Source organism: Polypterus senegalus, chromosome 8 (assembly GCF_016835505.1).
Source record: "Polypterus senegalus isolate Bchr_013 chromosome 8, ASM1683550v1, whole genome shotgun sequence".
Classification (NCBI taxonomy): Eukaryota; Metazoa; Chordata; class Cladistia; order Polypteriformes; family Polypteridae; genus Polypterus; species Polypterus senegalus.
Window position 1 is genome coordinate 63,333,144 of NC_053161.1, and position 72,089 is coordinate 63,405,232.

Here is a 72,089-nt window from a genome sequence, read left to right on the forward strand (position 1 = left end):
GCGCTTGATCTCAAATGAGGGTATTCAGTGATCATGAGATTGACCAATAACTGGTGTAGCAACAGACCTACTGCAGACATTGTTCTTGATTGGTGTTGTGTTTTTACACTTAAACCAACTATATACTGATATATTAATAAAGACAGACACAAATGCAGCAATTATCAAACTTCCATCATTTTATGTGTGTAACAAGTTCCAGCGGTAACGTGCGCCTTAATACCAAGGTGCAGGCACACATTCAATGCACTTATTTGTAACATTAAATAGACCTTAGATTTAGTCCCAAATTCTTACATATACATAACATTTCCTCCAACCCAGCTTGGATGTGTAACAGTATTTTTTTATTTATGTATAATATCTACAAAACAATTGGCATACAAAACATGAACATAAAGACAGCTAAGGCATACTATATAAAAGTGCACCATTTATTACAGTGTACTGAAACATTTTGGACAAATCGGCATTCTGATGTGCTGTTGCATTTTTAAAGTAGAACGTGAGCAAAGCAAAATACATTGTCCCAAACTGTATTTCACAAAACATGCACTGCCAGTTGAAATGAATAATGAACTGGTATGCAGAAGCTGCCCCTACCATCAACAAAACTTACATAAACTTTGACTTAACATATTCCTTAAAAACAAAACCCATGGTAAACATAATTTAACTAAAACCTTAAATGTATCTATAGGAAACATTTATATATGGTGAAATCCAGTTTACTAAAGCTAACAGACTCTTAAGAGAAAGAAAAGCAACTGTGCAAGATGGCCGTGATCTTTAATTACACTGCTTTCCTTTCTGAGGAAGCAAATGTTGTATATGCCCTGAACAGAAGACAGCTGGGTGCCAGTAACAGTTTGTGCCAGCTACACCACCCTCCGCAGTGTTTCAAAATCTTGATCCAAGCAAAAACTATACTAGGATATGATGAATAGCATAATATTCAGTGTGCATTTCTACTTTACATGAACATATTAGAATACTGATAATTATTCATTATGTGTTGAATGATCAGACGTTTTAGGTGGTGAAGGTTGGAAGGGTGATCAAAATGTTGGTTTGCACATGTGCAGAGGAGAGATACTGGATATATTGGGAGAAGGATGCTAAGGATAGAGGTGTCAGGCAAGAGAAAAAGAGAAAGGTCTAAGCGAAGGTTTATGGATGTGGAGAGAGAAGACATGCAGGTGATGGGTGTAACAGAACAAGATGCAGAGGACAGAAAGATATGGAAGAAGATGATCCGCTGTGGCAACCCCTAAGGGGAGCAGCTGAAAGAAGAAGATAATTTCTATCAGCAGTAATATCTGTTAGAACATTCACAAAGCTTTTCTGTGCCACTCAAATAAAATATTTCTTGCTTGTGCAAGCAGTCATCTGTAACTGACTTGGTGCCTAAAGCATTGATTTAGCCTGTCTCAGGGAGGACAGCCCTTCAAACTAGGGTACAAGTTATAATTAACATTAAATATGATTGCCACCTTATTTATTTAGGGTTTATCAAAGTAATTCATATAACAGGCACCACAATACAACATTTCCATTTGGGAAAAAATGGGTAATCTGTCTGATGCTGTTTTAACTTTATTGCTATACAGTGTAATTGGTCAAAATCATAAATGATATTACTTGAGTGTTGGTATCCTGTGATGGCCTGCTGTCTATTCCATTGTTGCTTCCTTTTGCTTGACTCCGCAAGAATGAGTTCCTGCTGTGGGCAGTACAGGATATGGAAGAAATATTAAAGTGTTTAGAACCATGCAACTTATGAAAAAAAAGACTAAAAACAGAGAAAAGATTATTTAGTATAAAATATGCAGTAATGATACGGCTTACATTGATTGATTGCATTTTACCCTAAACAGCAACCTTCTTGACATATACATGTTACTTTCAAAATGATTCAGGCTATTTGTCAGTTTTCTGAAACCAATTTTGAGTATACTTTATGTGTGTGTGGGTTAGTCCATTGCCTAGCACACACGCTCACTCTCATACTCACCCTAATTAGAGCTGGCAATCAATCTGAGTTGCACATATTTAGAACATGGCTAGCTCTGCTGCTTCATTTCTCTTGACTTCTGTGTTGTAATCTTCATTTTTTGTCCCTCTGTTTTTGGTTTGGTTTCTTCCCACATTCAAAAGATGTGTCTTCTTAACCGTTTTAACCTGATCAGGACTTATGTACTTCACGTTACTTACTTAATTGCATCTCACTACCTCATTTAATGTGGTCAGTATTTTTCCTGTTGTAAATGTGTGCTGGCACAAATTGGTAGTATGAAGTAACTGCACACAGGTTCAGACTGTCTTTACCGGAAATGTATAGTTTAACGTAAAATTGTTATATGGTGTAATCACTTCATAGTTTGTGATAAATAATGTAATGCAGTATTACAAATACTAACATTAATTAACAAAAAATACTTTAGGTACGTAGTATTCAATTTACCCGAACGTCCATCCATCCATTATCCAACCTGCTATATCCTAACTACAGGGTCACGGGAGTCTGCTGGAGCCAATCCAAGCCAACACAAAGCATTCAATTGTTATGTACAGACTTACCTGCTAACACGATTGTTGTGGTTACAGCTGACAAAAGCAAAAGTGTGCACACACTTAATTAGTCTCATAGCCTTCTGTTTTACTTTGTGGATAAAAAAGATATTGCAATGCAGGCTATTTTTGCTATTTGCCAGCACTGGATTAAATGGGAGACCTAGCTATTCTTTTGACTATTCCAGTGTCTTCCCTTATTCACAATGCATATACGAGTATATGGCAATGATATTTAAAACAAAGCAAAATGCTACCAGCAGCATGCTCAATGATGTCATCTGTGAGTAATGTTATGAGCCCCAGAGCAAAAATATGTAAGAAAAAAAATTCAAAAATGCAATATATATTAGTTAGAACAACATATAAAGTAAATTCAGTTTAATTCCCATAAATCTTGATAGCGATTCTTTCTTCAAAATCTTTATTTCATCATTTTAAGTTCTCATAAAACTTACTACTAATATACTTATGTCACTAAGCAAGATTATAACCTTTTCTAATGGAGAACTGGGTTTCTTCTGCATATGAGTGGCACATAAAGTGGCTTTGGCTAAATAGATAGCAATTGCAAACATGTTGGTATTGAAAGTAGTAGACTTTTAAAAATATTAAATATTATAGATGGTTGGGTAGTTGATTAAACACTAAAGAGAGAAGTGTACAATCAAAAGTTTTTTTTTATCTTAAGTGCTAAGTTAAGTTGCTTTTAAATGTTATTTAGAATTTTTAAACAAGAATAAGCTCCAATGTTTTAATTAGATCAAACAGCTTTGTTATTTCGTTCTATGCATAATAGATTACCCATCTACAGAAAATAAACCAATTGGTCATACACAACAGTTATTAAAAAAGGTGTTCAAATGAAGTTGAACTACAAAGCAGACTTGACTGCCAATGTTATAATCATTTTGACAGCAGGATCATGAGAAATACCAGTTAATTTGGCAGCAAATTGCATGCTCTCCTTTTTGATGGGTATGGTGTTTACAACTCCTGAAAATACATATGCCATGCCGTCTGTTAGAGTGAAAAATTATTTTTTTCCTTGTGAGAAAAAACATTGGAGATCACTTTGTTGAACAGTTCCATAAAAGAAATGTCATTGCTTCTTGCAAGTGGGAAAAACAGCTTTATTTAACAAATACACTACATTACAAACTGTCACATTTTATTTAGTTAGATTAATATGTCTGATGGAAATGCTTAATGTAGTTGAGCACTATATATGTTTAGAACTGAGTTTCAGTAGTAATAACTCTTAGGTTTTCTGAAGACAAACACCTCTTTAAAATAAACTTTAAGAAAGGTTTAAATGACAGAAGTTAAACAGAGAGGAATTTTGAATAAGATGGTAGCTTAACCATTGAGCTCTAACTCATCATTTGAATGTATAACGGCTATACAGAATAATATACTTAATAATATTAGTTTGTTGTAAACATGTCTATCTGTGCAAGTGTTTAATCTGCGATCTAAGAAACTCTTCTTAACTAACTGATGTTACTGCTTTACAAGAGCAATAATGTCAAACTGACAAGCTGGCTGACCAAAGGACCTCAAATGAAGACCCTTGTTGTTTTTTGAGGGATGAGACGACCCTGATTGTTTTCCAATTATTGTTTGGTTTCTGTTCCTTTAGAGTCAAGGCGTAGAAGTAATAAGACTCATTAAATATACCACATATTCTTTAGATTCACAAATAACATTCTTGCATCTTACAGTTGTTTTGGGAGAACAGGCATCATTCATTACCTAGATGTGATGCCATACTGGAACGGCAAATGAACTGGCGAGTTGGACAGAGAGACTACTTTGTTCCCAGATTTTATCATTTAGTGGATGGACGAGCACAAGCTGAGAGTCAGGAGCAGTTTCATCCCAAATATGCCAGGTGGTGCTCGTATGGCAGTCCAATTGGGACACCCACCAAGGTGCTTGGGATTTGGAGTCTGGAAGTGCACTCCTGTTGTGGTCCCTGGGGGTCAACAGAGGTTGCTGTCGGGGTAGGACCTCCCCTACTTTTTGTATGGCCTGGAAGTGGTTCCAGGGAGACACAGCATAGCACCAGAAGCATTCTTGGGTTCGGCCTTACATCAATGAATCAAATTTGGAAGGCACTGGACAACACCCAGCAGAGGACGCAAGGAGGAAGAATTATTGTGTATTTTTGTGATTGTATTTAATTGTGACAAATAACTGGAGTGAAGATTGTTAAGAGGTGCTTTTGTGGAATAAATAATCTTTATTTTATTCTAAAAATGTGTTTTGTGTTACTGTGTCTTTGTCCTCTTGACTTCGGCCAGATCACAGTATATAAAAGAAAGGGTTAAAGACCTCCTGTTAAGAAAGCAAAAGGAGCCCATTTACAAGGCTTCTTTGTATTTATGAGAATATAAATGGAGTTGTCCTTGCTTTAGAGCCGTTCACTTCCTCAAGTGTGCTTTCACTAAGTACTGTCATTAAAAGGCTCCTGGAGTCACAAGTGGGCTTTTGGTATTCTTTTATTATACAGTAATACATATATTGAATATGTTTAGTTATATTTGTAACATTTCACATTTTCTATTTTGAAATTAATAACATTTTGAATTGGACTAACCAAACAGAACAAAGACATCTTAAAATAACTGGTAGCCTATCTTGAAGTATTTTTAATGGTCACTGTAATACATTCAAATAAAGGGACTCATTTTAATAATTCATCTACACTTAAACCAAGCTAATAAATTTCAGATTTTTTGTAATGGTTAACAGCTAATACTCTCTAGGTTTAAGACATATTGCTTATTTTGCAGAATGACTCTAAATTAAATAAAGTGGACAGACAGAATAGAATAAATGATACTTCATTGAACTGTTAGACATACAAGAGACACATGTGTTTCCAACACATTCTATCTAAAATACATGGAGCATTTTATGAGAAGACTAAGTTAAATCTAATGGACAATTCCCAATTTCCCCAAATAATATTTGATTTCTTCTTTAATCTGGTTTTGATTCTCCACCTCATTTCCCACTGGAGTCCGTTATAGATGTTTAAATACCAACTCTCAATTAATAAAGTTCATTATAAATTTTGAATGGAATAATGGGAATTATAAATTAGTGTATGATGGCTATGCTTTATGTAGTTGCCTTCTAAATTAGTGTATTTTATTAAGTAAACTATAAAAGATGAAAATTAAAAATGCATTCAGTTATGGCAAGGTTATTCTTTCAACAGGTCTATCCTCCATTTGAAACAGCAGTTTTTCCAACCTGCACATTAAAAACGACTGATTATTACAAATATTTGTTGTTGCAACAGATATACTGTAACACAAAAGCAGCAACACATCTACTTATTATGAAAGGTTAACTGTGAATGTAATGTTTAACATAGACATATGTTTCTAATTTTAAACAAAATCACATATACCAATTTTTATTCATATTACAAATAATTCAAATAACTATAAAAGTTTTTAAAGATTAAAAGTAATGGTAAAAAATGGTACAACATGTGACAATTAAGTGAAAAGTAAATGTATGAATAGTTAAAACTGATTACAATTTCACTTATTGGTGTGACTTACAAAAATATATGTGGATGCAAAAAAACTTTGTGAAAAATGCTTTTTATATTGTTTTCAGTTGAAAAAACAAGTATGGACACTCTCTTCCTCAAATGAAAAAATAAAATATTAAATATATTACACTATGTAATAAATAGGGCGGCACGGTGGCGCAGTGGTAGCGCTGCTGCCTCGCAGTTAGGAGACCCGGGTTCGCTTCCCGGGTCCTCCCTGCGTGGAGTTTGCATGTTCTCCCGTGTTCGCGTGGTTTCCTCCGGCACTCGGTTTCCTCCCACAATCCAAAGACATGCAGGTTAGGTGGATTGGCGATTCTAAATTGGCCCTAGTGTGTGCTTGGTGTGTGGGTGTGTATGTGTGTGTCCTGCGGTGGGTTGGCACCCTGCCCAGGATTGGTTCCTGCCTTGTGCCCTGTGTTGGCTGGGATTGGCTCTGGCAGACCCCCGCGACCCGTATTCGGATTCAGCGGGTTAGAAAATGGATGGATGGATGTAATAAATATCAGCTTTGTTTATTACTTTTATGCTATTTTCACTGGATATGACAATGTTTCTGATTTTATTAATGAGTAAGCCCTGTACAGAGAAAGACAGAAGGATGAATTGTGTTTAAATTCGTTAATATCTTCAGTCAGGACATTTGTATATCCTGGATATAGAAAGTGGCTTTGTCTATGAGGCACCTACAGAAACAAAGTTAGGGTTCAAATAACATGGGGCAAAATGGAAAAGCACATGAATGGAATGACATGTTTATTTGGAGTCTTTCCTTTCTGTTGCAGGTCTTGTTTGTTCCAAACATACAAAGCAATATGAACACAGAAATTACTTATGAAAATTCATATTTTATGATGTCTACAAAGAACAAAACTCCAGATAGTCAGAAGTGAATAAAATAACAGTTAAAAAAGATATTAGAAATTCTAAGGGTGTTTTTTTATGCAAAGGATAACTGTACAGGAGATACCTTAAACATTTCAGGTAAGAGACCTTCTGCTTTTAGTCTGTAGTCTTGTCAAGCTGAATAGGAGTGCAGTGCAGGTAGTTTAAACACCTAGTCAAATTCTAATGTGTCTTGCTTAATTAACTTTGAATCCCAGAAAAGTGACATTGAGCTTAGTGATAATGATGCAGTATAACATTTTGATGTACATACTTACATTGTATTTTGAAATACTGCATAATATCAGAATGTCCTGCTAACGGAAATGAAAAACAGCAAGACAGGTGTTCCATGTACGTGTTGATTTGCCTTTTTTTTTTTTTTAAAGGGGACATTTTTTAGAGGAGCTTCCAATTGCTGCTATTAAAAACTGACACAAAGAGCCTTTTTTCTATATATCTTTGTTTTGTTTCAAAAAACATCTGCAACTAAACAAAAGAAGCCATCTGGAAATTCCCTCAAGGTTTTGTCGTTTCTAATGGGACTACTTGAAGGTGAAATTCTCCCAAGTCACTTTATATTTGCTGTAATCAGTTTTGATGCAAATGCATACAACGTTTGAGAGAAAGCCTAAAGTCAGTAACTTTAGTGCTACTAGCTGGCCAGGAGGCAGAATTGTTTATTCCTTGTCTAAAAGTAGTCTCTTAAGGGCTTAAGGGGATGCCTTTGAGAAACCCTGTATTGGTGGTGGGTTAAAATAAAGGTTTAAAAAGTAAAGACAACCTCAGTCCGCAAGCAGTCTATTGTAGAGGTTTCAAGAGTTAAATACATAGGATGCAGCATGAAGACAGTTAAAAGGAGACATTTCTTCCTATCCCCCAACTAGAAAAGAACCAAAGGGGTTAGCTGGTGATTTTTGTGTTATGTTCATTATATAGGTGATCTGATAATACAACAAAATTAACCCAAACAGGTTCTTCAGCAGGAATTTAGGAAATGTAAAATGACCATCGAGAAAAGCTTGAAGGAGTTGAATCTTTGGTTTTTATTATAAGGAAACTGAGACTAGGATGTGTAAGTCAGGGGAATTCCAGCTATTACTTTAAAATGAGTTCATCAGCAAAAGAACAGAAGAAAGCTGTTTAAAGATACATTTCATATAAATTTTAAGAAGTGTTTATTTACGCTACAGATATTGTGAAACTAGTTACTAAATAAAGGAGTAATGTGTAATATGCCGACAACCTTCATTGTTAGGTCAATAGGAAACAAATCAGCCTGTTCTAGTAAATCTTTTATGGTCTTATATTGCTGCTTCCCGAGCAAATGTTTTACTAAAATAATTTCTAACTAAAATACATTGCAGACTGTGGGGTCCAATCATGTGCATTTCACAAATTCATGTGTATTACACAAAATTACATTATTTTGTTCATGTATGTTCATGTCATTTGAAAAGCCAGATTAACGGGCCTCATGGCACACTTTCTTTGTTATGAAATGACACGGATATTAAAGCAAGCATGGTGTATCATTAAATGCTTCCCAGGATATCTCAAAATGTTAATTAGACTAACCATTTTTCTGAACACCTGTGAAATCCAACAGAAGGATTAATGCTCCTTGTAATTCAGTTTCTCTGTTTGAAATACTCTCTAAATTTAATTACAAGGTGAAAATCAAGAGTAAGAGGAGAACTTTGTCAGAAACAAAAGCCAAGTGTGCGGCACATGAATACTATTAAATCCAAGCATCACCATCTGCCGACATATTTTCATCCTGGGAATCACAAGTTAGAAACCAAAGACCTGACACAGTAACAGGTGACAGTGGAACACCAGAACATGACAAATGACTGCCATTTTGTGTATTGTGAAAATTTCATTTATCCATGTAAAATTGCAAAACTGGCAATTAGAAGCATAGTTCCAATAATATAATTTCAAATCTGTTACCTATACATACATATATATATATATATATATATATATATATATATATATATATATATATATATATATATATATATATATAAAATCCAGTGTCCGTCTGTCTGTTTATATGTTTGTCCACTTTTCACGTGAGAACTACTTGATGGATTTAGATTGGGTTTTTCTCTATAATTTGTTTGAACATTCCGGTTGATTTTGCAACTTCTCTCATCATAGTTCACTTGTGGTAGTGATTTATTCACGCAAATACGAGAGAGAAGCTGCAGGCTGAGGGGAGATGAAAGTGGGCAGGGCCCTCCTCACTTATGCGCCAGCCTCCGTTCAGTCTAACTCTCGCCATGTGTTGGAGCATACCTTACCTCCACTTAGCTAGCGATACCTGTTTGTTCAACAGACATTATCATCTACAGATTGTTAAGGAGTCACGTTTGACATTTTTGAGGGAGAGATCAGAGCAATGTGTGATTTAGAGGGTAGCTACTGATTGGAGATATCACGCCATGTGTTTTTCTCCCCACATAGGGGACGCTGTTCCATCAGATCTGAACACGATGAGATACAGTGTCAACATTGGAGTGGACCTACCTTTCGCTTGGCCAGAAATAATTTTTTTTTAATTTGTTTTTAAAGATTGGCCTGTTTCGCTACAACATGGGCCGAACTGCGGGGGACAGCTAGTTTTGTTATATTATATGCAATTTTTTTAATTCTAAAAAGCCCCCAGAAAAAGAAAAAGCACCAATTTTTATTTAATCTAAAATGAATAGCATTAAAATTAAAAATAAATAAATACTTTTTGAATCATTTCCTTGTGTTTTAACAGCTGCAGTAAATAGAAATGAAATATTCAAAATACAGAAATTTATTAATTTATGTTATACTTCATCAATAATACCTTATGTAATCAATACTTCTTTGTTCATAAATACCTGTGAAAAAGTTAAAATATAAATATATATTGACAATTCAAATCATACCTAATTAATCCTTCATTATAAGATTAAGAATCAATATCAAAAAAACTTTTGCATGAGATTAAACACTATAAAAAGTATTGTCAAAGTAAAATTTTAAAGGCGGCAAATGGTTGCCAAGTACAGAATAGTCATTTAAAGTTATTTAAAGAGCAGTTTAAACAATTAAACAATTAATCTCCAAAAGGATATTTCAGACAGTCTAGAAATTGTTCAGGTCCCTGGCATTTTAAGTTAAAGTCATAACACAGGAACATATTGGAAGCAGCGCCTGCACAGCAAAATTATACCTTTTAGGTGTAAATATATATATACTTTCAAGAGTAGCTTTAATACTAAAAGAGTTCATTTACAGCTGGCAATTTTGGTATGTGCAAGAAGGCACCCTGCTGATGAGGCCTCAGGTCTCTGTAGGACATCTCCTGACACCAAAACTGAGTCTGTGATTACCTTGGAGGAGAATCAAAGGACAGGATATAAATACCTACTCCCTGTCAGTGCTTTTTGAGTCCAGGATCAAAAAGGTAGTTAAGCTAATGGGTTACGGACAAGTGAGGTAGTTTGAATAGGTTTTGCAGTTGGAGTTGCAGAGAGAGACATTTGATTTATCTTTATTTTGTGTTTGCTACCTGTAACAGTACAATGCAATCATTATGTTTTAATCAATAGAACCAATATTTTTATATATTTAACACTTCTCTTCCTGGTAATGGTGGCAACATCTCAATTATTTTGTAACGTACAGCCATATACACCAGTAGTGTACACCAGTAGTTACAGTTTCAGGAAGATGTCTGATTACTCAGTTGTTAATCAGCATGAATCAATAGTGAAACAATGCAAAGTCCCACAACCATGCTGCTGTCACTCAATTGAAGATGTTAATCATTTATTTTCCAACCTACCTAATGCAATATATTCTATGTTCACTTTATTAGTCATAATTTATCATTAATGCAAACAGCCAATCATCTGGCAGCAACTTTGCTTAGCAAACACTTTTACCCAAAGTGAATTACAAAAGAGATCAACATAATTGAGTAACACCAGTTTAGGGACTGTTTGGGAACAAGTGTAGCAGGACAAGGGTACAAAATTTATTTGTAAAAGTGAATTTGTCAAAAAAAATGATGATCCTTAGGGACCCCTGTGCTTGGCTGGTGTACCATTGACTGACATCTCTCCATGCCGGACATACAATAGGAATGCCCAAGAGGTAGGACTCAAATCACATGAGAGCATTTCCAGTGATGACAAGGTTAGAGAGGGAGGCAAGAAGGGACTAGTGGTTGACCATGTCAACAGCAGATGAGAGGTATAGCAGGATAAGCACAGATGACAGCTTGGTAGCTCCGGCATGCCATAGCAAGCAGAGCTGTCTCTGTGAAATGGCCCTTCTTGAACATACACCAATATATGCACTGATCACTCACAACATTAAAACCAAGTGAAGTAAATAACATTGATTATCTTATTACAATGGCACCTGTCAAGAGGTGGGATACATTAGGCACCATGTGAAAAATCAGTTCTTGAAGGTGATGTGTTGGGATGCAGAAAAAATGGGCAAGGATCTGAGAAACTTACATCAGGGCCAAACTGTAATGGCTACACATCTAGGTCACATCATCTCCAGAATGGCAGCTGCTGTGCAGTGTTCCCAGTATGCAGTGATTACTACCTACCAAAAGTGGTCCAAGGAAGGACAACTGGTAAACTGGCAACAGGATCATTGATGTGCAAGTGGAGTGAAGGTTATCTGATATGGACCAATTCCACAGAAAATCTAATTATAATTTTGTTAATAAGAAATAATATTTAAATGTCTTACAGAATTTAAATGTCTTACAGAATTTGGTTACCCAGTACTGGATAGGTAGGTGCACAGGTGATGCACTGCAGTAATGTAAAGGTTGGAAGCAATTAGAGAATGATTGCTTAAAGTAAAACATAGTTTGAGAATATTTGGGTGTGAATATTAAGAAGGAAGTAATGAGGAACATCTGATTCATAATTATGGAATATGAAGTTAGATTAAATACATGGTATCTGCTTTGGTGGAAAGGTGATGCAGTAAAATAACAAGGAAAAATCATGAGATTCTTTAAAGCTGTAAAGAAATGCTACAAGGCCATCAGCAAAACAAAAAAATACTACAATAAAAAAGCAGTTACAAAGACACTAGCACCAGCTGTTTTTGAATATGTTTAGACTAGGGATTCATTCCTCTTCATGTATTGCTGAACCACTTGCTATGATTATGGCACTTGGCTGTATTTGTTATGTGGCTGCAACAGTTCTAATTTCATTGGCTTGTGCTCTACTATTGTATCATATATTGCTCTATAGAATACATGGAGAATGTGAAACCTTATTTTTTATTCTTTACACCATGATTATTTTTTCAGTAATGAACATGTATCCACACTTGTTCTTCAAAGAATGTTTAATTATAATTTTGTTAATAAGAAATAATATTTAAATGTCTTACAGAATTTACACAGGTGATGCACTGCTTGCTCTATAGAATTTTTTTTTTATTCTTTACACCATGTTCCATAGGATTGTTTTTGGCTTTAACTTAGCTTTGTCAATTTAAATACACATATTTGCTTGGTTGCAACTTTCTGCCATATTCACAGTCTTCTTCATATAATCCTTGAGGTATTTGCATTAGAAGTAAACACTGTCATATAGGTATGCTAATTACTGCTAAAAGTGAATTTCATTATCTGTGAAAGCTTTCAGTGACTCCCATGGGCAGAAATAAATAAACCATTTTCACTTTCTAAAAAAGGTTTAAGGTTTCATGTCTAAGCAGCAGACAGATGATAAATACATTTCTTAACTTCTCAAACAATTTTTACACATGGTAATTTTTTTCAACCTTATTATGGTGAAGTATTGTTTTTTGAGCATGTCTTGAGGACAAATGCCTAATAAATCTAACAAAAGTCAAATACTTCTGTTAAGTCATCTTGTAATCTAACCATTCTGTTTAAAAACATATTACATTAATAATACTTTGACCTTCTACATTACTGTCGAAAACAGATGTGCAACTTTAACCCTCAAGGACTGCAATGATTTCCAACTGTGCTCTCAATACACCGACATAGCTGAATTTTAAACATTTTTTTAATCGCTTTCCAACTGCTAGATCATTTAATCTTACTAAGTGTAAAGTGTGTATCTAGACTTATTCTACTACCTTAGAGAAAAAGCAAATACACAAATTATTCTTCTGTTATATACAGTATATAGTTCAACCTTTTTTCAGACCTTACTTATAACTCTTCTGTTAGATTAAATTGCCACTTACTTATTTTTTACATTTTATCTTATTGATGTCAAATTTTAATTACAAACTGCATACATTACAAATCAATAAGACATATAAATCAACTTTTTCAGATTAGATATTCCCCTATCCAATCAGGGACCAAAAAAATAAAATTAAATAATCACAAAAACATACTGAGATATCCAAATGGTTAGTAATTGATCAGCATGCTCAGTTAACACCAATGGATTCTATTCTAATTGATTCTAAAACAAAGTCTTAATATTTCCTGTTAATTTTCTCTAATTTTAAGTAAAACAGAAAATTTTCCCATTTTCTTATATTAGGTGGGTTGAATTTTCCTGCTGAGCAAAATAAGATTCTAGTATGCTAGCAGGGCAGTGTAGTTTATCATACCAGATTGTATATTGAGCAGTAACATCCCTCTGTGTGTTACTCCGAAAATACCTGTGACATGATTTGGCATAGCTGATAACTCCAATCCCAAAACTGTCTGGTAAATAAGCAAAGAGGGTTTATGTTGGAGCCATTCTTAAAAAGGGGGCCCAGTGAGAAAGGCACTTGAAGGTATCTCTTAAAATTTGGACAATTTGAGTTGAAAGAAAAGTCTACCGCTCTGAAGGCTTATAATCCAGGCTAGACTGTGATGAAGAAAATGAATTGTTAAATTCTCCTTTGATGCACTATTTAATATGAATGTGTCTTTAAATCCTTATGTAATTATTTTCTTAAGTATGTGAGCTGCTGTCAGATAGATAAAGAGAACTCATCATATTATTTGAAGGCCAGTTTATGGGAATAATATCATTTTATGGAAATTATTCTTGAACCCTAAAGTTTTATAGCACCCATACAATATAAAAAACATATCTTCTGGAAAAAAAAATGTTCAGCTCCTGTTATTAATCGTCCATCTCTCCAATTCTTTGTGTAATTTATTTATATGTGGTTCAATAACAATGGAGACAAAGTAATAAAAGGGTCTAGCCCCATGTTCTAAAATGAAGAAATTGGTATTTAAATTATTCATGCAAATTGAATCATCTCATCTGGAGTATAGTCAGTAAATGCTTATGGATATTTTGAGTAAAAAGTCTCTATTTGTCATATTCCATATAAGGAAGCCCTACTCAGGTATATAAAAAACTGTTTCTGCAACCAAGGAGAGCAGGACTGTGTGGTATTCATGGCCAGCAGATACATACAAAATTAAAGAAAAATCAGTACATTATCTGCCAAGGATTTGAAGGTTCATTTGCAGTGTGAGGTAGTAACACTAATGTACACTACTAATGTTGTAAATTTCACATGGTGCAAAAAGACTGAAAACTGGAGACTTAAGACCACATCTCTGTTAGGTCAGGTTGACTTTATTATTCTAGAGGGAAATGAGTTTGCTGCAGAAAAGTACAAACTGTAAGGCATTGTTGTACAGATGTACATTGACCTTACAAAGGTTTGCAGTTCCACAACTTGATTTTGCATTATCAGTTTGAGAACCTACCTAATTTAACTAGCCCCTTGAAATTGATACATTTAACAGTGGTGAACAAAATAGGCAAACCTTTTACAAACAAATAGGGGAACAAAAACAAAATATGCTTAAACACAGATAAAATTATATAAAGATAGTTATAATCAAGTACAATGTCAATAACTATGTACTAAAAAAAACTATTTATTTGAATGAAATATCTAGCAAAGTCTTTCCTCGAAATAATTTTAAAGTTGAAATGCTAGATACTGTTCAAGGACATACTAACTAGCATGACAGTGATGACAAAATGTAATACTGCATTTGTATTATGTGCCTAGCAACACCTAACTCTAAAGCTCCAAAAATGGTGGCACCCATGAAACAAATTCTAGAAAATAGTGACACCCAAAGAAAAAAGATTGACAAAGTTGAGGTGTGCTCTTGTTACCAAAGCAGTGATAAAAAAAGTAAGAAACATTGCTGAAACTAACAGTACACCCGAAAAAAGATGAAACGCTAAAAATCAGCTGATGGTATGTCATGTCATTTTCTAATCCACCTAATCCGGATCAGGGTTGGAACTTGTCCTAGCTAGCATAGGCAGGAACAAACCCTTGATAGGGTGCCAGTCCATCCCACAAACACAAACCCACACACCAAATACACACATTATGGACAATTTAGTGTTGCCAAATCACCTAACCTGCATATCTTGGGACAGTGGGAGAAAACCCATGCAAACAAGAGAAGAACATGTAAAATCAGCACAAGGAGGATGAATCCTGATCTCTTTTTTGTGGGGCACCAGCACTACTACTGCACCCCTGTGCCACCCCTAATAGCATTCTTTGGACAAAAATAATATGCAAAAGAATAAATGAGGAAAAACTCTTTCTAAATGCTATAAATGTATTTATATGGAGTCGTAGAATGAGAACAGCTAATGATTTGAACCAGGCTTCCAGGTCATTTTTATATAGTCTTAATATCTACCAAGGCTATGTGACAATACTACATTATGCCATTTGTCCACTTCTTGATCACACCCCAACACCATCAGCTGGCAGCCATCTCAATTTTATAGTAAAAGAAACATAAAAAGTAAATTGTACAATATAATCATCTGTTCTCAAAGATAAATCTGTATATAAAGAGCTTAGGTGTCATCATTTACTCAGCATTCTCATAGATTAGAATGACAATATTTTTCCCAAATTTAAGAATCATAGTGCAAGATAGACTTTTTTGTTGCTGTTATATTTATCAATAGTGAGTGATGACCCTGACTGTCATGTCTCACTGACACAATGTCTTACTTGTATTTCTAAATGGATGAGTAGTAATTTTCTCAAACTAAATAAGAAGAAATCAGAAATTTTAGTGATTGGCACAAATGGATATAATGAGGGTATTAGAAATAAACTTGATCCATTAGGCTTTAAAGATAAGACAGAGGTAAAGAATTTAGGGGTAATTATTGACTCTGACCTAAATTTTAAATCACATTATTAATCAGATTACTAGGACATTTTTTCACTTAAGAAATATAGCAAAAGTTAGATCACTTATAACTTTGCAAGTTGCTGAAAATTAGTTCACACTTTTGTTTTTAGTTGATTCGATTACTACAGCATTACTAAAATACTATAGATTACTGTAACACACTCCTCTCAGGACTACCCAAAAAAGACATCAATCGACTGCAACTAGTGCAGAATGCAGCTGCCAGAATCCTAACTAGGAAAAGAAAATCCAAGTACATCTCTCCAGTTTCGATGTCACTACATTAGTTACCCATGTCATTCAGAATTTACTTTAAAATAATACTTATGGTTTACAAATCCTTAAATAATTAATGGGAAAGAGTAGTGGAAGCTAGGTTAAGAAGTGAGGTGATGATTAGTGAGCAGCAGTATGGTTTCATGCCAAGAAAGAGCACCACAGATGCAATGTTTGGTCTGAGGATGTCGATGGAGAAGTTTAGAGAATGCCAGAAGGAGTTGAATTGCATCTTTGTGGGCCTGGAAAAAGCATATGACAGGGTTCCTTGAGAGGAGCTGTGGTATTGTATGAGAAAGTCAGGAAGTGGCAGAGAAGTATGTAAGAGTTGTACAGGATATGTACAAAGGACGTTTGACTGTGGTGAGGTCTGCGGTAGGAGTGACGGATGCATTCAAGTTGGAGGTGGGATTACATCAGGGATCAGCTCTGAGCCCTTTCTTATTTGCAGTGGTGATGGACAGGTTGACAGATGAGATTAGACAGGAGTTCCCGTGGACTATGATGTTTGCTGATGACATTGTGATCTGTAGCGATAGTAGGAAGCAGGTTGAGGAGACTCTGGAGAGGTGGAGATATGCTCGAGAGGAGAGGAATGAAGGTCAGTAGGAACAAGACAGAATACATGTGTGTATTTGTCAGTGGAATGGTGAGGATGCAGGGAGTAGAGTTAGCAAAGGTGGATGAGTTTAAATACTTAGGATCAACAGTACAAAGTAATAGGGATTGTGGAAGAGAGATGAAAAAGAGAGTGCAGACAGGGTGGAATGGGTGGAGAAGAGTGTCAGGAGTGATTTGTGATAGACGGGTATCAGCAAGAGTGAAAGGGAAGGTCTACAGGACAATAGTGAGACCAGCTATGTTATATGGGTTGGAGACAGTGGCACTGACCAGAAAGAAGGAGACAGAGCTGGAGGTAGCAGAGTTAAAAATGCTAAGATTTGCACTGGGTGTGACGGGGATGGATAGGATTAGAAATGAGTACATTAGAGGGTCAGCTCAAGTTGGATGGTAGGGAGACAAAGTCAGAGAGGCGAGATTGCGTTGGATTGGACATGTGCGGAGGAGATTCTTGGTATATTGAGAGAAGGATGCTAAGGATAGAGCTGCCAGGAAAAAGGAAAAGAAGAAGGCCTAAGCGAAGGTTTTTGAATGTGGTGAGAGAGGACATGCAGGTGATGGGTGTAACAGAACAAGATGCAGAGGACAGAAAGATACGGAAGAAGATGATCCGCTGTGGCAACCCCTAACAGGAGCAGCCAAAAGAGGAAGAAGAAGAAATAATCTCGCTCCATCCAATATCTCGGAATGCCTTTCACCTTACACCCCAAATCATAACCTTAGACCTTCAAATGAGTGCCTGCTCAAAATTCCAAGAGCTAAACTTAAAAGAAGTTGTGAGGCAGCCTTCTGTTGTTATGCACCTAAAATCTGGAATACCTTATTGATAGAAATTTGCCAGGCTAATATGGTGTAGCCTTTTAAAAAACTGATAAAAACCCATTACTTTAAAATGGCCTTCTCATAGCTTCATTTTAGTGTAACCCTGACATTCTGTATATGCATTTAATTTATAATTTTTTCTTCATGGCTCCGCAATCCAAAGTAACCCCTACTTTCACTACTGTTCTTTTTCCTGTTTTCTGATCAAAGCACTGTGCAGTCCCTTCATTGATGGATTGAAGGCCAGAGGTCCTCATGACTATCATCATCTGATTCTTCCACATGAAGCCTGAAAACCATGAGGACTGATTGAGATCATACAATAAATACAAATCCCAACAGTGACAAAAACGAAATCAAAACTGACGTTGGCAGCGTTAACTTTTATTATATTCAAAACCCTCAAATCACAAGACATCAACAATAAACCCACACTTTACCCATCAAAACAAACCTGACACTCACGGCACCCCCATAATACAGTATGGACAGTGCGTTACGTTTAAAACTGATGATGGCTCTGGACGCGCCTGTCCCTATCCCACACAGAGCAAATCCCAGCGAACACAACGAAAAAAAACAAAAAAAAACAGAATGAGCACGATGTGCACAAAGCCCTCCGGTATGTTTAATAAAAGTCTTTATTCTCTTTTTCTTTTCTTTTTTTTCTCCCTTTTCTTATAACCCTCTCCTAGTGAAACAGGTGATTGTGCATCCCCAAATCATACACTGGCTTCTATTACCACCATATCCATGGCACCGGGAGGCTCGTTACCCGTGTCTCCATGAGACTCACGGTCTCACACTTGCCACTTCATATATTGCAAAATATCTGTCCCTGTGTGGCCCATTTTCCTCTGTTGTTCAAGTACCTGTCTTCTCATCATATCTACAAAAAAAATTATATATATTTTTTTTCACAAAAACTAGACTGTTTTATCAAACAACACTGCAAAACAAAGTTGCTTTTCTCTGTAGACTGCTGTGGTGTAAGTTTCCCAAACACATTACAGAAGGCATGACCGGACTTTAATGGCAGTTAGGGATGTTACATAATTATCAAATGTATTATTTTATGATATTTTGGTTTTGATCTTTCAGTCTAGCCATATCTATTATAAAAGATGAATGACTTAATAACATCAGCATTTAAAAGTAAGTATAAAATAATTTTTAAGAACTTTATGTTACTGTCTAAATTTTTTATATATGCTTGTATTAATGTCTTTTTTTCTTTTTTTAAGAGATCTGGCCAGAAACTTAATATTGCTGTTAAGTCAGAATAATAGTCAATCAAAGGCAATCAAAGGTAATCCAGCTAAAACAATAATAAATGGAAAGTTGAAACATACTGTACAAAGAAGGTGAGGTAAATGCTAAAATAAAAAAAATTGTACTAACTTTGCTATAACAAAAAATAAAACATTGCCAGATATGTCCGACTTGATCAATTCAACATAAATAAGCAGCCTAATGAAACACAGGCTAAAGGGTCAGTTCATTCCTTTTGCATTCAATATAGCACTCATTATGGCCAAGGTCAATACCCAAAACTCTTTCTATATATGTAGCAATTGACTGAAAAGATAACAAGTTAAAAAAACACCTCAGATTAACTTTAGCGAGAGGGAAATGAATCTAGTTTAAAACACAAAAGAAAGAGTTGTCTAAAAACAGGCAAGGGTTATTGAAACTCAGAAAGAGACCACCAACATATAAAACAATAGTTGGAAACAAAAATTATTCAAAGAAAAACTAAAGATATTTTGGAAGAATGTGTTAACCTCTGCTGCATTACAGATGGCCATTCCTTGCCCATGTGTTTTACAGTGGCAAGTTGAGGACATCACATGCCATGTGACTACCCACAATATTTTATGCATTGGTGTGTATGTGTGTATCCTTTCGACACATTTGGTCTGAGAGGCGATTGATTTTAATCTGAAAATGTATACTCAATGTTCTAGTCTTCACAGACAGAAGGAGAAGCAGGTTAGGAGAGGGAGATGATATATTTAAGAACTATATGAAATATTACAATGACATTTCAAAATAAGTGCTTTTTCTAAATATGGTTTTTAAACTAATATGGAAAACGTAGCCAAATTAAAGGAAATTTTCCATCCATTTACTTGTTTTCTGAAACTGTTTATTCAATTACTTAGTAATTGCTACTTGTCATTATTAGGATACTATTAAGGTAGCAAATTCCACAGAAAACAGTGACTTAAAGGGAAAATCACAAAAGAGAGATAAGAACTGGAAACTGACAAAGATACAAATATTTATATTTTTATTAGCAATGTATATCTGGAAAAGGCGAAAGGGGAGAAGAATAAAAAAAGAAAGACGAGCTAATTACATACCAACATCAATTAATGATAAAAATGACTCACTCATTTGTGAAACTTTTTAGAACAAAAAACTTACAGAATTTAAGAACTGAACGAGAAAAGCAGTCTCTATTTAAAATACAATACAAATGTTAGGAAAACTGGAGCAGTTTGGAATGCTACATGAAAACCCATGCAGACATGAGGAAGATGTTCAATCAGCGCATAGGATATGACGAATCCAAAATTCACAAACAGGTCATGGAAGCTGTGAGATACAACTCCATTTGGAAAATAAATTGCTAAAAATACATTTTGAGTCAGGAAATTAGATTTTTTACATAACACCTGGTAGAGCAACACATCATAGAGTGTTTTAAAAATCAAACAGAATATAAAATTTCAAAGCTGAAGGCACTAGTAGATTGCTAGATAAATTGATATATTCAGGGTTGAACTCTTAAACGTCTAGCAAGCACTGTCACTTTGTATAGTAAGTAATGTTACAGGGAGGAACAGAAAGGACTGTTTCAAAGGTTGTAAATGAAAAGAACAGGTGGATATTGAATCCTGATTTAAACATTAAGAGAGATGTATACTCATAAACTGGCACTCAAATATAATGCACTTCAGACATTAAATGAGAGCAATCTGGAACTTCAGATATATATATTCTTTCAGTAAACATGTGTGTGTGTGTGTGTGTGTGTGTATGTATACAGAAGCAGATTCCACTGATTATTCAGATGCATAGTTAAGCTTATGATCATATACCACATACTGCACACATTACAAAAAAATCTGCTGAAAAAAAGTGTATACCATTTGAATTGTATAAAATTTGTGTTTACTATTTTTTTTTTATGGAAGCACTATGAAATGCTGCATATCTACACCTATACATGTAGGATTTGTATCTTCTTTTTAATTTCGGCAATGTGATTATACAGTAGAGTCATATTTGCTCTGAAAGCACAAGGTAGGATATGCAGTCAATATATGACAACAGAGTAGGCAGCAGAACAATAGCCCACCCTGTAATCTCTTGCAACAAGATGTATTTTGTGTTAAGCCAGATGTTTCCATATAAATGAGGGAGAGGATTGGGCCCTTCTGTAAAGAACTTTAAAAATCCAGAAGAATCCTGTGAATGTTATTTCTTTTATTTTAAAAATACTGAGACAAGAATTCCAAAAACTATTGGTAGCTGCAAATGTTGTGTATATATGAAACTGAAGCTTTTCCATCTTTTAAACTAGGGCATTTCTAATGTGGGGGAAGCACTGAAGTCAATTCATGCATTTATCTTTAGCAGAACTGACTACTGCAACAACTTACTCAGACTGTTCGAAGAGTTCTGTCTGTACCTTCCCTTTAATTAATAATGCAGCTGCAATAATCATTACAAGGCCTAGAAGGTTTGACCTCATAACTCCTGTTCTTAGGTCTTCGGACTGGCTTCAAGTTAAATTTAGTGGGGATTTCAAATGCTACCTCCTTTATATAATGCTTTAAACGGCATAAGCCCTACTTACTCATGAATAAATACAAACTAAAATGAACATTACAGTCTCAAGATGCTGGTCTGTTCCAACAACATTTACTTATATAGCACGTTTTCATACAAATAATGTAGCTCAAAATGCTTTACAAGATGAAGAAAGAAAAAAGAAAAAAATATAAAAATAAAATTAGGCAATACGAATAAAGTAAGGTCTGATGGCCAGGTAGGACAGAAAAAAAAAACAAAAAAACACTAGAGGGCTGGAGAAAAAACAAAATTTGCAGGGATTCTGAGGCCACAAGACCGCCCAGCCCCCACTGGGCATTCTACCTAACATAAATGATCTAAATCAGTTCTCATGGCTTTCAAGCTTCACGTGGATGAATTAGACGATAATGGTTATATGGACCTCTGACCTTCAATCCATCTGAGGGACTGGATGGTGCTTTGATCAGGTGGTGGTGGAGGAGACCACCACCACAGAAAACTGGAAGAAGAACAGCAGAGAAAGTAGGGGTTAGAACAGATTTCGGAACCATGGAAAAAAATTATATATAAACTCTGATACAGGATATCAGGGATACACTAAAATGAAGCTATGAGAAAGCCATGTTAAAGTAATGGGTTTTTAGTAGTTTTTTAAAGTGCTCGACCTTATTAGCCTGGTGAATTTCTATTGGTAAGCTATTCCAGATTTTAGGTGCATAACAGAACAAGGCTGCCTCACCACTTCTTTTAAGTTTTGCTCTTGGAATTATGAGCAGACACTCATTTGAAGATCTAAGGTTAAGATTTGGAGTGTAAGGTGACAGACATTCTGAAATATAGGATGAAGGAAGACTATTTAAGGCTTTGTAAACCATAAGCAGTATTTCAAAGTCAATTTTAAATGACACGGGTAAACCATGTAGAGACATTAAAACTGGAGAGATGTGCTCTTCTTATCCTAGTCAAGATTCTGGCAGTTGAAATCGATTGATGTATTTTTGGGTAGTCCTGACTGGAGTGTGTTGTAGTAGTCTAGTCGACTAAAAACAAAAGTGTGAACTAATTTTTCAGCATCTTGCAAAGTTACAAGGGATCTAATTTTTGCCATGTTTCGGTTTGGTCTTGTCCATTGCGGGAGATGGACATCTAAAGCGGAGCTCCATTAGCAGCGGCATTATATTTTCTATTATTTCTTATTATCCTGAGGTATCCTGTATTTACCCAACCCGAGGGTTCTATTATAGTATATGCAAGCATATATAAATATGACTGGTAAGAAAGGGCCTCAGAAAGAAATGGAAAAGAATCCTAAAGATACATCCAAGTCTAGACAGGCAATCCATGTTCAACTTCAAGGTATGGCCTTTCAGAGACTGACCTGAAACATACAGACAAAAGCCCAGATTTCTCGGGACCACGGTCCGCTGCATCATCTCCAGTTGAGAGAAAAAATGGGAGCGAATGTGCAAGTGATGCAGGTCACGATAGCTCGCCGATTCCAGAAGATCACTTGAAACAGGAAAAGGCCTTGCAGTCCGCACTTTCAGCAACTCCTCGCGACTTGGGAACATCGGCTGGAATAGAGCTCGCCACTTCATCTACGGTGCACGAAAGCAGAAATGATCTGTCCGAACTGAAGGTAATGATTGCTGAGCTCAAGCAAGAGATAAAGAAAGATATAAAGAAAGAAAGAAATGGTATAAATAGTATGCTAAAGACAAGCGAGAAGCTGCAGCAGGAGCTACAAGAGCTGCGGCAAGATAATAAAGACTTGGAGAAATGCATATATAATTGCTTTGAGGTGGCCTTTAAAGGTATGCTGAAAAAAATTGAGGAGCACATTCAGGAAAATGTATCAAAACTGAGAGCACTTGCCGATCAGCTGGAAGACGTTAAGCAGACATTCACAACTCAAATTGAAACAGCTGAAAATTTAGCATCCACCGCTGATGGAAAAGCAACAGCTGTGAATTCCAAAAGCAAAAAACTCGGAGACAGACTTGCTGCTCTGGAAGATGGATGTAGAAGGAATAATATTAAAATCGAAGGTTTACCTGAGGATCGTGAAAGTCTAAACCCAGTGAAATTTGTAGCTGAACTATTCTTCAAAATAATTGGAAAGGACTTTAAATCAGACACCGAGATAGCGGCAGCTTATCACATACAGGGATTGAACACATATAAACCTAGGACTTTCGTTGTGCGCTTTGAGAAGTTACAATCTAAATTAAATGTAATGTCACTTCTCAGTTAGAAACGAGATTATATTTGAAAATAACCTCATTTGTATTTTCCCTGATTTCTAACCCTCAACAGCTGCTAATTGTGCCTCTTTTTATAATATTAAACATCGCTTATGAAAAGCCAACATCAGATATAGCCTCTTGTATCCTGCCAAAGTGAAAGTGGATATTCAAGGTAAACATTATATTTTTACCTCTACGGAGGAAGTAGATAAAGTGTTAAGAAAGCTGATCCCGACACTTTCCTGAAATACGATCGTAAGTCGCACCCTGTCATGACATCGTAAAGAAGATATCACCGGCTGTCTGATCCGCGTGCAGTGACACTGGTACCGTAATTATACATCCTTTTCCCTTCTCGGTCATTATCTGTTTATTTTTAATTACAATTATACACGTTTATGTATGTATGTGTGGAAGAAATCAAATTAGTTAATTTTTTTTCTCTTTTTATTATTCTAAAGGAGACTGCTAAACATCATACCCTTGGTTTATTGTTGTTGTTGTTATTGTAAAAGGGTTTATTATGCTTATCCAGGGCCACTTTTTAACACCATTCCCTGGGTTTACTATCTTAACATTTCAAGACTGTTGAAGATTTTTTTTTTATGCTTATAGTATTTAGACTGTATCAGCAATAGATATCTCAATTCTAATCCTCATACGTTACTGCCGGGGGACTTGTTTTGTTTTGGACGTGCTCTGTCTCTAGGTATGTCAGAGGACTGGGACTTTATGAAGAGGGGTCCAGCCTCATGTGGGGAGGCAAAATGGGGGGGTGGGGGAGAGAAAGAGAGCAAGCTATTTCTAATCTATTCTTTTAATCTTTATAATTATAATTACCAACATAACAATAGACTGCATGGCAATAACCCCTGGGAAAATTGGAAATTAAGGTCAAAGCTGTCTCACTTTCGGTTAAGACTACAAAATGATATCAACAATTCAGAATCAATGTCTACAAGATGGGATAGTTAACTTTGTGAGCTGGAATGTTAAAGGCCTGAATCACAAATTAAAAAGAAAGAAAGTATTCTCTCACCTAACAGGTCTAAATGCTAAAATAGTATTTTTACAGAAGACCCACTTATTAAGCAAGGATCAGTTCCGGTTGCAAAATGACTGGACTGGCCAAATGTTCCATTCCAGCTTTACAAATAAAACTAGAGGTGTGGGAATTCTTACCCATAGAACAGTCTCATTTGTAGTATCAGATGTTGTATCTAATCCTGAAGGGAGATACATGATTGTCATGGGTAATTTATTTAATTGTAAAGTGATTTTGATAAATGTTTATGCACCCAATGTAGATGATAGGGTTCTTCATCCAAAATATATTTGCATTCATTCCCAATGAGAACACTCATAAAATTATAATGGCTGGGGATTTAAATTGTATTTTAAATCCAGACCTAGATAGGTCTCCTGTCACAGGGGTGATGACATCTAACACTGCAAAGACAATTACACAGTTTGTAACTGACCACAACTTATCAGACTCCAGGAGATTTCTAAACCCAAACTCAAGAATACATTCCTTCTACTCACCAGTGCATCATTGCTACTCAAGAATTATTTCTTTGTAGATAACAATTTCTTGCCTACAATTAAATCCTGCAAGTACAACACTATTGTTATTTCTGACCATGCCCCTCTGATCTTGAAGCTAAAATCACTAAGCCCCACATACTCATCTCGCAGATGGCATCTTAACCCACTTTTATTAACAGACATGAACTTTACAGAATTTATATCAAAACAATTTTTTTTTTCTAGAGACAAATACATCCTCAGAGATCTCTGCAGGAATACTCTGGGAAACCCTGAAGGCCTTCTTAAGAGGACAGATTATCTCATATATTTCCCACAGAAATAAATTGGAAACCAAGCAGGTATCAAAGCTAAACAGCGGAATTACTAGAATAGATCAAGAACATGCCAGGTGTCCAAGTGAGACTCTTCATAGGAAAAGGCAGGCTCTGCATTCAGAACTTAACCTCTTGACAACTAAAGAAACTGAACAATGTATTTATAAATCAAGACATCATTACTATGAACATGGAGAGAAAGTTAATAAGCTTTTAGCTCAACAAATCCACAAGCAAGAAGTTCGCAATGCAATCCCAGCAATCACCAACACAAACGGAGACAAATTCATTGCCCATAAAAATATATTGCACACATTTAGAGACTACTATAAATCCTTATATTCTATTGAGTTTAAAGAAGACAAGATCATTCTAATGCATTTCTGGATTCATTAGAGATACCACAAATAGATATTCTTATGGCAGACAAATTGAATAAACAGTTGGCACTATCAGAATTATCAGATACTATAAAGTCACTTCAGAGTGGGAAAGCAGCAGGCCCCGATAGCTACCCTGCCGAATTTTATAAGAAGTTCTCCACTCAGCTAGCTCCCCTCCTATTAGCAACATTCACAGAAGCTAGAGACAATAAAATTCTACCTCAAACTTTTAGCCAAGCATTAATGACTGTCTTTCCTAAACAAAATAAGGATATATTATAATGTGCATTATACAGACCAATTTCACTTCTGAATAATGATGTTAAGATACTGTCCAAAGTCCTACCTGGAAGGATGGGGAAAGTGCTGCCTTCGGTAATATCACAAGATCAAACTGGATTTATTAAAGGCTGACAGCGTCCAATCTTCGATGCCTGTTTAATGTAATATATTCACCCGCAAAGTCAAACATCCCTGAGATTGTATTATCCTTGGATGCAGAAAAAGCATTTGATATGATTAAATGGAACTAACTTTTCACTACATTGGAGATATTTGGTTTTGGCCTGAACATTTATGCATGGATCAAACTACTGTATACCAATCCAGAAACTTCAGTTTGTATTTACAACATTAATTCAGACTACTTTAAACTAGAACGTGGTACCAGACAAGGATGGCCCTTGTCACCACTACTTTTTGCAGTCGCCATTGAGCCACTGGCAGTTCACTGTCGAAATGCTTATGACATAAAGGGGATTATCAGAGAAGGAATTGAACAGAAAATTTCTCTATATGCAGATGATATGGTACTGTATATAAGACCTACAAAATACTGTGCTTGCAGTCCTAACAGCACTAACAGAGTTTCAAAAGATTTCTGGTCTCAGAATTAATTAGACTAAAATTGTGCTCTTTCCAGTGAATTCTCAAGTACACAATATTAGATTGGACACCTTCCCTTTTATCATCGCAGATCAGTTTAAATACCTAGGGGTAAACATCACAAGTAAACATAAAGCTCCTCATCAACAAAATTTCACTGTATGGAAAAAATTAAGCAAGACTTGCAGAAATGGTCAGCCCTTCATTTCACTTTAGCTGAAAGAATTAATATTATTAAGATGAATACCCTCCCTAAACTTCTCTTTTAATTTCAAAACATCCCAATATACATCAATAAGTAGTTTTTTAAGAAATTAGATTCAACCATAACCATGTTTATTTGGAATTCAAAACAACCATGTATCCAAAGAGTGACCCTACAAAGGCCAAAGACAGAAGATGGCATGGCTCTACCTAACTTTCAATTTTACTACTGGGCAGCAAACATCCATCCATCCATTATCCAACCCTCTATATCCTAACTACAGGGTCACAGGGGTCTGCTGGAGCCAATCCAAGCCAGCACAGGGTGCAAGGCAGAAAACAAACCCTGGGCAGGTCACCAGCCCACAGCAGGGCAGCAAACATACAACATATAAAAATCTGGACATGGACACAAATAGATGAACATATACAGGCTTGGTCTGCAATAGAAAAAAATCTTGCAGTACTTCTTTATATCCCTCGCTTTGTGCCCCAATAAATGCAAGTTATTGCCAATATACTAACCAATTGTGCTTCACTCACTCAGAATATGGAACCAATGTAGGAAGCATTTTAAGATAGAGAATCTTTTATCAGTGGCATCTATGCACGAGAACCACCTTTTTCAACCCTCATAAACATATGCAGTTTTTAATGTCTGGAAACATTTGGGATTAAATCACTTAGTGATCTGTACACAGACGTCTTTGCATCCTACGAACAATTACATTCTAAATTTAACTTTCCAGCAACACATTTCTTTCACTACCTTCAAATTAGAAACTTTGTTAAACAGAACCTGCCCAATTTTCCTCACCTCCCACCTCCCCCTATGCTGGGCAAAATATTGCTCAGTTTCAAGGACTTAGACAGCATTTCTGCAATTTATAAAACCATTTTACAGTCCTTCCCTTTCAAAGATCCAAGAGGGCAGTGGGAAAAGGATCTCTCACTCAACATCTCAGAAAAGTAGTGGAAGGAAGCAATGCAGAGAATTCACTCGAAACTCAAAACTATATATCAAACACATCTGTCTTGCTTAAAATTGTCCAAAATGTTTCCAAGGAAAAATCCAACCTGTGAACGCTGCACTCAAGTTCCAGCCTCACTGGGTCACATGTTTTGGGCCTGCACCAAATTAACATCATTCTGGACCAGCATTTTTAAATGCCTTTCGGACAGCCTTGGTGTCACAATACATCCTAACCCATTAACAGCTGTGTTTGCTGTACTCCCAGACTGGCAGTGGAGAAGGACAAACAAAGTGTGATTACCTTTACTACACTATTGGTACGGAGACTTATCTTGCTAAACTGAAAGTATCCTAACTCTCCCCTTTTAAGTCAGTGGGTAACTGATGTTATATATTATTTGAAATAGGAAAAAATCAGATTCTCACTTAGAGGATCTGTGCAGAAATTTTTCAAAACCTGGAGATCTAATCAATAACATTTTAGAATAAGCTTTTAAAGCATTGAGGAAGCAGATTCTCTCCCCTTTTCTTTCTCTTCTCCATTTATCTATATTTACTTATTGATTTGTCTATTTACTTATTTTTACTAGGTTTAAGTTTTATTCTGCTGCCCATGCTCTCTTTCTCGGGGTGGGGGTTGATTTGTTTTCAATCCTATTCTTGTAAAATTGATCTATTTAAGTTATTGTCTGTTTTACCTGCATTATTATCTTATCTTAATAATGTTAATTCTTTCAGCTAAAGTGAGGTGAAGGGTTGTCCATCTATGCACGTATTGCTTAATTTTTTCCATACAGACAGCAAAATTTTGTTGATAAATTGATAAAGAGCATTTTTGTCACTCTTTAATTTAATATTGTTTTTTATTGTTTTTATCAGTATGTTGCTGCTGGAGAATTTCCCCTTGGGATTAATAAAGTATCTATCTATTTGTATGGAATGTTGTGTGATTTCAATAAAATAAATAATATTAAAAAAAAAAAAAATTGCTATGTTTCATAAGATGAAAAAATGCTGTCCTAGTAATCTAATTTATATGTGATTTAAAATTTAGGTCAGAGTCAATAATTACCACAAAATTTTTTACCTCTGTCTTGACTTTTGAGCCTAATGTATCACATTTATTTCTAAAGATTTATTATTATTACTTATTTATTAAAGATTTCAAACATTCATAAAATAACAAAGGGAGAACAAGCATTTAGGTACAAGGTTGTGAAAAGATTTGCCTGATTGTGTAAATGATGTCTTTTTGGCCATATTATTTATATCCTGGGGAATGGTTTAATTATTTTTCTCATTGCATTATAGATGGAATCTTGTGCAAGTGCCCTGAGCCTGAACTCAGAAAACAGTGCTTTACTAAAATAAACTGAATTCAATGAAATTGGCAGCAAGTAGAGTTTTCTGTTTTCTTTTTCCATAGTCAAGACAGGGCATACCCTACAGTAGTGACATAGCTCTTAAGGTCAGAGGAATAGGTCAGACTTCAACATGCCAAAGTAAAACATGTTAAAACTGAAATTCTGTCAGGATGTTTTCCAACCCATAGGGTGGAACAAAATATTCCAAGTGCCTGATAAGCATAGTTTTCTTCTTTGAATTGAATTGCATGTTCTCTTAAGTACTGATTATGTGTAAATATTTGATTCACAGACACCTAGTTCAGATTGTTATAATATGTGGCGTAAGTACGCTGTTCTTTTTCTCTACATAACCCCTGGACTATGGAGCAGGTAAATAAAGTTTATTGGTGAGATTTTCCTTAAAACAGGATATCACATTACTAGTCTCAGCACTACTTTGTATGTAAATGCAGTCTTTGGGCTGAGGGATGCATGGAAAAATATTTTCATCATTAAAATTTGTTCCTGATCCAAACTGTGTACGACATGCTCCCCAGCCCAACAAACTTGCATGTTTGGGGCAAGAGTGAAGTTCCAACGTGTCCACTCTGTCCTGGACAAGGGTCTCTGGAGCATATTCTGAGTAGCTGCCCATCTGCCCTTGGAGAGGGCCGATACCGTTGGCGACACTATCAGATCCTAAAGTGTATAGCAGAGACCATTTCACAGGCAGTGGCCAACAATAAATATGTTTGAAGCCAGAGAAGAATTGCCTTCATAAGGGCTGGTGAGCAGGCGCAAGCAAAGCAAAAATCAATTAGCCTCCTTTCATCTTCAGCAGACTGGGAGCTGCGGGTTGACCTGGGCAGGCAGCTCAAGTTCCCGGAATTTGTAACATCAACCTCATTGAGACCCGATATAGTTTTAACATCTGCATCGTCCAAGCAAATCCTTTTGTTGGAACTGTCAGTCCCGTGGGAGGACCACATGGAAGAGGCAAATGAGCGTAAGCGGCTCAAGTACCAGGAGCTCATTGAGGACTTCCGAAGGAAGGGCTGAAAGGCTTGCTGTGAGCCTATAGAAGTAAGGTGCAGAGGCTTTGCCGCTCGATCCCTGTGTAAGATCTTTGCCAGGCTTGGAATCACAGAAGCGGCAAAGAGGAGAGCCATTAAGTCCATCACAGAGGCCGCAGAAAGAGCCTCGAGGTGGATTTGGATCAAGAGGTCCGCAAAGTGGGCCAGTGCTGCTGGGACACAAGTTTGGGGCGTGATCAACCCCAGCTGGGTCACCTGAGAGAGGGTGTCTGATGTTGTGACACTCGAAACACCCGATGATCTTAGGAAACATCACTGAGGATGTGTCCCAGCGCATCCAGAGATGTATCTAAGTACTGTTAATGTGGGCATAGAGTAGTGTAAGATGGATATAGGCTTCATATTTGGCAGAAAAGTACTATATCAAATACTTTCCCCCATATCACTGTCTTCCTAGTGGCACAGTCCTAAATGAAATAATTTGACTTCAGCCAGTGGTACTCATAATGATTCTGTTGATAGTACCAGGAATTGGGTAGAGGAATAATTTTAGTTGACCATATTTTAGTTTACTTATAATTTTTTTTTTAGTTTTGTTTAGATTTTGTTCTTTGTGTTTTGGTGTTCATGGCTGCATGTACTACCATGCTGCAGGTATGTTATTATCCACATGAGGCTTTCTGGCTGCTTCTTGTGATTCAATTAAAAAAAATAATAATTATTATTATTTACATTTATATAGCACTTTTCTTACTACTCAAAGCGCTCTGCAGGGAGGAGCCCTCTTATTAAAAAATTTAAACAACATGAATTTTTTTTTGCAGCTCTTTTGTAATTCTGCCAAAATTAGTATGAAATGTTTGTTTTTCTAGGTTGTATGGAGTTACACTAAAAAGTCAGGATGAGTGTAGGCGACACATTTTTACAAGTGCACATTACATATTTTAAGTGTGTGCAATATGTTTTGCATGCACATGTGACACATTTTAAACACCAGTGACAAGTTTTTCAAGCGCACAGTGCACAATTTGAGCGTGTGATACATTTTGCAAAGATTTCTGCTCAATTCTCTAAGTGTTCTTAAGCAAGGTTACTACCAAAATTATCTGAGATGGGACTTTGTTCTTCTTGCCAACAGGATTATTTTTTACTACAAAGGTTTAGTAAGAAGTTGCTCTGAAATACAGGGAAAATCTCTGAGCCTGAACAAACATTAGCTATAAACTGGGTGGTTTTTACTTTATTTTTAAATTTTACTTTTGTTATTGTTGTTTATTATATATTAGCCCTTAGTCTATGAGTATGTATACATTATGCTTATCATTCCAATTTAATAGATGCCACCAGCCTCTAATACAGTGCAATACAAATGGCAAGGCTCATGTTTACAGTCTTATGTTTAGTAAGTGGAATTAAAGTGACATCCATTTAGTATAATTTTAAGTTTTATTGTACTATTAATGGACAGTAGTTGCAATGATGACAAGTCTATCTTTTTTATTAGCAGAAACATTGACATTGCATACACAAATAGTAGACTGTTTTAAGCTAACATCTATATTGCAATGCCTTCCTCAGGAATTCTGTCATGTTTGTTGCATTCAGATAGGCATATGCCATTAGATGATGATTATGTGGAGTTCATACGCATTCACGAAATTATTTTCTTTAGGGCTATATTTAATCAGATTGTCATATCCTTGTCTTTTATACAATACACTAACCATGTTCTACAAATTATTTTCCATTCTAAGGGAAAACTAGCAGCCACCATCTATTTTGGACATTGAACAACAGGCACATGAAATACCAAAAATAATGCTGATTAGCAGCTATCTGTGATGTTTCCTTGGCTAGCCCTACCTGTACCCCACATTTCCAATTTCTGTTGACATGTGGTGTATTCAGAAATATGGCAGAAGCAAAGATCACCTCAAGAAGTTTATATGGCAGCATGTCAAATGAGGAGCTTAATGCTTTTGTTTTAGACATATATTTGCCTCATGCTGGATAAAGATTAGTAAATGGAGAGTTTAAATTCTCAAGGATACATAATACAGTTGGATAGACTAAAAGCATCAATGTACCATGTAAACACCAAAGAAACCCTCTCAAATGAAACAATTGGGATTTACTCTGTGGAGGACATGCTGTTTTCCAAAACCCAGAGCTGTTATGCACATAGACGTAAACCAAAACCTAATTAGTACTGTTAGACATGTTTATAATAATTTTACCTTCTAATATGATTTTATTTATGGATTTTCATTTTTTGCCTTTGTAAAACAAGGTACAATATTGTTTTGTTTGACAGATAGACTCTCTGAAAAGATAACTCGTTAGGCATAGAAGTGGCCACATATCATAACAGTTTTCAGATAAACATGAGACACATGGAGACATGACTGTGTTCTTGTTAAGTTTAGAATGCATACCTGAAATCTGCTGCCTTGTCTGGAACCGTTGACTAGTTTCTCGAAAGCCTTATAAATACAATCACCCCATGAAACTGTTAGCTCCAGCAGAAAAACTTATTTGGTGGCTTATGAGGTGAGGAAAATATATGGCCTCAAGGTAGTAACTGCTATAAGCTGGGGAGCAAGTGTTCTTATTTATATTACATCTTTGCAATGATGTAGTTTTGCATTTACAATGAAAAATATGTTTTAGTTTGGTCTCATTAGGGCAGGAGGTGATCGTGGTGTGGAGAATATTCATGTCTCATGTTTTTAGTGAATGGGACAGAAAGGAGTAGCTTTATTGCAGAAAGAAGTATACATATACATAACACAGTTTTCATTAATAAGTAGGTTAATATTTATGTAATTGTTTAAGTGTATGCTACCTACTTATTGATATGTATAGTATGTCATTGTTTGTTTTACTGGAGACATGACACACTGTAATGAGAGCCTGGGCATTGACAGGCATGCTGATAAGCAATCGCACAGTCCCAATAAATTGAGACTATGCTGATGAACGTGGAATGAATTACAAAAGAGCATTTAACATACAGGCTGCATACAAAATCTACAGTGGCTTATAATCAAGCTTGGGTCCAGGCCCAGTTGGGTGTATTGTAATTCTTTTGAGGATATAATATTAATTTAAGAAATAGCTGCAACTCTGAGTATTGTTTTGTTTTGATATATATATATATATATATATATATATATATATATATATATATATATATATATATATATATCTTGTCACACACGCGCGCATGGGAGGCAGCTAAAGGGCTCGAGTGAAGGCAGTTCTTAGGCATGCCGGGATGTGGCAGAGTGCACTAACTCTCTTTCTCACTTCCCTGTAGACCAAACCCGGGAGGTTCCACCTGTCTCTCTTGACGTCACTTCTGGGACCCAGCCAATGGAGACAGACCTTGCCAGCTCTGGCCCCCCTGATGTCACATCCGGGCCTAATCCAATGAATGATGAACACATGCCCGATCCTTATGACCTCACTTCCTGCCTCCCCCTTTAAAAGCCTTCCCTTTTCCCTTCTCTGACAGTCTTGTTTTGGACTCTGTTGTAAGCACTTCAGTGCTGGTATTTTGAAAGAAAAACGACTTTTGCAGCCAGGATATCAAATTACATGGGTGGCTGCCCCAAATCTTTTTCTGTCTTTGTCTCGTTTTGTGACAATATATATATATAATATATATATATATACACACACACACACCCATGTATCAAAACAACTAATACTGAAGAGGTCACCCCTAGCTTGCTCTGGCAGATGTATCACTGTCTTCTTCGCTGTCAACTATAGGTTGTTTTTCAACCTTAGCTGTTGGAGATATTGATCTTAAAGTTGGGGAAATCCACTTTAATCAACACTTTTGAAACCAAATTAAAAAAAGGCCACACACAACATTGTAGAGTTCAACCTATGAACATTTACAGAAAGTTTTAAATGGGCTTGTTGAACAAGGATCTCCATGTATGCTCACTAAAAACAGCACCTCTAGTTACAGCATAAGGAGTACCATTCTCCGCATGAGCTTTAGTGCATCTCAAAGAGAACTAAAGTGTGCTCCATTTGATCAATGGAACGTTTGACATTTGGCTTTAGAAGAGAAGATAAAAAAGCTTGGGTTGTTAGGTTTAAAAAATTGGGAAGAATATATCCAAATATATCCAAATACACTGGATAACTTAGGTTGATGAAACAATTGAACCACACAAGTCAAAAAAAGAACTTCAGCTTTTATGACCATCAAAATCTGTTGATTTTCAATGCTTTGTTTCCAATTAATGAACACTTTAACACTAGAATCCCTAAAGCCTACGAAAAAACTTGTAATCCCGGCCCACATTAAATTCCTTTACACCTTTCCATCAGCGTCTTTTGTTTTGTAAATGTGACAAGCAGCAAACAGCCTGCTATCCCATCCCCTGATACCAGACACACACACTGATGCAGCTGAAAGTTGCAGGGAAGATTCTCTGTTTATCTGGGTGTGAGGTGCTTGGAGTTGTAGAGGGTAAATAATATATCGTCATTTGGAATACATACATTTCATGTGTGTTCCGAGTCGACAAAAATCTGTGTAAATGTAGGATGAAATGCGAGGCAGGAATTATTAGGCACATAACTAAAAAAGAAATGTTTTTCATATTATAGTAATAATTGAAAAAATGTAGACATGAAAGAGTATAATATGTGAAGACTAAAGTCCAAATATCAAATAAACACTTTCAGAAAAGGTACAAATATAACAAAACAAGTGCGCTTTTATTCAAGAAAATAACTGTAAAAAAAGAAATCGGTTTAGGGTACAACGCTGACGTGACCGCTTGGGTTGTGAAGTTGTAAGAACTGCTGACTTGTAATCAAGAGGTTTCTGGTTCGATGTCCGTTTTGAGTAGTGAGCTGCTGAAATTGTTACTATTGTAGAAAAAAACATACATTTGATTTGAGTCTGTAAAAGCCGGTGTAAATTAATGGTAGTTGTAAAATTAAGCATTTTTTTCTTTTTATTCAGTTTTATTCTCTCAGTCACATTCACGCTCCCCCCGATCTGACACTGCTAGTTTTCAAATAAAAACGTGCTATAACAGAGGTGAACTCAGATGAGGGTTCTACATTGGAGAAAGAGAACAGAAGCCCTTCCTGCAAGAACCTTCCACTCACAGATAAGAATAACGCATCTGCACCAGGTGTAAAGGCAATAGATGGCACTGTTTGGATGCAGCAACAGTTCGGGTGTCATCCTGCCACTCAATCTGCCTCATATATGTCCTTCAAACAAAAAGCAGGGCTTACAGAGCTCGCTGTAAAGTCCTATTTGTGATCATGTTTTGTGATGGTCTTTATATGAAAAACATTTATATGTTACTTATATAAAAGCCAGATCAAATGTTATTTACCTATCTTCCTACAGTGTAAAGTGACAAGTAGACTGCAGAGCTTCCTTTGTTTGATCAACACAGGCATGCTGACAAAATACATGTGCAATGCCACTCCTTATTTAGGATAAGATCCCAGTCCTCCCACAGGAGAAAGAGTTTCCGAGACTGTGCACAATGGCAGAACCGTAATAACAGTTGCGTAAATTGTGACAGGAGCCTCCTTGACAGCAGCTAAGGTCACTTCAGTACACATGTACTTTTTCATAGACTTCAGAGATTCTAGTGTTAAAGGAGACACTGTAAAAACCTTTACAATTTTACATTTCTATCTGGGAATTGCTTGCAGTCATATTTTGAAGTTAAACTGAACTTTGAGCCTAGCAGCATTTGACAGAAGGCATTTGTTTAAATATTGCATTTTCTTTAACATTCAGATAATTCTGTTGAACTAACCTTTGCAACATGATTGGATTCTTTACAGCTATGAACATGTACAAGTAGTTGCCGTAAAGCCATACTGACCCCATATTTCTGGCAGGTAGTTTTTTGGCATCTTGCTAACCTCTAGAGCATCTTGGTGAAGAGGAACATCATTTAGTTGCTTTTGAAAAGGAATTATATGGAGTACATTTTTATCTCTTTGTGAAAAAGTCATCAGTAGCTTGGCTATGTAGCTATTTGAAGAGACAAATTGAAAACACCAGGAGAATTACAAAGAAAAAACACTGAACAAAAGATACTCTTAACATTGAAATCTTGAAAATAACGTGCCCTGCTTTTAAGATTTATAGCTGCCTCAAAGGAGATGGTTAGCCTTGATATTGTATTTTGTGCCTTGTAAAATAACCATCTACTTGATAGGTTTAACAGTTTGGGGAATTCAGTTTTAAGTAAATGATTTAACTAAAGAAAAAAAGGTAATAAACATAGAAAGTTGTTTTTCAATAATATACTATAAATGGTGACATTATGGACCTTGTAAAGTAACCATCCACCAGAGAGTTTTGTGATCTAAGTTTTAAATAAATTATTTACAAAAAGAAAAAAAATGTAGAACCTTGTTTTTTTTTAATATATTGAAAATGAGCCATTATTTTATTTTTTCATTATTCATTACTGCTGTGACAGTGGATGGCGCTATCTCAGCACTTAACCCGGCACAGACAGACCACAAGAGGCACACTTTTTATTTTCAGTTCTCTTCTTTACAGTCCTTTGCACGTCACACACCATGCACAAATCACCACAAATATAACTCAGTCCTTTCTTTCCTGCTTCTCTGCCATCCTCAGTCCCCCACTCTCAAGCTCTGTCATCTGCCTCCCGACTTCGGCTCTGCGAATGGAATGAGGTGGTCCCTTTTATAATGAACCCAGATGTGCTCCAGGTGCTCCCTGATGACCTTCCTGCAGCACTTCCTGGTGCAGCGAAAGTGCTGCAAGGGCACCCTGAAGCACTCCGGGTTTACCTGCTTTCTGGTCCGGCAGCACTTCCTGGTGTGGCGGAAGTGCTGCATACCATGGCTTCTTAACCAGCCAGGCGCCCCCTGCTGACTCCAACACCCACCGAGGCAGCTGCCTTCTCATGCTCCAGGGGAGGTACTGCTGCTCTCCCGGTCCTTCCATCCTCCAGGCGTCCCGACTAGGCATGAACCCCAGCCATCCACCACAGTGCTAAAACATCTATTTTATAATATTAAATGAGTATTCTTAAAAACTATAAATAGATATATTCCTCAGCATGTCCACTGTCCTCTTGCATTGTAATAGTTTGTTTACCGAGGCCTGTTATCAGCAGACTTCATTCGTCAGAACATATAGGCGTTTGAGCCACTAATTTTAGTATGTTCAGCATGTAAAAACTAAACATCAAACAATTTAACTGCAGCAGTTTATTGTGGCACATAAAACCTTCTTTTAGCTTTGATTATTCCCATCTAAATACTGCAAGAAAAGACCTGACAGAGAAAAAAAAGAATAAGAACTTTAATCTAAAAACTGGTTATTTTGAGAAAAATATTTACCTTGCCATCTTTTGGTAAACAGTGGGTGCTCCTGGCAAATTGTCTCTGAATCTGATTTATGGAGAAAGGGAATAGGTCTGAATATCCCTTAGAGACTTCATGTCACTAACCAGACTAAACCAAACCAACCTGCCTGGAAGACTCACGGGAAACCGATTGCAATTGTGGTTGGCTTTGCTTCAATTTTTGGGATAAAACTGAAATAAGTTCTCTAGCTACCAATTCAATATCCAGTAGCTGACCTAATTTAAATAAAAGTGCACATAGTTTCTTACCAAAATGATTTTGGAAAAAAAACAATATTAACCTTACATATTTCAAAAAACAATAAATGGTTTTATGCTATATTTTCTTGATGGTCTTCTTTCAACTACTGTTCTTCTGTACTACTACAAAACTTAAACTGATATCTGCCCTCAGAAGAACTGTAATTTCAATTACTAAATATCACACTGTAGACACTTGCTTTTCCATTTTCCTTCATGATGCACTTAATTACCCTATTATGGGCTGGTTTGTTATGTTAAACTGGAATGATAAATGTCACGTTTGAACTTAGCAAATGTGGCATACAGATATTCAAAGACAAATGGCTAACTGGTAATGAAAAATTCCAAAAATAAATAAAAAAAATGAACACACTGTTTATAGCTAACATTTGCACGGGCTTGGAAATTTTCCCTATATTTCTGAGCAACTCTTTACCAAACTCCTGAGCCACTAAATAAATTATGTATGTTCCTGTTTGAAAATGGAGAAGGAGGTGTGCCTTGTGATTGGCTCGAAGAACAAAGACCTGCCCTTGTCTCTGGGCTTTTGTACTCAGATAATTTTGATGATAAGACTGTGCAAGATAACTGCCTAATTTCACAAGAGCAGAAAACTGTTCAAAAATATAACACACATCCTCAAATTGTGGTATGTGCGCTTGCAAATCTTGTTGCACCCACTCAAAATGTGCTGTTATGTATACTGCAGTGTGCTTGCAAAATATGTCATACATGCTCAAAATAGAACTTGCACGGACTGAGTATGTCACGCTTACTCACAGAGTTTTTGGCCGTAGCATTGCACAAGAATGCTGCCAAAAAATATGCAACTACAAAACACTTAAAATGTGCTTAAAATGTGACGTCTGTGCTCAAAACCTAACACGTGCTTGTGCAGTGCTCGCATCAGGACTTTTGGCACTAATTTAACTCTAATCTGACATATAGATGTCCTACTGCTATTGCAGTACTATGAAAAAATAAATTTCCTAGCCCATTTGCAGCTGAACATCATAAAAAAGTTGGGGAGTGAGGTGTTCTTTAAAAATGGGTTTGTTGTTGAATTTATCATTGCAGAAAAGGATTTGGTAGCAAATATTCAGTTAAAAAACGTATATGGGGACAATGCTTCTAAAAAAGCATTGCCATTTGCCTTCATAATTCTAAAAATAAAACAAGTCATGATTCTATTAAAGACCAAGGGAATCTCCTAGCAGCATTAGATACACAATGTGTTAATGGAATCATCCAAAAGGTCTAATGTGATAACACAAGAAAACTTGCAATTGGGCTCTCAGTATACAAAGGAAAAATGTATGGAAATTGGTTTGCAAAGACATGTATTTAGATTTGGTCTTTTACACAAGGCTAAGGATAAAAGCTTTTTTGTTTATTTAATTTTTTTTCAGCTGTTTTAGGAGATAGGCAAGTATGAATTTGATTCATAGATAAACATGACAATAAACTTGGCTCGACTTGAGCCAGATATCAGAAACTGTCAGTGGAATGGCATCAAAGAACTACTCCTGGGAGGAAGACATTTAAGGTTACGCTTTCAGTAGGGTATGTAATAGCCACTTTGCTTTGGAGATGCGTAAGCAGTGTATTTGGTAGACATTACACCATATGATCAAACCATTAAATCAGACTTAAGTGTTTAAGTAAAGTTTAACTTCAAAAAAATGTTGCTGAAATCCCAATAACAAACAACCACATACATGTTTGAAAAAGAGAGGAACCAGTTCCCAAAACTAGTCTGTTCCCTCTCATGCATCGCTTTTGGTTTTTCTAAAATAAAAAGCATCTGCTGTGTGTCGAAGTGATCTTTTTTGGTGATTAATAAGACTTTATACTTCTGCTTGTTTTCACCTGGCTTCAAGTTTTAATATTATTTGCAGTGCTAAAACTTAGTTATGGTTGCCATTAAGAGGCCATGCAGTACTTTTTGCAATTTTGTTCTAAACATTTTATGAGGAAAGAATGTTTAGTCTAATACTTTGCAGGCGATTGCATTTGTACTGGAAGTAAAAGATCAAATAATCATAAAGGAGCAAAGTCGCAACTTGACATTAAGAGGCCTAGTCACTTAGGGAAGAGAACTGCAGATTACAAAAAGGTAATGAACTGGCTGAAGGTCCAGAAGCATTTGAAAGTTATTTCACCGCAGCGGCTGTAAAAATATTGGAGTAGCAACAGGCTACGGCATGTAATATTATTATGGAAGGACCATTTAAACCAGGGAATGAAGGCGGAGTGTTTAACACAAGCAAGATTTAACGTTTTATATAGGAGAACAAATATTAATATTAAAAATTCACTTTTCAAGTTACTACCCCACTGATGTAATTCCAAAATAATGTCAATAGCACAATACTAATACAGTTGGTGGGAGGTTTGCAAAAATGAACTCGATGTGTTGCAAAAGACATGCAAAGATGCACATTCAAGGAGCAGCAGAAAACTGTGTGTGTGGCAGCTGCTTCTGTATAAAAATATAACAATATGTCCACTGAAGTGTCTGGGAGTAGTAAGCCTTGTTCTGTCAAGAACACATTAGAAGTTACTCTGACTTTTTTTTTTGTTGTATATTATTATTATATATGGTTTATTTTATTGTTATTTTTGTGATGCTATTATACTGCAGTTTTGTTAGGAATTTTCTATGTGCTGTATTTTTCATGGGCATTGTTATATACTGTAGTTTACATCAAGGACCTCATTGTTACCCCTATGCTATCTAAAATATAAAAGTTGGCAGCATCCATTTACTCAAATCTGAATTTTGCACAGAGAAATGTTGAGACTCGCTAATTCTACTAAATGTTAAGTTGTGAAAAATTTGATGTGGCTAGCAAATGACTTACCTCATATATACAGCATGGGTATGGTGTGGGTTTGCCAAAATATATGCAATATGCAGTACTACATTTTATTTAGAAAACCAATCATGGTAATTTAGTAAATGCATAAAATATGACCAATGTTTCTTTGTAATTAAAATGTAACTGCTACATTTGAAAATGTTGAATTTTAAAAGACTCAAAAAGACTTAAATTAATTAAAAGAGTTTTTAATTGAACTCAAACATTCACAGAAGTATTTTTTAAATATCCTGAATGCCTTTGTCAAATGTAATAAATTTATGAATAGTTGTTTGTCTGTTGTCGATATCAGAAAGTGTACTTTAAAAGCCTTGAAGCTATTAAAAAAAAAAGTAATTAGCTCTAAAGACCAATGACAGCACAATTTCATAAAAATTGGATCTTTCATTCCTTAGTTACAGTGTCCAGAAAATGTTTACTATGGACACACAGACACTTGAATGCACATATTTAAAAAAAACACTCAATACACATCCTAGGGATGTCAACATTTTTGTTTCCATCAAAAACCTTAAGTCTTTTTTTATGAAATCAATATTTCTTTGATATATAAAAGTAAACACAAATTACTTTAGTATTTTTTTGGCAGTGAGGTTGCCACAATTAAACCTTAGGTCATTTGAAGTTGTCATCTTTTTAAACAATTGTTACAGATCCAGCATAGCATTCCTCACAGTTAAAGTCAAAACAGGATTGCCTTTTTAATGAAACAAAGCATCAGTTTTTCTTAATAAATGTTTTACAGGATCCTCTTTGAAAGTACTTCCCAAAAATGTTTTTTGTTTTAATAGTTTTATCCATTTATTAACACTTCATGTCAAAAGGGGCTGGAAATTTGTTACTTTAGCACATTTAAAGTCAGATTCTTACCTAATTCTTTCACCTGAAGAAATTGTGAACCAAGTAAATCACATAAATAAAAAAAAAACAATTTAAACAGAAGACTAATAGTATTTTCAATTCAGTGTATGGTGCCTATATGAGCAACATTGATCACAAGGCCCTGGATAGGATACCAGTAAATCACAGGGTGTTTTACTGTGTTATAATATCACATGCAGCTAACACAAAAGGCACCAACTACAACTAACCTCTTCTTTTCTTAATGAGAGATAGGAAGAAATGTCAAAAAAGCTATACAACTGTTACCTTTACCCTCTTAGTTGTCTCACTGTCCATGAGGTTCCCCATGTATTCGACCCAAGAGATTTTTATCAGTAGGCTTCTCGCTGACTGGGACTGTCATACTTTCACTCCTTTACTTCAGCCCAGTTTACCACTTATACAGGACTTCCCTAAAGCACACTTTTGAGTCCTTAAGGGGGTAGTATACTGACTAAAAAAGGACAGTCAGTCCAAAAAGTAGAAGTGAGGCACAGGAGAAAGAATACAATCAAGGTAAAACAAAGGTCAAAACCAAAAGTCAAAAAGTGAGAAAGTCAGAACAAAATCCAAAACCAAAAAGGCAGAGATTTGTTTCAATAACCAGTAAACAAAATGTCAAGGAAAGTGAGTCACTTGGTTTGGTTCATTCTTGGATAGAAGTGACTGTTTTGAGGGAATCTTTACACTGGTACACTGATGATATCACGACTGATGCAGTGAAAGCGGATGATATAAATGCGACAAAGTGGCAGTGACCATTGTCAAAACAAAATGACGTCAGAAAAGAGGGTAAAAATTAACAACTTCAAAATGCAAACTATAAGTACTAACTGTACACTTTGATTCATTGGATTTTAAAGCCCCCATAAAAAACACAAACATGATTTTTTTTTAGCCTCAGGAAAACCCAAGAAAATATTAGAAACAAACCATAACAGCTTAACAAGGATTGATCAATCTTAGCACTCGGTTTGCTAGTAACAATCACAGAAAAGGACTGCCATCAAGCTTTTTCTTACAAATCATATTTATTCATATGTAAACAAATAGCAGCAAATAGTATAATACAAATAATTATACAACCTGAGTGGGCTCATGCATTCGCTATATAATCCAAGGTGACATTTCCCAAATGTCATCTTAGTTAAAGTTATATACTTATGTGAAAAATGAAAAGAAAGATTTCCTGCCAGACAGAGAGCTCCTTTTGCAAATGTCCATCAACTTAACGGGCAGCAGATAGCAAGCACCATTTAAGTCCGTATTTACAGCTGAACGCAGCTGTTTACAGGTGTGTCAGAAAAGCAACTGTTTGAAAAAAACCTAATAAAAAGCAGTCACTTTCATCATCATGACTTTCTTTTTGCTGGAAATGTGGCTAACATTTTTACACTGTCTCAAGTAAGTAAGTCATTACGTATGAAGTCAAGGTTATGTTCCCATGGGGAATAAAAGCTGCTCAAAACTGCAAACAGACTGCCTTTTAAAAAAATTCCTGCTTCATGTTCTAACTAAGCAAAATACTCTCCAACCTGCTTATGGCTTTCAGCTCTCCCAGAATACACTTCACTTCTGTTCAGCATTACACAGTTTTTCAGGCTTTGGCTTCCAACATAAAATCTTTCAGTTGAATAGGTTAAAAAATTTTGCACAGAAACTGTACAATGTGAGATTCAAAACTCAACTGCAACTGTGTTTGGAATCTGCCCGCCAGTACTTTATAAATGTAGTACTCTGTGCACACAAAAACAAAACAACTGCAGCTGTATTTTCCCTACAAAGTTTTAGTGTAAGTGCATAGAATTGTTCACAATTAATATACTTGGTAGGGAAAAGTGAAAAATAACACATTCGTTGCTGAATTAGTACTGGCCAGTCATTGAATGCATTTTAAACTGTGCTAAACTTATATATATATCTATTCATTTAACTCAATTAGCTAAACTGTATGTCCTTTATGTGGATTTACATACCACATTACACATTAATGCTTAAAAAACACTGTTGTAAAAGTTAAACCCCGTCTCTCATGTATTGAAACTTTGAAAGTTCCCAATTTAAGTATATATGTGTGTCATTTGATTGACCATCATCCTGCCATGATATAAATTCTAAACTGTACCAAATGCTTACAGGATCTCAGAAATGGATAATACTTTTATAGTACTTGAACAGATATTCATTATATTATAGAAGATGCAACATATCTCTGTGATACACACTTGGAAAAGGAGAAATATCACAAATGATAACTCAGAAAATCCCCACACCACCTGTGTACAGTAGATTACAAGTGACTTATCAAGCAAAAAACTTGATGTCCGAATGCAAGTTGCTGCTAGAATTTACTGGGAAAAAGACTCATTGCAATTAGTAAGCCAGGGTGTAAGACATGCATTCTGTGGCAGTCACAATACTTCTATTGTTGTTGTAGTTCCTTCAGGCCAGTACCTATGTATTTGGATTAACTATTAGATCAATGGAGACTATAATTGTAGTTATACCATGAAATGAAACGTCATTCTTAGTTTATAATTATAAGCCTTAAACATAATTATACTAACATTTAAAAAATATATTATAACCTACGACTGGATATATGTAGAAAAAAAATGTCAGAGGTGCTTTCTAAAACAGGGAATTTAACTGTACATTTAATCAATTATACTAATACCCTAAAATGAAAAGTTTAAAAAACGATTTCATATTGTGTAAGGGGAAAAACACATTTTTGTTGTTAACTTATTAATAGAATGTGTGTCTGTCACATTACCTATCTAAAAAAAAAGTTATAATTAGTAAACACTTAAAATATATGGTACCTCCAGAAAAATATGAGTTAATAGTACATGTAAATGCATCCAAGAGTGTGATAATAAAACCCAATACAATACTACAAAACCCTTTGAGGTACATGTATGACTGCAAAGCGCAATACTTTACTGTAATACCGTTCACCTTCGTTCTATTTACCAAACCTTTAATGGCATGGATTTCCTATATGTCTTGTTTGAAACACTTGTTTGGCTCAAACAGCTTTTTGATGTGTAGTTTTTATAAATTCCTGTTAACACTAGAATTACAAGACCCTACGAAAAAACTCGTAGATCCGGTCCACCTTAAATCCCATCACACCTCTCTGCCAGCATCCTTTGCAGCCAGCAATTCCATTCCCCCACCGACTTAGAACATACTTAGCTCATGACTTGATTGATCATCTGGGAGTGAAGTGGAGTTTTAGAGTGAAAATAATAGATTGTTATTTGGAACACACGCATTTCATGTGTGTTCCGTTTCTACAGTAATATGTGTAAACACATTGTTTAAACAGAAACTTTTTCATATTTTAGTAATAAATATTACAAAATGTAGGCATAAACTATAGAATGTGTGAAGCATGAAGTCCAAACGTCAAATAAACACTTTCACAAGATGTTCAAGAACAAAATAACAGCTTCCGTGGCATACTGTTAACATTTGCTTACTTAAAGACTTGAGTTTGATTCCCCGCTGGGGAGAAAATGTTATTTTTTTTTCTTTTTAACCTTTGCCGCTCTGCCTGCCTGAACTCCCTGTCTATCTATATAGGAATCGAACTCGGGTCTTTGAGTCAGCAAATCCTAACAGTACGGCACAGAAGCTGCTGTATCATTCTTGAACCTTTTGTGAATGTGTTTATTTGATGTTTGGACTTCAGGCTTCACACATTTTATAGTTTATGCCTACATTTTGTAACATTTATTACTAAAATATGAAAATGTTTCTGTTTTAACAATGTGTTTACACAGATTACTGTAGAAACGGAACACACATGAAATGCGTGTGTTCCAAATAGCGATTTATTATTTCCTCTCTAAAACTGCACTTCACTCCTAGATAATCAATCAAAGCATGAGCTGGAAGAAGGTTGTGTACGTTCTAAGTTGGTGGGGGGATGGAATAGCCGGCTGCTTCCAGCTTGTCTTTATCCGAACATTTAGATGATAAAAGACGCTGGCAGAGAGGTGTGAACGGATTTAAGAAGCGATTTAAGGTGGGACGGATCTACTAGTTTTTTCGTAGGCTCTGGTCTTAAACATGGAATTCATTCTGCACAGATTTGTGCAAAGAAATTAGTCGAGTCCAGATAGTAAAAGTATATAAAAGGATTTTAATTAGAAAGCAAATAAATATTCATTGGTGTAAACTGAAAAGAAAAAGGGAAGAATAAAAGTTAAGCTACAACTGAATATATTTCAAAAACTTGTTCTAATAAATTCACACCCGATCTGATGCTGTTCGTTTTCAAATAATATTGCATTAGTGCAACGATGTTTTCTGATTGGTACTATTCACGTCATAAAATGATTTGTTCAAAATATCACATATATTTGTCTCTTTCTTTTTTTCTCCGTGTTGTGTTGACATCATGCACCACAAGGCATGAGCTTATTCTGTGCAAGTAAAAGCACACAGGTAGCTGGTTGCTTGTACTATAACATGCTTGACTTGGCAGCAATCAACGCGCATGCACTGTACAAGGCATGCACTGGGGCCACTGAGAAAAGAAGAGTGTTTTTTGCTCACCTTGAAGAGCAGCTTCGTTGTTGATTCTTACAAGTTAAGACGATGGATAAAGCAAAAGAGAATGCAACATTGACAATCTTCTGTTCCAAGATAGCCACTTCCCCCAGGAAAGCAAACTTAGTCAGTCAGTGTCAGGCGCCCCTTCAGTGTAATAGGAACCACAGCATAGAGAGAAGTTTATGCATTGCAACAGGTACACAAGTCGTAAACATAGAAGGATGGTTCTTGGGTGTGTGGGAACTGTTAACATTTGAATCTGATGATTGCATATAGCGTGAAAATGACCTCTCTGTAATATTTTTTACTGTGCATGTCCTGGAGTACAAAAGAAACAGCACCATGCACCCAAAAGTGGACACTGGCAAGATTGAAGAAAAAAAAAATGCGATCACTGATTACAAGCACAAGAAGGCATGCGAATGAGTATGAATGATATGAATAATGTTGAATCAGTGCCACAATTTTTTCCAAATTGTATAAAATGAGTTATTCCAAATATCATATATACCTATGTCTCTGTTTTTTTGTCAGTGCGGCTTTGACATCATGGGCCATAAGGTGAATACTAAATCAGCGTGAGCAGGAATTAAAATAGAATTCAAGTGACGGTGAGAAAGGAAGAAGACAGATTCACCAACGTTTGTGTGTCTGCTTTTATCCCTCCAGATCAGAGAGTTTCCAGTTCCATTGTCTTAAAACACTACTCACATCTACAGTTATTCCCAGTTTCCGTAACCGTGTCAGATCTGGGGCGGGGGGTGGGTGTTGTATCGTGATCTTCACTGAGAGAATAAAAGTGAAAAACAAGCTAACTTTTACAAGTGCGATAAATTTACACTGGCTGTTATAGACCAAATCAAATGTATGTTTTTATTGTATAATATTAACAATAAGAGTAGCTCACAACAGTAAATTTGCAGGGTTTTGAACTGAAGACCTCTGGATTATAAATCAGCCGCTCTAACCGCTACACCATGGAAGCTGATGTATTGTAATTGCACCTTTTGTGAAAGTGTTTATTTGATATTTGGCCATCAGCCTTCACACATTACATAGTTCATATCTACATTTTGACATTTATTACTAAAACAGGAAAAACATTTCTGTTTTAACAATGTGTTAACATAGATTGTTGTAGAAACAAAGCACACATCAAATTATTTCCCCTTACAATTCTGGGTAACTCACTCCCAGATAATCAATCAAAGCACGAACTGGGAAAACTTCTTGCCCGTTCTGAGGCGGTGGTGGATGGTATAGCAGGCTGCTTGCTGCTTGGGCTTATTGACACATTTAGAAGACAAAAAAGGCTGATGGAGAGGTGTGAAGGGATTTAAGTTGGGCTAGATTTATGAGTTTTTTTGTTGGCTCTGGTAATTCTAGTGTTAACTAATGGAGATCCTTACTCTCAGAAAAACAAGATGATGAAACCTGGGCTTTTTAAGCTAATTAACTAGCACATAGTATATTTAAAGAGTAGCTATTTCTTCTGTAACCAACTAAGCATAATTTATATAAAACACTGCTAAAAAAAAACTTTGAAAACACATCAGATCTTAACGGGAAAAAAAATCATGCTGGATATCTATACCGGGGTGCCCAATGCGTCGATTGCGATCGAGTGGTAGATCACAAAGGTAGTGCAGGTAGATTGCGTTGTATTCAAAAAAATTTTTTTTTAATGTTAGTCATTTGCCAGTTGATTGACATACAGGGCGGCCAGTCTGAGATCTCTTCTCTTCTAAAACACTGGTCATCCCACACGCACGATCAAACGCGCAAGCTACTGCAAAACTCCGGCTGTGATCTAGTTAGCCTTCCAATTTATATCAACTAAAGAAGGGATTAAAAAAAATTGTTTGGGGAGGGTATGGGCTGGATGTGGAATTGGAAGAGGATTTTTTTCCCACAATGTCACAATCGAAGTGCGTTTGTCTGATCTGTCAATCTATCATTGCTATTAAACTAAAATCGCAGTTAATCGGACAGCCATCATTTTTCATTTGGCTGAATTCAAAAGCTCCTTGACTGCATTATTCGGCTCTACTTATTTAAGCGAGTCAGCCTTTTCCCACATGACGATTATTAAATCCAAATACTGTAGTGACCATAAATGTATTGAATTGTTATTGTGCCATAAAGGTTATTCAGTTATGCAAGGTACAACAACATATATTTTATGTATAAAGTACACTCAGTATATAAAGTATATATATATATATAATCATTTTTAATGTAGATAGATCATTTCGACCTGATCATTTTAAAAGTAGCTCACAAGCCGAAAAACTGTGGGCACTCCTGATCTATACCAATATGGACTGGGTAAAGGATGCCACATCACTTGGTGGAAATGAAAATTATCAACCTACAAATGGCTAAATTCAAAGACACTCCAAAAATCAAAGTGAAAAAATGATGTGGCAGGCTAGTCCATTTTGCTGAAATTTCATTGCAGCAACTCAAAATCATACTCAGTCTGGATAGTGTCCAGGGGGATCTCCTTCCAGATCTGGACCAGGACATCACTGAGCTCCTGGACAGTCTGAGGTGCCACCTGGCTGGACCAAAATATAATGTCCCAGAGGTGTTCTATTGGATTTAGGTCAGGCGAGTGTGGGGGTCAATCAATGGTATCAATTCCTTCATCCTCCAGGAACTGCCTACATACTCTTGCCACATGAGGCCAGGCATTATCGTGCACCAGGAAGAACCCAGGACCCACTGCACCAGCATAGGGTCTGACAATGGGTCCAAGGATTTCAATCCCAATACCTAATGGCAGTCAAGGTGCCGTTGTATAGCCTGTTGAGGTCTGTGTGTCCTTCCATGGATATGCCTCCCCAGACCATCACTGATCCACCTCCAAACCAGTCATGATGAATGATGTTATAGGCAACATAATATTCTCCATGGCTTCTCCAGACCCTTTCATGTCTGTCACATGCTCAGGGTGAACCTGCTTTCATCTGTGAAAAGCACAGGGCGCCAGTGGTGAACCTGCCAATTCTGGTATTCTATGGCAAATGCCAATTAAGCTCTACGGTGCCAGGCAGTGAACACAGGGCCCACTAGAGGGTTTTAGCCCCTCAGGCCACCTTCATGAAGTATGTTTATGATTGTTTGGTCAGAGACATTCACACCAGTGGCCTGCTGGAGGTCATTTTGTAGGGCTCTGGAAGAGCTTATCCTGTTGCTCCTTGCCCAAATGAGTAGATACCGTTCCAGCTGATGGGTTAAGGGCCATCTATGGCCCTGTCCAGCTCCCCTAGAGTAACAAACTGCCTTTCTCCTGGAATCTCCTCCATGCCCTTGAGACTGTGCTGGGAGACATGGCAAACCATCTGGCAATGGCACGTATTGATGTGCCATCCTGGAGAAGTTGGACTACCTGTGCAATCTCTGTAGGGTCCAGGGATCACCTCATGCTACCAGTAGTGACACTGACCGTAGCCAAATGCAAAACTAGTACAAAAAACAGTCAGAAAAGATAAGGTGGGAAACATGTCAGTGGCCTCCACCTGTTAAACCATTCCTGTTTTGGGGGTCATCTCATTGTTGCCCCTCCATTGCACCTGTTGTTAATTTCATTAACAGCAGGGCAGCTAAAACTGATTAAGAGCCCTCTCTGCTAATTAACGGACCAGATCAATATCCCAGATGTTTCATTGACTTGATGCTGTACTCTGAGAAAAAAGTGTTCCTTTAATTTTTTTGAGCAGTAAACATTATATTGCCTGTTTCAAACATATACCATCTCTTTATTTCCAATAAATTAGTAAAGACCACTAGCTAACTTGATTATTTAAAAAGATCTTAATGCTTGTTGTTCAATGTCCTTAATTCATAATTAATTCGCAAAAACAGTTTACAATGAAAGCATTTTATATGAAATGTAAAAGTTATGTACTGTACATCAAAAATTCTAACAACTTTCATAATTCCTTTCACTTAACAATTGTTGAGCTTATTTTATATACAGATAAATGCAATTAAACTTAAATGCAAACACATTAATTACTCTTAATCAGAAAACCATAACAAATGATTTTAATGAATTATATAAATAACTTCTTTAGATGGTGCATGAGTTGATAAATGTCTTCAGTTCCAGTAGAATAATAAATTCCACTGTATACAATGTATATATGTAATGAAATAAGCTAGTACAGACAACAGATCACTAGAACTTTACTGACACTAATGAGCAACAAACATGAGCTGCTCATGCACATCTTATAAACAGCTAATTAGGAATGTTAATGAATTGCTGTCTGTTTTAAATTGCTTTTTATATCGTAAAAATGTGTAGATGAGACATAATGTGCTACTAATTATAGCTTTATACATTATATAACTAGTTTCCTTTCAAAGCAGTCATATAGTTTAAAAAACATGTTAAGACTAATATATATTATTATACTCCTCTGTAATATAGTAAGATTAAAATGTGTAGAGAGAAAAATTTATGGAGATTGCAAGTTTTTACAGTCTGTTATTTTCAGTAGACAAAATTACTGAAGTATATGTCAGTTAACCCAAAAAGGTGTAAATGATATTGACTTCTTGCTATCTTCTTGATTTGCTTTAAGAACCGAGGCCTGAGTTATTATAAACTTACTACAGTATGTCTTGTTTGAAGTATTCAAGCACAACCTGTAAAAAAGTATTTGCAGAACCTTCACGTAATGGCCAATAGGTACAAACTAATCAGCGTTTTGGACTTTAAGTCTCTTGCCGAAAAGAATTCTTCCCCTGACATGTCTTTTAAAAACAGTAAATTAATTATCCTTGTATTCTTTACCTAAGGGTAAAAGTCTATATTTAGTTTTAGTTTAGTTATTTTATTGTACACTGTAGTTCTTCACAAAGACAATGGAATAAATAATTTCACTTGCGGTCAGCATAGCTAGCAAACATACTTTTTATATAATAGCTATCATAATAAAAATGAAGCAAACATAACTCACTTTCATTCAATTTACCCACTCTTTTTGGCAGCCAACCATGATCTCATATTTGGAGGTGCTAACTTTCATTCTAACCACATCATTTACAACTGAAAAACATTCCAGAGTGTTCTGGAGGTAACTGTCTGATAAGACTAGAAAGATGATGTGTAAAAAAGAAATTATTATGAACAAAGATGTACTTTAAAAAGCGGTATAACTTCTTTCTCTTATTCTGTTCCCTAAATTCTTGCTGTATGTCTGCTACTCAGGATGTTAGCAGGATGTGTACGTGATAGCTGACTTATAAAAATCTGTAAGAAAAAGAGGAACGAGAGATTCTGCTAACGCTGAGTCCTGAGCTAACAGACCAAGACTCACAAAGAATAAAGGTGTGTATTGATTCAACAAAATGTGTCTATCTTCTGCTGTCTTCTCTCTTTGAACCCGCATCCAAAATGACATCATCTGCAAACAGGATAGACGCAACCATTTGTTTCCCAAATTGGGGAATCTCTCCAGCACTGGCCTGAGCCTAACATGTTATTCATTAAAATCAGAAGAGTACAGAAGTCTAGAAGCAACTCTGGTAGAGTCCAAAGCTTATAGTGAACGGACTCAGGTTAATGTTAAAGTATGCAAACACAGCTTCTGCCCTGAAATAAAGGGTTTTGAACAGGCTGTTGATTCAGGTCCAAATGTTCATACTCATGTAGCACCATATACTGTATTATTATTAGCCTTTTCCCTATGCACTAGGTGCATGTAGACAAGACTGACAAATTGCCATGACCCCATAGTCAGGACAAAACTCGCAATGTTTCCCTGGATCTGTTAGTATGGTTTATTATTTGTTTCTTATGTAAGTATCTCTTTAAAGTTGTGTACATTCCTTATGCTTTGTGGGTGGATCCCTAAGAAACAGGGCCACCCTGACATCACTGCTGCTGGGTCCTCGTTCTTTATATTCTCTGTTAAATAAGTAGTAGTGCATTTAGTTTATGCAAAAGTTATGTATTGCTTCTTGTCTGCTAGTTCTCTGGTTACTGGATTATTTTTTGCTTATGGTTATCAGATTCTGCTCTTTAAATTGTGTTTTAGGACTTGCCTGCCTTAGATTGCCCTTTAGCCAAATACTATTGCTCTTTTGTGCCTTTTACCTTTATTTTTTTGTTGTTAATAAATTTGTCTTTATAAAGATTTATTGCTTGGGATTGTTCCTAAAAGGTATAATAACGTGATCTCTCACCCGTTTGAGACTTTTTTGTCAAAATTGGGATTTTAATTTATATTTTTGAACTTTAACAGCAAGCATGTGTAGGCCACAGCCTGCAGGTACCTGTTTGAAGACTTTCAGACTTAGAGGGACTCTCTTCTGGGTAGGCCAGTAGTAGGGAATCCATTCCCGGATGGGTTTATCCATTCCTGGGAATTAGGGAATCCCAAATATCATTCCCAGGAATCCCGGGGACGACACAGTACACGGGCATCTCACATGTGAACAGTTTTAGAATGACTGACACTTATTTTTAATAAAACTACTGCAATATGTTGACACAAATAAAAAACTAACCTTATCCACAAGCAGTTCATGTTGTCATATAAATACATGTATCTTTAGTTGCGGTAATAAGAGCGAAGAAAGCACAACGTGTCCAGCATGCGGTCACCCAGGCGTGAGCGCACTTTAATGCAGATTACGCCAGCCGCTGAGAAAGCACGCTCTGCCTCCAATGAAGTAGGCGGCACAGTCATCAGATACTGATATACTTGTTCTAAACAATGCCTGCGCTTACCGTTGCTCTGAAACACTGCCATTTCAGCTTTTACAGAGGCATCCAGTTTATTGCCATCATTCTGTGATGGCAAGTTTCTTGGCACAGATAATGCAGATGCAACAGAATAATGCATTGCAATTTCAAGTTGCTGTTCAAAGCTGTGTTCTGATGAAATGCAAGCTGCAGCAATGGTGCCACCTTCTTCCAGTGTTGTAGATGTTGCAGCTGTACTACTGCTGTCAGTCTGTTCAAGTCGTGTTACCAGACGACGAATGAATTTTCGGATGACGTCATTAGATGGTACCGAGAACATGCCAGTGGTAGCCGTCTTTCGTGCAGAAGCTGTATGCAAACACTGGAGAACAGCAGCATGTAATCCTCGTTTGTCGTTTATTCTAGATTCAAGAACATCTGCCAGAGTTTTTTCAAGTTCTGAGCTCTGCTTCTGTAGCTGGACAAAGCAGAACTTCAGAGCTGCTTCTGCGCTAATCAGATTTGTTTCACGCCTGCACAGTGCATTAACTACAAGCTTCAATGGTCCAAACTGGACACCATTTTTATGATAACTATGAAGTCGCTGTCAGTTAAGTGTAACTGTTGCCTGAGATCAATCAGTGCCTTCTGTATTGGACCCCGTAATTGCAGAAATCTCCTCAATATATCAACCAGTTCCACCTTGTCCTGCAGTCTAGCAGAAGACCGATTTCTTTGCTGAATTCACTCTTCACATACGGCTGAAGTATGTTGTTATTCTTCATTTGTTATTGTTTAAAAATCTTTACGATTTTACTAACTTTGTTAACAACATCGTCATATAATTTACCTGACAATTCCACAAGAACATTGTAGCTGTCATCAACAATTTCTAGACCTTGTTCGCCATCATGACTCTCAAGTATATCATCCTCATCATAGTCGCTGTTGTCAGTGTTGCAATGAAACGACACGGGCTCGGTTGTAGCAGTAGTAGCAGCAGCACAACCTCTGCTGTGATACAGCATATCTAGCACTGCCAGCTGGATACAGTGCACATAACATAATTGATGCTCAACTTCCAGTAGTCTTCTGACCTTTGTCATGACACTGGCACCATCTGTACAGATGCCTACTACGTCACTGGTAAGATTGAGCTCAAATTCTGCCAGGTTACTCTGCAGTAAATCAATGCACTTCTCTGCTGACATCAAGCCATGAACCCTGATTAATCCAAGGTTCCAATACTTCAGACCTTGTTCATGGACATTCACATTCATATATCATCGATTTCTAGTGGAAGTCCATTCATCAAACGTTATACTAAAGCGCTGACCCTGCTTCTTCTTGTTAGCCATCTCTTCTGTTACCAGCAATCGGATTGTTTGACTGTGATCCATTACCAGATGCTTCACAGTTTCAGCAGAATTCTGCAAATTTCCAAAACCAAGTGTGGACAGTGCTTTGCATAAATCAACTGACGAAATGAATATTCGAAGCGGAAGTCCATCTCGAGCCGTCATTCGTGCTAATACTGCCAGCAATGTACTTTCGTTCTTGTTCTGCAGATATTTCATCATTGGCGCCACTGCTATGCGCTTGTACGTCGTTGGTGTATCGTCATCATTCTCTGGTTTTTGTTTCATAACAGTTATTTGATGAACTCTTCTCAGATGCCTATGTAATCCCTTTGTCGAGCCGCCAGCTGTTTTCAAAATAGTTTTACACAGTTTACATTCAGCCGACTGGCCTAGCTTTTTGCGCAAAAAATGCTGCCAAACTCTATTGTTTTTAAACTCGACTGTTAGTAGCGTGTCTAAGCAACACATACATTTTAGTCTTTAAAACTTAGACATAGCTTGAAAAATAACAAAAACATACAGCAATAAGGACTCAGGATGTCGCCATTTTAACCCACCATAATATTTTCAACAGATCTAAAAGATTATAGCCAAAGAAACTTGGGTTTATAGAATGTTATTTTAGGATAGAATGTTATGCTGCATACATGTTTAAAATGTATCTATTATGGCATACTTTACAAAACAACTAACATATTTCTCAGGATATGAAATATATTTGACACATTTCTCTACTTCTTACCATTATAAATAACCTGATAATCCAGTTTCCTGGCTTTTTGAAAATATAGCCACAAGTTGAACATAGTACGGATTTTAGCCAAATAGCATTATAGTTGTAATTAGAATAATATCTGGATGGGGTTATTCCAACTGTTTCCATTCATCAGTTCTGTGGTACTTGGCAAAGGATACCAGCTACTTGTAACACTGTGAAATATAACACATGTAACAGTTTATATGAATAAACAGCATGAGGTTTTAATCACCACAGATATCTTTAACCATTTAAACACTGAAAATCTTTTTATTGAATTCTTTCAATTTTCTTGAGAATTTTCATTGATTTTATTGGCACCCGGTGTATTACTTTTCATGCTCTTGCAGTTTATAGCTCGGTCCACTTTGATGAAGTCAAGTAATTTTGTGCCTCTTCTGTAGCTAAGTTGCTAAGGTGGAGTGGTAGCTCTGAGGTTAGGGATCTGCACTGGCAATCAGAAGGTTGCTGGTTTGAATCCTGGAAATGCCAATAGGGACTCTGCTCTGTTGGGCCCTTGAGCAAGGCCTTTAACCTGTAATTGTGGAGTGCTTTCAGTAGTGGGAAAGGTGCTATATAAATGCAAAGAATTAGCTAGTATTTATCAGGTTTGGATCTCTCATCACTAAATTTTTTCAACATAATTTAATTATCTTTAAAATATTGGGTCATTGTCTAGATTTCACATAATAAAGTGTATTCCTTTACTACCTTCATTTATAGAAAAAATTTCAAGGTAACCAACAGTAAACATTTTCTTGTCTACTGCTGTCTGTCATACTTTCATGTTTGCTGCCTTATCCATCTATCAGATTTTCAAGATGCTTGCCTTCCATATACACACTATTCATTCATTTCTGTGACACATAAGACTAAGGCTCCTTGCATTATGTTTAAGTATGTACAGTATATATATAGTATGAGTTCTGTTGTTACTGTAAATGTATTGTTTCTCTATATAATTGGAACTATTCTTGGCAAGTTAAAAGCCATTTCTTATGTTTCTGTCATTTTATTAATAATATTACTAGGGCAAGCCTTAGGTTTATGTTGCCAAGCTATACTTTTACATAATGTTACAGAGTGTCTTAGTCTAGGAATTTATTCTATGGTGTTGTGGCTAAGTGCTCCCCACAAGTCGTGAACCAGAGACCTCCAGGTTACAAAGAGGCACTGTCATATTGCTGAGCAATTCTAAGTTGAAGCAGTGCATCTCAGCGTATGTGTGTTGGTATATGTGTGTGATGTTAGGCCCAGCATCCTGCTCCTACACATACCTGTATTGTTACATAGTCCTTTTTATAACTTCACCTTAACTTAATCCTGATACTCTGTATGTTCAATTCATCATAATAACTATTCACAGTGGCTTCAAAATCCATACTGACCCCTACTCTCTCTTCTGTTTCTTTTTCCGGTTTCTTTGTGGTGGCGGCCTGTGCCACCACCACCTATTCAAAGCATCATGATGCTCCAACATTGATGGACTGAAAGCCAGAAGTCTACGTGACCATCATCATCAAGTCCTTCCATGAAAACCCTAAATACAAAGAGGACTGTTTGATTTATGTTCGGTAGATTGCCCAGAGGGGACTGGGCGGTCTCGTGGTCTGGAACCCCTACAGATTTTATTTTTTTTCTCCAGCTTTTGGAGTTTCTTTTTGTTTTTTCTGTCCACCCTGGCCATCGGACCTTACTTATTCTATGTTAATTAATGTTGACTTATGTTTATTTTTTATTGTGTCTTCTATTTTTCTATTCTTCATTTTGTAAAGCACTTTAAACTACATTTTTTTGTATGAAAATGTCCTATATAAATAAATGTTGATTGATTGATTGATAGTGCCATTTATAAAAAACATGGGCCGTTTAACAATCTTGCTGGTGCTTAGTCTTGAGAAGGAAGGTTCATAATTGGTTACCCAAAAAAATTTCAAAGAAAAAAGTCTGTTTTTTAAGTAAATGTTTTTCTTTGTTTTTGTGGGAAAAGCTGTACAGCCAGGCTTGCTGCCTCTGCTCAGGCTGATTTGTTGTTGGTTTGATGTTTTTGTTATTATTTACATTTAATTTTCATGTTATGTTATTAATCCTGTCTTTGTCTTTATGGTTTTTATCGATATGTTTTTTAATTAATTTTACTGTTTTTTGTTATCTGCCCTGCCTCCAGTTTGCGGAGCCACCTATTTAGGCAGCAGGAGTGCTGGCCACATCAATATTTAAGGTAAAGCTGAAGAAGGATCAACAACTTCTGCACTGCATTACTGTCTTTGTTTTCCTGCTCTTTGATTTTTGTAGTTTGTTAATTCAATTCTTTAGTTTTGACCCTGGCTCTGGATTGTTTTCTGGTGTGGAAATTTAGCAATTTGTTTGGTTTAGGTTCTGCCTTTTAAGCAAACTCATTGTGCTTTTTTAAACAACTTTAATACATTTTAAAGATTAAAAGTAACTTTGCTTAATTTTTATAAGTTAGAGGTTTTTATGTTTTTTCCTTTCTCTGTTACAGTGTTTTAGTGGTTAAGACTTCTGACTTCAAATCTTGAGTTGTTTGTTCAAATCCTGCTACTGTCAATGTGTGACCATGAGTAAGTCACTTTACCTGCCTGTTACACATACCCTATGATCAGAACTGCATGCAACAGGGGCCTACTATCCATTGTTTCATGGTACACATTATAGTAGTTGAATTCTCTGGAGTTCTTTAGTCCTTTTAATAAAATAATGGTTGGTGTTAGAAAGTGCACTGGTTCCTGAGCATATCAGTGGGAGCTCTACACATTTAAGAACATACAACATAAGAAATCTGTCAAATAAAAGAAGACCATTCAGTCCATCAACCTAATTTTTTAAGCTAATACATAAGTTGCTCCTTCTCACCCTGGTAATTTCTTAAAGATGTCAAAATTTTTACTCCAGCGACATAAGATTGAAATAGTCAGCTCATGAAGAAGTGCTTCATGGCTCTTACTCACAATTACCCTTAATTTCCACTGGTGTTCTACAGTTTTTGATTTGCCATTTATTTGAATGAATTCTGCAAATTTCATTTTAGAATTGGCTTTGATTATTTTAAAGAAAGAGGAGTAGTCAGACATGCAGACTAATTTCCAGGAATATATTACATAACTGAGTGTTTGCCTTAAAAATCTATGCCCCCTATTGCAAGACAACATGGAGGATGCTCAGAGATTGCAAGTTTGGCTTTAGGATTGTGGTCCCAAATTGTACAAGTTCCAGAAAAGGGATCAAGAAGTGGTAAAGTATCTATCTATCTATCTATCTATCTATTGTAATGGATGGCCGGTTTCAAATTCCGGCCCTCACCCCCAGACCGCCAGGAGGAGCTCTCCCGAGAGCAGGTACGGGCCCCGAATTCCAGCAGGGCCTCATGGACTATGTAGTTTTCATGCACAGTCCTGCTGGATACCTTGGGGCCCACTGGGAGTCACTGTCGGGAGGCCAGTGGAATCGCTTGCGCACTATGACCTGGAAGTTCGTCACAGGAAGAGCGATGGGCTTCCGGGGTGAGGAAAAGCATTGTTTACCCTGACCCGGAAGGAATAAGGACTTGTGGACTGTTGGATTGGGAACACTTCCGGGTCAGGGAGTATAAAAGGACTGTGGGAGCTCCCAGACGGCGAGCTGAGCTGGGTGGTAGGAGGACAACGCGTCTGGGAGTGGAGGATTGGTTTATTGATTTATTATTAGAGTATTGTGATTGTTTATGAGTAGTGTGGAGTGGAGGGTGCTTAGTGCACGTAATTATTGTAATAAAAATAATTATTGTTGGACTTTTACCTGGTGTTTGGCGTGGTACCTGAGGATTCAAGGGAGCGATAGCGCGCCCTACTGCGACACAATCTATCTATCTATCTATCTATCTATCGATCTATCTAACTGTTCCAAGTTTGTAACAACCTATTAGACGATCTCAAGAGCAAACATACCGTATGAATTAAAAAACATTGCAAGACACAGTATGAGCTCCATGCAAAGGGGAAGACTGTGTTGTTTTATCATGGAAGGGCCCTATAGTGACTCTATTCTCAATTTTAAATTCATTACTACACAGACTTGAACAGAAAAAATCCAAAATCCATATTATAGCCCTCATATGTTTAAATTTCCCAGCATGTCACAAAGATGCAATTATAATTTGCAGCTCCACTTATTGTCAACATAAGGGTTGACTGCTACTGCATGTAAATACTTCCCTTTTCTTCTATAGCCCCAAGTGACAAGATAGAGTATCAAAACAAGCAGAAGAGCAAGTGTACACTTTTATTCATGTATTAAATTTTAATATTCTCTCATTTAAGCATCCCAATAAACCTAAAGCAAAAGCAAAGCAAAACGAGCAAGACAAATTATGCCGTATACAATGTGGATGAATAGCAGCTCTTCTTGCCAGAAATCCAGGTGGACTTTTGTAGAATGCTGATCAATCTCTGGATGGAATTGGCAGAATAAGAGACACTGAGCTACTCTATAACTCTGAATTTATGCTGATTTATTGCTTCCCTAATACATCTCTAGACCATCGGAATGTTTCAGTGTATGGGGCATATTTAGGTATTGTGCCCTTTGACCAGTCCTAACTAGGCTTGGTTTATGACCTTGAGCTTTCTATAATCTCAGTGTTATACTAGGGGCCTGGTTCAGGGTCAATCCTGTTATTTGTCTTGCAGACTCACAGGATGTGATTAATAGGCATGTAGTGGACTCTAGATCTTAATTTAAACTGGGTCCAACCTGGTATTCTCTGAATAAGCATACAAGATCTTATCTATTATCTGTTTGGAACAGGTAATAAAAAGTTTTTTTCTAATGAAAATATTTTTAAATACATTCTATATGACTACAACGATACATGTTGTAATATAATATGTAAAATATGAAAGCAAACCATAACAAGCAATATTGTATAATTCCATCCCCATGTCAGTCCTTGACTTTGTTCTCCCAACTCTTGTTTTTGGGATACGATAGCAGGCATTGTGAGCCTAGAGAATTATAGTTTGCTGGTAAACTTTTTCACATGTTGAGGCAAAATGTACTGAAGTCAAGCTTAATGTATAGAATATATTTTATGTAGGCATAACAAAAATTCACACGTCTGTGATGTAACCCTGCAGTCCTTGTGCCTTAACCTCATGGTTTTGTAATAACCTCAGATGGCTCAACCAAGTTTATAAATTCAATGTCTACCATATGCCAAATGTCAATTTTATTGAGAAAATGGGCTACGTGCATTGCTTAACAATTATCAATCGATATGACTGTTGGTTATTGACAAATACCTTTCAGTGAAGCAGCCAAAGACAAAAAATTGTTTAGCTCCCCTAGTGGATATTGGCAGTTTAATCTCCAATCTCTTTCTCATTAGGCTACATGCCACTCTGACCACTTTCAAAAGAAAGTCAGGCTGCTAAAGCGCCACAATACCTACAGTGTTACCTACATGGACAACATTATCATTTTCTTCAATTCCTGGGAAAATCCCCTATGTCACCTGTTGGATGTTTTTCAAATTTTGAAAATGGCTGGATTGCATATCAAGTAATATTTTAGGGTAGCTGAGGTTAAGCACCTGGTTTTTGTGGTATGGCTGGGGTAAGTTAAGGCCCAGGTGTAAAAGGATGATATAAAGGGTAATGCAACCCCTTCCTGGTTTGGTTTGTTTATATCAAAGGTTTCTTTGAAAAGGGCTGCATTTTTCACATAACTGACACCAAAGTGAGACCCAACACTAGGAATTGAACCCCATGATTAAGTAAGAACTTTGTGAATTAAAGAAGGTACTTACAACACACCCAGGGCTGTCTTAGCCTAACCTCTCTCTTTTTTCCTTCAGACTGGTACATTTGAGACTGACTTACGAGCCATGTTAATTCAGATCATTGGCTAAGAAAAGCATTCAGTGATGTATCAGAGATGGAAATTGTTGTACTGAGAGGCAAGGTACTGAGCTGTGGATAGGGATAATCTTGCCATTAAATGAGCTGTTTGACAACTCCTCTACACACAAGATGGTTCATAGAATTACAGCAGTACAAGTTCACGGTTCACCAAAATGAGACTCTGTTCTAACATGTATGCCCCTTCATGTGCCCACCAGCTCAAGGTCATATACACCCAGACCTGTAGTTCAGAACTTGGTTGATTTGGGGAATCATTCATACAAGCAATGTCTGCTTCTTCTGAGGTTTGATGTAAAAATATGTAGTGAGCAAGCAGAAGGATGCACAGCAGCTTACCTTCCTTTACGTTAACCAAGAAGATGATGGTAGATATATGACATCACCAGACTTCTGCATTCCCTCCAGCCTCTTGATGTCTATTCTGCTACATAAATCAGCTACCAACATGAAGTAACCATTGGTATTGATCAAGTCGACAGATCTGTGCTGTAATCCCTAAGCTGCATTTTGCATAAAGAAGAATAAAATCACAACAGCTTCAATACACAGGGTTGTCAGGGTGCCACAACTCTATTTGATGCTTTTTTTATCTATTTACCATGCAACAGTATATATTAAATAAAAAAAAAACACATTTTCATTGAAAAGGACAAATAAAAAGACATTTGAGTTAATGCCTAAGGATTATGTAAACTGGTGTGCATCTCAGCCATGTGAACAGTTGATGCTTTATTAGGTGTGTTACAGCTATAATTTATGTAACTAAATCTTATTTACATTTCACTTGCCTGTGTAAATATAAATTGAACATCTGTAAAGCTTGCCATTATTATGGCAATTACAACAGTAAATTGTACTACCCATATTTATGTTTGTCATTATCTTCCCTCAATGATATCATTACAAAAATGAATATGCAATGGAAACCCGATGTACTTTATTATTTTATAGAGTGAAAATATCCTAATGAATTTTATCAGACAGCGCTCTCTGTTAATTGCTGGAATAGAAGACAAAAACAGTGCTAAATGTTCATTTCTTGAAAGTTTAGTTCTATATTAAGTTCATTAATTTTTTTTTTGAGGGCTTACATTCCTGAAAAATTGCATACGCTGAATAGCTATAGTAACACAAAGATGTCGAGACAAGATCCTTGTAAGTCTTGTCAGTGACAGATGAGCCTTTAAGAGAAAAGGTTTGCAGTTCAAGAATACAAGAGAAAGAAAAGACCTTTGTAACAAAACTCTTGTCAGATGTTGGTTTATCAAAAGTCAGAGCATGCTACTGGTATTATTTTGTTCTCCTCTGGATCATGATTGTAATCCTGCCTGTCAGTGACAATTAACTCACCAATAAAGGCTGGAAATTCAGAAGCGCTTAGGGAATGAGACTATCTACTGTAAGAAGGCTTTAGCATATTTGTTTTTACAAAGATACATTTTAATTTTCCTTGTAATAAACATGAAAACTGTGGTACACAAATTGATTAGCATTTAATTTAGGGGGTATTACAAAATTATAAAAAAAGTAACCATTTAATCACAAAAGAAATCAACACTCTGCAATAATAACTGAAACTGAAAGATTCCTTAGTCAAATGCCAAATATGAATGGATATTTTAGAGTTGTTTTCTTTTATATTCTAAAATGGTTCATAATTTAAATCATTCACGTCAATATGAAAAATCATACATTCCTATTTCATTATTTTTCATATCAGTGATCATTGTTTAGCAGCAGAGCTGGGTCTGTGATTGCTTGAGGAAGCTTAATATAGAGCACATTATGGGGCTGTGATTTCTGAGTGATTTACTATTAAGCAATTGTAGGGAATTATTTAGTTGGAAAATCATTTAAAATTACATGAACTGTTCATAATTCACACCCAGAATAATAACATAGCTTTTCAGAGAAAGTTATTCACAGTCTCTTATTTCAAATCATAAGCCTTTACTTTGTTTTGATATGGCCCTGCTTTAAACTGCCTATAATGAAGAAGAAATTGATGAGCTCCTTTGGAAAGAATGACCTGTTCCCAATTGTTTTTCAATAACATTTTAAGGACTGCATATTTTTCTGTATCTTAAAATGACATTTGAGTAGAATTAAATAAAATGTGTATATACCATAATAAGAGCATTTTATTAGAAGGCTCATAGCATCTGTAACTATGACATTGTGAAGTCTGTAAAACATGATTTAATTTGGACAATTACATTATGTTTATTTCGTATGTAGCATTTTTCCTACAGTAGAAAACAAGAGTGTTCATACAGGGGTGAGTCTCCCTTAAAGCATTTCAGTACTAATAATACTGTAATCTCCGTGTTAAGATTGATGGTTCATTTATTCTCAGTATGTTAAATCCTTCATAATCAATGTTCTCCCTGTCCCACTCACCAATCACCAAGTCCTTCGTAAAACCTTAGAGACAGACATAGGTCACCAGACGGAGCACCTTAAATTCACTTCATGATAATTATCTGAAAATTGTAGAATATTGTGATTTATACTTGACTAGTTAATATTAGGAATCTCATCTTGCAAGAATGCTAAACCTTCTGTAAAAAGTTATAGTATGTGTGGACATCAAATAGTCACATTTTAAAGACTTTACATTAGGAGACTATTACATATAGTGCCAAAAATCAGACTTCTTGGATTGTTTATTAGCAAAAAAATATTAACAATGTTCAGTTCTTTTAAACAATCTGTGAAACAACAACAAATTAAATTACCACCATTTGTAGAACCATGTAGAAACTTTTCTTTATGCTATGCCACCTGAAAATTTGGCACTATCAAATACCTCACCAACTCCCCTGCTTTTGAAAAAAAATCTTTCAGAGGGTACAGACAAAGCAGGAATTCCTAGGTATTTGGCTGCAAGCCTGCTTAGGGATGGAATAGTTTGCTAATGTCCTCGCCACCAATGCAATAAGATCTGATCCCAAGGTATCAACTTTTCTTCTAAAGAGTGGCACATTTCAATCAACCTTTTTGTGAAAAGTTGTGTGATGCTGTTGGGATCACAGAACTTGAAAGTCACAAGCTGCCCATATGCCTCCTTTTAATGTAGGTGGTGTAGAACTTGAGCTAGGTCCAGAGGCAGAGCTTAGTACAGAGTCAGAGAAACAAGCTGGTCCTGATGGAACAGAGTCTGAAGTGGGTTGACTGAATTCCAGCATTTCATCAAGGTGATGCACGTTTTTGTGGCTTCTAAATTGTCATTTGTCACAAAAAGCAAGTTTTTTAAACCTTATATAAAGGAAGGTGTTGGCGGGTAGATTGTGAATGGTTTCATTGTCACAAAATCTCCTTTTACATTGCAGTGCCAGTTCTGTGGCGAGAGGGCTACTTCACTCAGTAGCATCAGTTGCTTTGTGAAGCAGAGAGCACAAGCGCAATCACTTTTGATGTTGTCACGTTTTTCATTTTACAGTTATGTTGTTACTTCAAAGGATCAGGTGGATCATGGAATGTTCTTCCTCACTTAAACAAGAGAGCACTCTTACCAAGTAGACACAGAGCTGTAGTGATTCCTTCTCTTTGGTCATCGAGTCTCTCCAGTATGTAAAAAACTGAATTCCACCTAGTTTCAGATGCATTTGAATTGTTTAAGCTTTTCTGTAGGTTTTGTGTTATGATGGAATAAAGAAACAATGCCACTACATTTGTCCATAAGCTGCACAACCTCAGGAGCAGCTGCAATGGCATCTTTAACCCCCAAGTTTAAGGTGTGAGCAAAACAAGGATAATGCTTCCACCCAGCCTTGTGAACTGCAAATACCATATTTGCACCACTGTTTGTTAAAATGCCTAAAACTTTCTGATTTTGGCACCATTCACTTGCTCACTTGTGATTCTTTTAAGCTCTTCACTAATGTTATCAGCTGTATGCTGTCCATGAAAACTGGTCTCTAAAACAAACTCAGTAGACAGTCACATATGCTTCTCTGGACCATAATGTCCATACTGTATGTCTGTTGTATGAACTACTCCGTGTGGACTTTACAAAGCTGCCCTTATTTTGCCTCGACACTCTTTTTACATGTTTGAATTTGTATGTGTCATTAAGTGCTTGCAGCTTGGATTTTTGAAGCAGGGTTCCAGGGTCTTGACAAAAGCTTTGAAACCTCTTTCTTCTATAATGGAAACTGGCTGTATGTCCCTCACAATCATCTCTCCAAGGGCTCTTGTAATCTCTGTAGCTCTTGGGGAGTTTTCTGTATGAAATACAGACAACACTAAGTTATATACTAGAAGTAATGCTACATGTTTTTATGTAGTTAAACGGAAAGGAAAGTTAATATTGAGTTAATAATTTTTTATAATCATTTTTAATATTATAATAAGATATATATATATATATATATTTACAAAATGGACATAATAAATACAAAAAGTTTGAAAATGTCTTCTGAGTATGTCCATTCATCAAGATATAAATGTAATATGTTCCTCCCTAAAAACAGACATTGATTCGTTTCTGTTCAAACAGTTACAAGAACCTCACATCAGTTTATAGTATACTAATGTTAACCTGGGTACTGCCTGCCTTTCTGGAAGGCTCCTTTAAGAGTAGACAGCAGCCCTTTAGCAACTGTGCTAGGCTTTTTAGCCTTAGTGTTTGTGCACTCTTCTGCTCGTCTCCATTGTAACTCCTCTTGTTCGGAAACATGACTGACTTTCATGTGTTTTACAAGGTTTATTGTGTTGCTGCAATAACACAGTCTTCTGACACTAATCACATTTTGTTTCACTATTATTCGGTGAGTTAAAGTAACTCCAAACAAAGCTTTGCTTTCTTTCTGCCATTGCCACACATACATAGTCACATTGCTTTGGCTGGTGGACCACAGCACTGCCAGTGTGTTTTACACAATATGACACTTTTAATTTAATCACATTCTCACCATCAAATGCTATTTAAAAATAATTTCTAATAAGCTTGCATATAATTAAAACTGTGTTATATTGATACCTTAGTACTATTTCGCCCATCCCTAGTTAATATTATTTTTACACATTCACACTTGTACCTTAACCCCAGATAGTGCCCAAAGGATAATGCAGTCAAGCGCATTATTGGGTCTTCAGTATTGTGGAATGTAATATTGCAGTTATAGTAGACATAGCTCTGTACAATATAGCTGGAGAAGATGAGGATGGGAAAAAAGAAAAAGAGGATGGAAATGTGAAAATCTACAAGCAAACATAAAGTGCAAGTGTGTCGTCTAGGCAGGCCATCATCACAACTGTTTTTACGTAATTATTTTTTTTGTTCATTGGTTTCTAATTAAAATACTTTTGCAATTAATTGCACTTGGTTTTTTTCCCCTTTCTTTGGGGAAAAGTGCAATGTTGTTATGCTCTGCAGACTCCAGTCTTGGCATCTCGTTCTTTAATTCTGCTGCTCTTCCTTTCACACATCAACACCTGACCTAGGCTGTGATAAGCAGGCACTCTTTGTTGTCCCATGACACTTTTGTATTTTCTTGCTGTTGGAAAGACTGCCAAATGACTGGTAAATAACTCTACTTTAAAAGAATCAAATAGTCTTCATTAGAAACGTGAGGGAATTTTTTATGCCATGTGTTCACCATTTCTTTTGCGTTCGTTTAGCAATCAACTGTTGTACTTATTTATATGCTTTTACCTAATTATTAAATTATAATGTCATGTTTACTTCATATTACATTTGTTTTGTAATGCTTTTTGCTATGTGATTTCAGGGGCAAAGTTAACAAAAAATTGTTTCATACTCACTCATACGCTGACTGATTAAGAGAGGTTTTGGGAAACAGTTGGAATGTTTCTATTGCTTAAGTATTGTAATAAGTAGAGACTTGAGGCGTGAAAAGGTTTGGGGCAGCCACCCGTTTAATTCGGTTTCCTGGCTGCAAAGTACTCTGAGACATCATAGTCAAGTTTACACAACAGAGTCCAAAACAGAACTGCCTGCCTAAGCAAGGCAGTGAGCTTTATAGCTCAGAGGCGGAAATGATGTCGTCCTCTGGGCGGAACTGGAAGTGACATCACCCTTGGGGCGGAACCGGAAGTGACCTCATTCTTGGGGCGGAACCGGAGGTGGTGTGTCCTTCCTGGAAATGGCGGCTCCTGGTGGGATTTCCGGGTAAGACCTGCAGAGAACTCAGAAAGAGCATCAGCGTACCCCGCCCCTGGGCAGATGTATAAACAGTATTGTCTAAGCCCTTCAGCTGCTTCCCATGCACACGTGTGTGACAAGACTCCCCCCTCAGCCCAGACCCGTCGGGTCGGGCGACCTGCACCGAGAGGTCGTGGGCCCGGGAGAGGGCATCGGCGTTGGCATGAAGGGACCCCTGTCGATGAGCGGCGCATATTTGTACTGCTGCAGGTCAAGAAACCACCTCGTGACCCGCGGATTCGACTCCCTGTGAAGGGCCATCCACTTTAAAGGCGCATGATCCGTCACCAGAGTGAACACGCGACCCAAGAGGTAGTACCGCAGCTGCGTCACCGCCCATTTGATCGCCAGAGCCTCCTTCTCCACCGCCGCGTACCTGGTCTCCCGGTCCAACAGTTTCGGCTCAGGTACATAGCGGGTGTTCAACACCGTCGGCGCTTTGGCTCAACACGGCTCCCAAGCCTGTGTCCGGCGTCCGTCTGGAGGACAAAGGAGAGAGAAGTTAGGGGAGATTAAGATAGGTGCTGAAGTCAGAGCCCTTTTAAGTCACTGAATGCAGCCCCGCTTTATCAGACCATACCACCGTATTAGGAGCTCTTTTCTTTGTCAAGTCGGTCAAGGGCGCGCTCTCGAGAAGCGAGGCACAAACCCGGCGGTAGTACCCGGCCAAACCGAGAAAGGATTGGACTTGCCGCTTGGTTTGCGGACGGGCCAGGCCATTATGGCTTGCAACTTGGAACACTGTGGCCTCACAGTACCCGCCCACTAGGTAGCCCAAATATTTGGCTTCCTCAACCCAGTAACATTTCTTGGGGTTGATCGAGCCCGCCTCTCCCAATGTCCGTAATACTGCTGTGACCTGCTGTATGTGCTCCTTCCAGGTGCTGGAATAGATGACAACGTCATCCAGATAGGCAGCACAGAGCGAGTTATGGGGCGGAGCACTTTGTCCACCAGGCGCTGAAAAGTCGCAGGCGCCCGTGTAACCGAATGGAAGGACCACGATACTGCCAGTGTCCGCTAGGAGTGCTAAGCGGTTTTTCCTTCGCGGACTCCGTTAAAGGAACCTGCCAGTACCCCTTTGTCATGTCAAGTGTAGTCAAGAATTTGGCTGGTCCCAGTCTCGAGGAGGTCGTCCACGCGAGGCATGGGATAAGCATCAAATCGGAAACTTGGTTGAGCCGGCGGAAGTCATTGCAAAACCTCCAACTGCCGTCAGGCTTAGCAATCAAGGCGATGGGGCTGGACCAGGGACTACTACTTTCCTCGATCACTCCTAGTGCCAGCATTCGCGATTTCCAGTTCCACTTCTACTTTCTTTGCCTCCGGGAGTCTGTAGGGTCGCTCACGGACGATCACCCCCGGGTCAGTCAATATGTCGTGCGCAATCAGAGAGGTCCGACCTGGCTGTTCACTTACCACCTCTGGGACGGCGGATAGCTGCTTGAGCTCCTGTCTCTGTCTGGGAGATAGCTGTTAGCGAAATTAAGGGCACTTACTTCCATGAAGAGAGCAGGGCTGTCGGAGGAGGGATCGGGATCCCTCTACTTCCACGGTTTCAGCAGGTTTACATGATATATTCGCTCAGCTGGTCGGCGATTGGGCTGTTTCACCAAATAGTCGACCAATCCCTTCCTCTCCTTAATTTCGTAGGGGCCTAGCCAATGCGAGCAGTTTAGAGTGTGAAGTAGGAACCAATACCATGACGCGATCCCCCGGTTGGAACTCCCGGAGAGTCGTGCCACGGTCATACAGGCGGGCCTGTGCTGATTGTGCCTCCTCGATATGACTTTTTAGTATAGGTCTTATTACATCAAATCTATCGCGCAATTGGGCGATATACTCCAAAATGTTAGTGGAGGGCTGTGCCTCCCCTTCCCAGCCCTCTTTTAAAATATCTAATAAGCCCGGGGCTGTCTTCCGTATAGTAATTCAAAGGGAGAGAACCCGTAGAGGCTTGAGGACTTCCGGTAGGCAAAGAGGACAAGGGGGAGGAGTTGGTCCCAATTCCTCCCATCCTTGCTGACTACCTTACGTAGCATTTGCTTGAGAGTTTGATTGAATCTCTCCACTAGCCCATCGGTTTGAGGATGATACACGAGGTTTTAAATGCTTTATTTTCAGTAACTTGGCAGTCTCCTTGAGCGTTTCCGAGGTGAAAGCGTTCCTTGGTCCGTCAGGACTTCTCTAGGAATGCCCACCGTGAAAAGACTCCTACTAGTTCCGTGCAATATTTTTAGTGGTAGCGGCGCAATGGAGCGGCTTCAGGGAATCGGGTTGCATAATCCACGAGGGCGAGTATATATTTATATCCTCGGGCTGAGGGCTCCAGGGTCCTACTATATCCACCCCAATCCTGTCAAAGGAACGTCAATAAGGGGAAGGGGAATCAGAGGAGCACGGTCCTTCCTAGGAATTTGCCGCAGTTGACACTCCGGGCAGGAAATGCAAAAGCGGCGAACCTCCTCATTAATCCCCGCCAAAAAGCGGAGCTTAATGCGCTCTAATGTTTTATCGGGCGAGATGGCCTCCAAGAAGGTGAGAGTGGGCTAACTTCGCAAACCTGCCGCCGGTAGGTCCGCGGGACTAGCAACAACTTCGGACCTTCCCCTCATGTTCAGCAACCCGATACAATAATTCATTATCCATGACAAAGTGAGGTCCCTGTGGCATGGGCAAATGCGTCGTTGGCGTTAACGAGAACCACTGCATTCTTTATGTGCTTCAGAGAGTCGTCATTCCACTGTTCTCTCTTGAAAGAAGCGAGTCGCTCTAAACTGAAAGTGCAACTCAGAGAGCGGGTCGGTCTGACCTCAAGGGCGGAGAATCCTCCTCGCTGCCGGGCGCTAGTGGATGGCGTAGTAGCCCGCGACGGTCCGGGAGTATCTTCGTCACTCTCTTGGCCTACCGCCCACTCCCTGTCGGCTGATTACACGGTGTGGAAGCAGCTTGAGATGAGTCTTTATCATCTATAACGAGGCCAAAAGCTTTTCGGGAATGCTTTCTAAACTACGCGTTACTGTCAGACCAGTCCGCCCGAGGATTACGGAAGCGGAGGATCCGGGTGTACCCTTCACGTAAGCCGCCGAAGGGTTCCTCCGAGACACCACGTAACACCGGGCGGTATTGTATGCGGCGGATATCTCCGTGTATACATTTTAGACTGGTCTTTTCTTAATCCATTGTTGCGGTAGAACAAAGCGGCGAGCAACGACAGACACGTTACTGCGGAATCAAACAGCGCTGTTACCCTATGTCCATTAATAATAAGCTCTCCCGTATGTTTATCCGCCAGGGATTGCTAAGGGCACACAAACAACCCGCCATTGTCCCCTACGGTCCGCCTTGTTCCCGACAGGTCGCAAGCCAGGCGGCCGGCGACCGGAACAGGCTCTGGATTGCGTGGAAGGGACTGCTTTAGTGGGACATAACTCCCGGGTAGTCCACAAAGCAGCTGTTCTGCCCTCCCAGGTTTCACAGCCGGCCTTGGTGTTTTTAGGAGCTGTAGTAGCTCGTCCATTGAATGGAATTCGCCCCAGGCGGCTGGGCAAATTCCTGGGGTAGGTGTTGTACCAGCAAAAACAGGCCACTTGCTGCACTATTTGTAAGGGCTTAATTCAAATGGCGTAGCCACTGCCCCACCTGTTGCCAGAGAGCCATAGCCTGCTCTGACAGCCCTTTACTGGGTTAAACTCCCAGTTTATATTTCTTTACCTGCTGGCCTGGGGATAACCCATCATTAACAGGGACCTTGGTCCCGATGGGGCTCGGCTTTCCTGCCCAGGAAAGCATACTGAGCCACTCGTGTGTGTTCCCCAGAAGCCAGCCCACGCCTGTGGGTCCCCTCTACCTTCTCCACGAGATGGGTTGGTAGCCCGGGTTATGCTCGTGGAGCAGAGCCTGCACAGCGTCCTTCCTGACCCCCGCGCACTCCCTGCCCGAAACTTCGGCCCGGTACTCACCCACCTGGTTCCTTGAAGGTCGTGTCCCGGGTTCTTCAGGGACACCATCCTGCCGACTACGCCACTGTAATAAGTAGAGACTTGAGGCGTGAAAAGGTTTGGGGCAGCCACCCGTTTAATCGGTTTCCTGGCTGCAAAGTCTTTGAGACATCATAGTCAAGTTTACACAACAGAGTCCAAAACAGAACTGCCTGCCTAAGCAAGGCAGTGAGCTTTATAGCTCAGAGGGCGGAAATGATGTCGTCCTCTGGGCCGGAACTGGAAGTGACATCACCCTTGGGGCGGAACCGGAAGTGACCTCATTCTTGGGGCGGAACCGGAGGTGGTGTGTCCTTCCTGGAAATGCGGCTCCTGGTGGGATTTCCCGGGTAAGACCTGCAGAGAACTCAGAAAGAGCGTCAGCGTACCCTGCCCCTGGGCAGATGTATAAACAGTATTGTCTAAGCCCTTCAGCTGCTTCCCATGCACACGTGTGTGACAGTATGTATTACTTTAACACTGAAAGTAACTGCCCAA